The sequence below is a fragment of the Abramis brama genome (assembly GCF_963993115.1).
Source record: "Abramis brama genome assembly, chromosome: 16".
Lineage (NCBI taxonomy): Eukaryota > Metazoa > Chordata > Actinopteri > Cypriniformes > Leuciscidae > Abramis > Abramis brama.
In genome coordinates, this window is record NC_139978.1 from 32040318 (window position 1) to 32112406 (window position 72089).

At 36.8% G+C, this 72089-nt stretch overlaps 2 protein-coding genes across 4 annotated transcripts in view; one reads left to right on the forward strand and one right to left on the reverse strand.

Annotated features, from left to right (window-relative positions):
- Positions 1-706: 706 nt before the first annotated feature.
- grm6a (glutamate receptor, metabotropic 6a) lies at positions 707-57143 on the reverse strand. The gene is made up of 12 exons (XM_084138609.1): positions 56738-57143; positions 48721-49320; positions 27123-27339; positions 26714-26849; positions 20059-20213; positions 19343-19483; positions 18983-19183; positions 16455-16594; positions 15055-15678; positions 9897-10208; positions 6247-6492; positions 707-2006 (listed from the first exon to the last, which is right to left on the reverse strand). The coding sequence occupies exons 2-11, from the start codon at positions 49276-49278 to the stop codon at positions 6250-6252; spliced, it is 2727 nt and encodes a 908-aa protein (XP_083994735.1). The 5' UTR covers positions 49279-49320; positions 56738-57143; the 3' UTR covers positions 707-2006; positions 6247-6249.
- A 3134-nt stretch (positions 57144-60277) lies between these two features.
- abt1 (activator of basal transcription 1) overlaps positions 60278-72089 on the forward strand; it is an 11895-nt gene continuing 83 nt past the window's right edge. The window contains exons 1-4 of one of the 3 annotated variants that reach the window (XM_084138615.1): positions 60278-60383; positions 69108-69463; positions 70093-70268; positions 71448-72089. The exon at positions 71448-72089 is cut by the window's right edge and continues 83 nt beyond it. In XM_084138615.1, the coding sequence (XP_083994741.1) occupies positions 69133-69463; positions 70093-70268; positions 71448-71828 (888 nt within the window). In that variant the 5' untranslated portion in view covers positions 60278-60383; positions 69108-69132 and the 3' untranslated portion in view covers positions 71829-72089. Of the gene's footprint in view, positions 60384-68818; positions 68989-69107; positions 69464-70092; positions 70269-71447 lie in introns of those variants that run through there. The other 2 variants (XM_084138613.1, XM_084138614.1) reach the window with 2 other exon arrangements.

Sequence of the window (72089 nt, forward strand, 5' to 3'; positions counted from 1 at the left end):
TAATGAAAGATCTGTAGTATTTATATTTTGACTGACTGTGTGTATAAGATCTAAAAGCATTATTTGATTTTGAGCACAGATAAAATGGTTTTAAGGCAATTGTTTGATTTTTCCCAAAGAGTCAGATGTTCTGAATGTAGTTTGAAGATTTGGTTTTGAACATTCAGAGAACAAAAAAAAAAAAAAAAAAAATCTTTTTTATAAAAAAGTTGCTATATGAACATTGGCAACATGTTCTTAGAACATATTTTTTTAGCTGAGATATTGTTAAAGGAACAGTTCACCCAAATAATGAAGTCACTCTTTTCCACGCAATCACAATGAATGGGAACTTGAGCTTTCAAGCTCCAAAAAGGAAAAGCATCATAAAATATCATAAAGGAAGTTCATATGATTTGTGCACTAAAGTCTTAAGTCTTCTGAGCGGCATGGTTTGTGAACTGGATTGTTTTGTGTAAGGATTCTCCTGTAGTTTTCCATGAAAAAATAACAGCATATTGGTTTGGAATAACATGAGGGTGAGTAGATAATGACTGTTCATTTTGGATGAAGCTTTTGCAAAATATAATTTATGGAAAGTGTACAAATGTGGATGTTGCAGAAAAACACACCTAGAGATTCTTAAAACAATTATATGAGCAAAGAAAACAATATTAAAACATTTCTTATGTTCTCAGTCGTGCATGGAAAGAACACACCGAACATATTTTCCATGTATCAAACATCTTGCTGTAGGGCTTTATTGATGGATTTTTTGAGAACAGAAACAATGAACTAAGAAAGATTCTCAGCAGCGAACCACTGTTGTTATTTCATAAAGGAATTCTTGTGGCTTTCTGACACCAGCATTCATTTTAATTACAATTGATTGTTTTGCTCTTTCTGTTATGGATTGTACCATTCAACATCTATACTGCTTCAGATATGACATATTCATATAGACACTGCCAGTGTTGTAGTGTTGCATGTCCTCAAGCAATGCAGAGCATAATGAACCCAGCCCCAAAAACACTGATGTAAAAAACTGAAAGACGTTAACTGACATTTAATTAATGTGACGTGGGCAAAACACACAGCAGTCATGTTTACTCATGTAACACAATAAGACTGTTCAGATACAGTTTCCCATGCATGTTGCCAGTCAAACACAAAACAACCGCTTCAGAACACACAAAATAATATTTACATCCATTAAAACTCCAGAGTCCTCTATTTACAATGTTTAACAAGTTGAACTGTACATTATTCTTTAATATGGTGCATTCTGGATGCTCTATTGATATTCAGTTCTGAAATCTTCTTGTTCTTTTTTTTTTTATATCTCTTTATAAAAGCACCAACATGTCTTTGGCCGAGGAGATCAATCATTAAATAAATATACATACATTATATGAAAATAAATAAAATTAATAACATCTACTTAGAATCGTTTAAATAAATATGAGATATATAAGATGCACAAAGCTATCAAATGCACAACTGCCTCAAATAGTGTCTAATTCATTCTTTGAGCTTACAACCTAAAATTAAAATTGTGTATTATGACACAGTCGGAGATGATAAAACAGTGACTTTGCTGTACGGTTAAAGGTGAGGAGAGTTTTTCTTCGGTTTCTTCTGAGAGGTTTTTACTCGGTCACTGTGTGCACGTCCAAAGTGTCGCCACTGTAAACATCTCATGCTAAAACCTTAACACAATGACCACACAATAAGCACGTTCTGAGGTAAAAATGGGATTTTTCCAAATCGCCTTGTGCTATCCGCAAAAATCTTCTAGACGAGAAAGGCTTTTGGACACATTCTATCTATGAAGCATTTCAAGTGTTGGACAAAGATGCTCAATAAAGTATTTTCTGTTCGCAGTGTTAGCAGTTTGCTCTTCACAGTCAGTAACGTCGGCTTTATTAACTTCCTCACCTGGCGTCACAAAATACAACACAGCAAAACTCTCCCTTTGACCCTGTTCCTCAGTGATTTGAGATCCACACAGCTGTTCCAAGGGTCATCTGTAAGTACAAAGACAGATCTGTGAATATATGAGAAACTCAGCAACACTCAGCAAAAAAGTAGGTTGGCACTTTATGTGCGTTTGTGCTTTTTAAAGGGTTGCTACAGAGACTGCACATCAAAGCAGAGACAAACTGTCTGCAAAAAATATAAAATAGCCTCAAACCAAGCAGCAAGGATTTCCTGGTTAGCATGATATTGGCAAAAAAAGAAAAAAAGCATCTTTCTTTATTGATGGCCATATATTGATATATGTATTGTATTATTATTTAACGTTATCGCATATTTCTTCAATATTGTGCAGCCCTAATATATATACATACTGTGTATATAGGCTATACAGACCCTTTCCAAAAAAATTGTTCTTTTGGCAGTGTGGGCAGGTGCAAATCCTGCTGGAAAATGAAGTCAGCATCTCCATAAAGCTTGTCTGCTGAAGGAAGCATGAAGTGCTCTGGAAATGTCCTGGTAGACGGCTGCGTTGAGTGGACAGCACAGTGGACCAACACCAGCCGATGACATGGCTCCCCAAACCAACACAGACTGTGGAAACTTCACACTGGACTTCAAGCATCTTGGATTGTGTGCCTCTCCATTCTTCCTCCAGACTCTGGGACCTTGGTTTCCAAATGAGATACAAAATTTGCTCTCATCAGAAAAGAGGACTTTGGTCCACTGTGCTTTATTAAATCCAGAGTCAACGCAGCCGTCTACCAGGACATTTCCAGAGCACTTCATGCTTCCTTCATTTTCCAGCAGGATTTGCACCTGCCCACACTGCCAAAAGAACCAAAACCTGGTTCAATGACCATGGTATCACTGTGTAATTACTGTGTGATTTCATGTAATATTCAAATTTTTTTGAAATCCTGTTTTCGTGGGTTTTATGAGCTGGAAGCCCAAATTATGTACAAATAAACGACTAAATACTTGAAATCGTTTAAGTTGTGGGCCCTGAATCTATAATCTATGGAAGTTTAACGTTTTGAATGGAATTATGGAAATAAATAAACTTTTCCATGATATTCTAATTTTTTGGAAAGGGTCTGTATATACAGACCGACAGATAGACAGATAGACAGATAGATAGATAGATAGATAGATAGATAGATAGATAGATAGATAGATAGATAGATAGATAGATAGAGGTAAGATAGATAGAGGTAAAGCAACAACTATGGACATGAAAAGTGTGACTTGCTGACATGTTGTTTATCTCTCTTAACAACTTCCTCTCGTTGTAAGCAACACCCACGAATGACAGATCGGGAGAGAAAGCAAGACGTGCCATCACATCTTGTGTGTCTGCTCTGAATAGATCTATGCTGTTTTTTTAACATCACGCTCCTGAATGCTCCTTTGACAAAAAACCCCCAAAAAAACCACACACACACACACACACACACACACACACACTTGAACGCTTCTTGTGGTATATGTGGGTGTTTTCCTTTATTACTCAAGTCCTGGAGGGTTTCGGTCACATTTCCCATGAATGCAGTATGGCAGTTATAATATGCCTTTTTGATAGCAGTGAGGGAATACACTCAAAACTGTGCCTCAGGCAGAAGAAATATTTCTCAGAGATGAAGTCCGTTACGTGCGATTCATTTTTATACCATCATTTGCAATCGTAGTAGGATAACAATGGCAAATCTGAATATTACATTTTGCCCATGCATAACTCACCGACATTTCTGGTGTGAAAGGGCCTTTAAATTTGCCAAAAACAGAATTAAATCCGTTAATTAAGCTATTAAAAAACAAACAAGCAAGCCCAGGTGAGAAAAAAGTAACACAAAAGTAACATAATATTAACTTTCCATAAAAAGTGACTAAGTTTTTAAAAGAGTAACGCAATATAGTAATGCATTACTTTTAAAAGTAACTTTCCACAACACTGACCTTCAGTATGAATAATAGTAACAGTTTATGAAAAATTATTTATCAAATAACAGAAGATGCAAGAGCCTGTAAATGTATATACAATGAGGGCAGTTACTTTAGCAGATGCCTTTTTGTCCAGCGATCTACCCTGCACTGACACGACAAACTGTCTGTCTGTAGTAGCCGGAGGGGAAATCTCGTTTGACGGCGCAGGAGCGATAGGGCAAGTGTGAGACAATGCTAACTCTCCTCTTCAGGGATCACTGCAGCTAACAGCACACACATCACTGTTTATGACTGTCAATCAACTGTCCAGCTGATGATTTGCACTAGCATTTGTTTCTGAACCACACAGTTCAGAGCTAGTGCTTTGCAAACTGGTGTCTCCTTTTAACCAGCTTTAAAAATGCAAATACTAATACTAGCACTTTTATTCAGCAAGGACACATTAAAATGATCAAAAGTGACAGTAAAGACATTTATAATGTAACAAAAGATTTCTGTTTTCTGATTTCTTTTAAACTTTCTATTCATCAAAGAATCCTGGAAAAAAATTGTATTAAGATTTCCACAAAAATATTAGCAGTTTTCAACATTGATAATAAAGAAATGTTTTCTGAGCAGCAAATCATCATATTAGAATGATTTCTGAAGGGTCATGTGACACTGAAGATTGGAGTAATGATGCTGAAAATTCAGCTTTTCATCATAGGAATGAATTACATTTTAAAATATATTCAAACAGATATTTTAAATTTCAATAATATTTCAGAATATTTTGTCTTTAAGAAAATGAAAATAAAGGGATATTTTTTTTTAATATATTTCATATTATCTCCCTGTATTTTTGATCAAATAATTGCAGCCTTGGTGAGCAGAAGATACTTCTTTCAAAAAAAAAATTAACATCTCACCGACCCCAAAGAGTTAAACTATTGTACACATAATTAAACAAAGGCGAAAATGTAAAAGAGAAAGGAAAAGTGACACTGGGACTAATTGTCACATGGCAAAATGATATAAGGTCTATATCTCAGCAGGGGAGAGAGGAGAGAAAGAGCACTCATAATATATAATTCAGCATTTGTTTTATTAATAAATGCAATCATTAAGTCCATAAATGAATCATATTCAATAGTTCTATCCACATGCTTTTTATAATTCATTTTCTACTTCCAGTTCTTCACTTGTGCACCCAAATATTGTTGCAATGCCGAGAAATATCCATTTCAACAAGCATCATTTCAAGAATTTCGTGCAGGCTTAGTGATTTTTGGCTTCCAAAAGCTCAGTAATATGAAAGTAATGAGATGTGCTGCTTCAAACTGCATGTGTTGAGGAAGCAAATGTGTGCTTGCAGAGATAGAGAACAAGTGGAAAATAAACCCAAAAGCATTTCACCGCAATTTAAAAGAGGGAGAGAGAGAGGGAGATGCTATGGATATAAAAATGTGAGGGGGCACTAATTTCAACTCACGCAAAAAGATTCAGGGTACCTTAAATATTGGATTTAAAGCATCGAGTTCCCTAACAATCCCATCCTGGAAGCTTTGAGGACAGTTTATTACAATGAAATATATTACGGAGCAGTATTTCTCAGCAGATCTCCTGGTATAAGTCATTCAAAGGCCATAAAAAATACATTTCTCTTTTCAGCAAATATGAATTCACAGCAGAACCTAAACACAGTATAAAAACACAACGATAAAGGGTTGTTGGCAGGGCTTTATGATTACAGTGTTCTGAATGTTTTTAGTGCATTGCTATGCAGCTGATTGTTGGTTATGGTGTTGCTAGATGGTTGCTAGAATGTTCAGACTATAATATTCTAATGACTCGGTTCTCTCCGTCAGTAGACGCCAGGTTAGAATTAACCTGGAACTTTAGAAGTTTACAGCAGGGCTCAGACTACAAGAGTTTCAGGCCGACATCCGACATCGCCCACATCCAAGTGTGACGTCAGAAGCCATTTACTAATCTCAACATTTACTAATACATTATTAAAATCAAATGTTGCATTTGTTAGCATTAGTTAATGCACTGTGAACTAACATCATCAAAGATTTTCTGTAACAAATGTATTGCTCATTGTTAGTTCATGTAAGTTAATACATTAACTAATGTTGACAAATGAGACCTTATTGTAAAGGGTTACCATAAAAGCCCAGCTCTGAAGGCATCAGTCATGTGACCTTTTTGGTTCTAATTGGAGCCTTTATTTTTAAAAAGAGTGATTTTATGTCATTTAGACAGGGTGATTAATTTGTGTCATTCTTCCAGGCTTTAATGGCATCTCATGAGATTCAGAACAGACTCCATGCACTTTTCCAAGGGTATGAGAGAGGCTGTTACCTGCTACTGTGACCTGTCTGGCTCGATCTTGGTCTCTCCGTTCTGCTTGTCATTGATGGATTTCTGCGAGAGGCGCGAGGACATGGTGGCGGCTTGCACCACGGCCTTGAAGCTGCGCTTGCGCTTCTGCACGTTTTGCTCCGGGTGGAAGATGATGACGTAGACTTTCGGTATGTAGAGCATCCCCAGAGACACGGAGGCGCTCAGACTCATGGACACGGTCAGCGTCGTCGTCTGGATGAACATCTGGATCAAACACGGGAAATGAAACGCCAAGAGTTATAGATCACAGGATAGAGTTATACATCACTTTTGATAGACCCTATTATAAAAGAAAGACAAGATCTCAACTGAGATCACTTTAAATGAATAGTTTGCTGAAAAAATGAAAATTCTCTCATCATTTACTCATCCTCATATGACTTTCTTTCTTCAGATAAACACAAACGATTCATTCACACAGACATTAATTCATCCACTGGGATTACTGTCACGATCGGTGTGTTCAAGCGTCAACCGAGTGGCAGCCATTATATGGACTCACAGAGATGGATTATTTTCATAAAACAAATATTGTTTCTGAAGAAAAATATACATATTGGGGATGGCATGAGGGTGAGTAAATGATGAGAGAACTTTTGGGTGAACTCTCCCTTTAGACATAAGACTAAATGGAGAAGAAAGGAGAGTTTTGTCTTCTTTTTCTTCTTGATGTTTTTCTGACAAACAGATTCTAGTAATCTCAGAGCTACAGAAGAGATCTCAACAATGCTAAGACTAAGCTAATTTGCAAAACTCAAAAGTCATTTCAATATTGTCACGCTTGGTTGCACAAATCGCACAACGCAGGAGAATTACTAGAATAAGCCTTTAATCGCTATTCAAGGAACGCAGGAGAACACAGGAAAGCTATGAACAACAACCAAGTAAAACTAAGACGACACGGAACAATGAACAGAGGAAAGGGTATAAATACACAGAGATAACTAAATGAACAACAGGTGAACGTAATCCAATAAGATATCATAAAAAACGAACTAGCAAACAGGACCGAGACCGAGACCATTACAAATATGAACTCAAACATTTCTCATCAGCTTCATCCAAGACCAAATTATATACTTTTTAAGTTCAATAATGTTTTTGTTTTTTGTTTTGTACACATTTTAAAGACAAATAAATAATTATTAATTCAATAATAAAATTAGAAACAAATTACTTAATTATTATAATTATTAATTAAAACATTTATTATACACTACCATTCAAAAGTTTGGGGTCTGTTTTCTTAATGTTTTTGAAAGATGTCTCTTCTGCTCACCAAGGCTGCATTTATTTGATCAAAAATACAGTAAAAACATTAATACCGTAAAATATTATTACATCTGTTTTCTATTTTAATATATGTAATTTATTCCTTAAACAAAGTTGAATTTGGTGCTCAAGAAACATTTCTTATTATCAATGTTAAAAACAGTTGAGCTACTACTTTTTTCCCCAGCATTCTTTGATGAATAGAAAGTTCAAAAGAACAGAATTTATTTGAAATATAATACATTATACTGTCACCTTTGATCAATTTCAGCATCCTTGCTGAATAAAAGTATTAACATTTTTAAAAAATCTTGTAGACCCCAAACTTATGACTGTAGTGTATTAATGGTATACACATTAATTGCATCGCTCTATATACTCTATCATTTATTTTTCTAAAATGAACAGAAGAAACATCAAATGTGATGCTTAAATAAAACATCTAACGCCTCCTGAGCTATGACAACGCTACCTTTGAGTAATAAAATCCTCCATTGGACAGGCCATGGCAATGCATCAATATAAACATTCACAATGTTCATCACATGTGGCTGCCAAAGGCAAATAAAAGAGCACCTGCCCACCCAAGAGTGCTCACCAGGAAATGACACGTATGGTATTAGCGCGGCGCATTAAACGACATGTCAGTGGGAAGCTACCTGGGTCGTTTAATCTATGCAGCAATAACTAATGCTCTAATTCCTAATTCCCGCTGACGAGGCTTCTGGCTTTATTAAGATGGGTAGACATTGTCTTTCAGGCTCCCAAAGACTCCCGTTATCAACCTCCTCCCACAGTCAAACCCCCGGAACCTCATTGGTGGGCGGAAGAGTCTTTGTCTCTGTGTCATGGTGTGTCTTTGGCAGATAAAGGGGAGAAATGAAATGTTGTTTTTTCTCATCTCATCCCTTTCCATGACTGCCATATCAAAGGCCTCTTCAAAAGAGAAACTGTGAGCAATTCAACTTGGACTTGTTATCGTGAGCCTGGCAGGTTGTTGCTTATTTCAATGCCTTCATATTGAAATGACTTCATTTCACATCATTTTCTACTTAAGGACTTAAATGGTAACTAAGCTCTGCTCTTTTGTTGCTGGATTGGAGCAGAACTGTGCTGTAAATACTGGAAGTTGTTTCAAAGAGAGATGGTGTTGCATTTCTATATATTGTGTTTTGAAGATGGAAAAGGCGTCATCCGAATATTTCACGTGTAGCATTTGCTCTCCGTCCCATTGCATATTTATAAGAAAAGCCTTACGGTTTACGATAGAACAGTCACAAAAAAGCAACTAGCAACACCACCAGGTAATGATGAAAAACACTTCCATATAAAACAGCATTTGCAAAAGAATTTGATTTCATGATATGGCAAATTCATGCATAAAACGGTATATTCAACAAGAAAAAGAGAGAGGGAAAGTGGAGGATTACTCCTCTAACACCACTGGAATCCACTTCTGAGGAGGCTTTTTCATCAGGACATGGAGAATGAGGTCAAAGTCAACCTCAAACCATCCCAAAGGTCTCATTTTCACTTCTCCACGTTGCATATTGTGTTCGGTTACACGTCAATGTCATTTGAATATGTGCATATGCTAATGAGATTTGAGCATTGTGGTGAAGAAGCACCATTTAAACAACAAACAATTTCAGTTTGTTCCTCAAAAAAAGATTTCATATGATTTCAGAAAATGTGGAATATAGAGTACAACCACTTTTATAGTGCATTTTGTCACTTTATACACTTACCATTCAAAAGTTTGGGATCGGTACGATTTTTTAAAAGCTTCTAATGCTTTAATGCTTATGCAAAAATACAGTAAAATCAGTAATATTGTGAAACATTATTACAATTTAAAATGTTTTCTATTTGAATATACTATAAAATACAATTCCAGTGATGCAAAGCTGATTTTCAGCATCATTACTCCAGTCTTCAGTGTCACATGATCCTTCAGAAATCATTCTAATATGCTGATTTGCTGCTCAAGAGATATTTCTTATTATTAATGTTGAAATGTTGATTAATATTTTTGTGGAAACAGTGATATATTTGATGAACAAAAAGAACAGCATTTATTTGAAATATAATTCTTTTTAACATTAAAAATGTTTTTACTGTTACTTTTAATCAATTTAATGCATCCTTGCTGAATAAAAGTATAATTTCTATAAACTTTATATAAACTTTTGAACAGTAGTGTACTTGGGATGATACAATCATACAAAATCATACAGGATTGGTGCGACATGATGTTGAGTAAATGATTTGCATTTTTGGGTGAACCATTTGTTTAACAACATTAATAATCAATCACATTATAACGCACGTCTCACCTTCTCAGTGGACTGTGCTGTGCCAAAGAAAATAGGCACAAACGCCAGCCAGACGATGCAGGTGGTATACATGGTGAAGCCGATGGGTTTGGCTTCGTTGAAAGTCTCAGGCACGCCTCTGCTCTTGACCGCATAGACAGTGCATGTGACCATCAGCACGATGCTGTAGCTCAGGCAGCAGATGAGCGACAAATCAGACATGTCACACTTCAGGACGCCACGTGCCAACTCTGGATTGGGCGGCCGCTGCTCCTCGTAGTCCACGGTGGTGTGTGGCGGCATCACGCCAAACCAGACGAAAACACCCACAACCTGCAAGAGACGGCAGGAAGTAAAAGCTTATCATTAACGGCGAGACGGAGTCAGTCAGAAGGTCAGACTCATTTGTCAAGAGCTGCAGTTAGATTGATGTATGTAGAATATGGTGTAAAAAGGGATGCGTTTTAGCCAGTCTTCAGCAGACACGACTTCGCACAAGATTACTGGTTAAAATAGGCCACCTATCAGCCTGATTGCTCTTAATGATGGGTTTTAAAGTGCTTTTTTACAGACACAAAAGAAACTATAAGATCCTCTCCTCGCTTAATAATAACGTGCCTAGATTTCTGAAACGAAAAAAAGGGGCTATGTCTAGTTCAGCTGAAATGCAGCATTTAAAATTTAATGTTTTTAATTCTGAATTAAAAAGGGGAACAATTCAAGTTTTGTGTATTTTGACCATAATGCATTCAGAAAACAAGTCAGAAACAACTACACATTGCACTACTGTTCAAAAGTTTGGGGTCAGACATTAATCATTTAATTTAGCAAAGATGCATTAAAGTGATCAAAAGTGACAGTAAAGACATTTATATATATATTTAAAAAAAATCAGTTTCTAATAAATGCAGTTTTTTTTTACTTTCTATTCATCAAAGAATCCTGAAAAATTGTCATGGTTTTATTAAGAATATTAAGCAGCACAGCTGTTTTCAGCATTGATAATAATAAGAAATATTTCTTGAGCCTCAAATCAGCATATTAGAATGATTTCTGAAGGATCATGTGACACTGAAGACTGGACTAATGATGCTGAAAATTCTACTATAAATAACATTTTTAAAAATATTCAAAAAGAAAACAGTCACTTTAAATTGTATATTTCACTGCTCATTTTACTGTAGTTTTGATCAAACAAATGCAGTCTTGTGAGCATAAGAGACTTCTTTCAAAAACGTTTTAAACATCATAAACTTTTGAATGCTAGTGTACATTTAGACCTTTTTGTTTATTTATGTACTATGCACCCAATATGAGTAAATTACTTCAGTAAATTATGAAAAATAATTAACTTTATTTCCATGTCCTATTGGGCGCAATGTAGTAAAAAATAATTATATATTAGTAAACATGTTCATGGGTCAACAACTGTAACGGTCACCAGCTGGAGTGCCTTCGAGAGCCACCAGAGGCCACTCCACACTAGACTGTGATCACTCCTTCAAACACTACATTTCCCATAACGCACTGCCCGGACTCATCAGCACTCATCTCTTTCACCTGTTTCTCATCACCTTGTTTCACTCACACCATAAATACCTGGTTTTCACATTCACTCATGGCGAAGTCTTGTTGTACTGTTAGTCTGCATTTCTGAGCGGTTTTCCCCGTGTTTGTTTTCTGTTTTTGACCCTGGACTGTTTATCGTTTCTGACTCTGTTCTGCCTGCCCCTATCTGGATTGTTTATTGGACTCTGTTTATTGCTGCCTGCCTTGACCACTGCCTGTTTACTGGATTACGAGTTTGGATTACCCTTATTTAATAAAGCTGCGTTTGGATCAATCTTCGTGTCTCTGAGCATTCATAACAACATCCCTATTATTTCAGGTTAGGACTGCCCATAGAAAAGAAAAAATCACAAAACTTTTCTTGACTCAAGTGAGATTAAATAGACAGCAAATGGAGACTTAAATACTCGTGTCTTTAAAGTCTCTAAAACTCCACCAATTTGCCATCTGGCAAGTCTGCAATCAAAAGTGAGATCTCACTAATAACTTGAATATTTTCTCATCATATTCAGACAGACAGCTTCAATGAACTTGAAGACATGACTACGGTCTTGATTGTCTTAATGTCTTCTGTCCTGTGAGTTTCTTATTCCTTTAGACAGAACATTCTGTTTTAGCATTCTTCAGACATAGTAGGAAAGTTCCTTTTGAATGTTCTCTGAACATTCTGAAACATTCTAAAGTAGTAACATTTCTAAACTAAAAATTTCAGCAAAAAAAAAAAAAAAAAGTACCATGAACAATGTTTGAGAACATTATTAAAGACCAGGGCCCGTATTCATAAAGATTCTAAGAATCCTCTAAGAAAACTCTTAATTTAGCTTAAAAACTTTTACGTAGGAGTCTTAGCTTAAAAGCGATTTCGGGACCGATCTGAGAGCAACTCTGAGTAAGGAAAAGACAAAAACTTTCATCTTCGTGAGGAGGCGGGGTTGACCCCGTTGCTATGTATGACACAATCTTTTGAAGACTGTGATTGGTTGGTTGTCCAAGACGGAAGAAAAAGGTGATTTTAACTATAGGGTCTATTCTAAGCCTTCACTTTGAAATTACATGCATAATTTTTCCTATTTGACCGTTCTCTCAGAGTCACACACACACACACACATTATATATGTGTATATAAATCCTTTTTTTTTACCATGCTGTTAATTTCCTATAAGGTATTTGATTGCTTAGAATGATAAAAAAAATTCCACTCTTTCCAATTACACTGATTGTTGGCATGTCTATTTAAGTGGTGGTTTGAATGTTGGTTTTAATGTATCAAACATGGAATTTTCCCAGTTGCCAAATATCGTAATGTAGTGATTACTTTCATTTCTGGCGCTATGGCATTTCTGCGCTGTGCTGGAGATATTAGCGTGTCTCTAATAAGAACAGTCTCAAACATGATCCCTGCACGATTTAATCTATAGCGTCTTATTAACTCACTGTTATTCATTGTCTGCAACACATTTCTTCTCCCTCTTCGTCTTTCTGACATTTTCTCCTCTGCTAAAGAAACTCTTAAGCCTCTTAAAAGTCCTCGTCCGTGCTCCTAACAATTTTAACCTTAAGACCTCTTTTAAGGGTTAAGATGCTTTCTGAATTACTTTTTTCTTTACTAGGATTTTTTCTTTAATTTTAAGAGTAAACGCCCACATTTCTAAGAATTTTCTTAGAATTTTGTCACTAGGAGCTACTCTTTGCATTAAGATTCTTTATGAATACAGGCCCAGATCATTTTCATTTTCATACATTACTGGAAGAACGTTGGTTCATAACTTTGAGAGCCTTTCCACAACATCAGCTAAAGTGTTGAGAAGGTTCCCTTTCAGCTGGGAAGTTACTATTTTACATTTTGAACCGCAAATATAAAACAAGGACTTTTCTAAGGATGGCTAAAGGGGACGTATGATTACCATAAATCATAATGTAGCAAAGTCATTCACCATGTAAGTGCGGAGGGTCACCGGATGAGAGCAGCTGTTAGAGGCGTGATTTAGACAGCGTCCTCTGCACCTGTTCTCAACTAGAACATTCCGACTAGGAAGTGACTGATCCTGAGTGAGGGTGCTCATCAGGTAAGGCTCAAACTTTCCCAGAAACTTCTACGGCTGGGAGGGGAGGAGAACAGAACAGCAGCCGGGCAGCCGGCGTGTTGTCGCAGAGACAGATGTTGCTGTCAGAATCGCTCGGCGGAGTTCCGTTCTCAAACTCAGCGTCGGTGACACATCTGCCAACATGTGCTGGAGGAGGTGCTGAGAAACGTCCTGCTGTCAATCATTCTCCCGCTAACGTCCTGTTAATCTCGTCTCCCCCACGCAGTTGCCAGTGAGTCATGCGCATAATTCTGGGGCTAAGCTTGAACTACAAAAGCGTTTAAAATATTCTTTTGTAAAAGTTCCAATCAGCAGTTTTTAATCGGAGGAGAGGTGTTTATCAGCAGACACAATGTGTATCGACAGCGGAGGAGCTTTCTTGTCACCTGTAAATCACTCAAGCATTTTTCCGCCTTTACTGATGTTGAATCTGTTGCTTTCGCACATTAGCGTGGCTGGCACGTTTGCTAGCACAAGCAGAATGAAGCCAGAGCACTCAACATGATGAGGTCTGCAGGCAGCTTATCAGCTTCGGCAGAGTGTCCAAACACAGGAGAATCTGCTTGGCTGGGAGACTGCTATTGACTAAACCTCAAACAGGGACATACTGAGAGTGGGACAACAGTATAGGGGCTTTAGTTACCATAACCAGTGGCTCTGTGTCGCTCATGAACCCATGTTTGGCTAGGGTGAGACAGAAAGGTTCATGTGAGTTTCAGTAAGATAAGGACTTCCTAAGGTGCCTCTCGACAGAATTCTGGATAAAGTGAAGAAGAAGAATTTTCTTTACTAATTCAATGAATAATTCCTTAATTCAATAATTTGTCCTCACTGAAGCTACAGAATTTAATAAATGCATGAAGTTAAAAGTTAAAGGTGATGTGTGTTATTTTATTTACTTAATATGTAGGGTCTATTAAAAGGTTCACAGGACAGAAAATATGTACACCAACATTCAAAAGTTTGGGGTCGTTATTTTTTTGTGAAGAAATTAATACTTTCTGCAAGGATGCATTAAATTAATCAAAAGTTACAGAGAAGACATTTATAATGTTACAAAAAAATCAAAGAATCAATAAGAAAAAAAAAAGGAATAAATCCAGAGCAACCAATTAGAATGATTTCTGAAGGATCATGTGACACTGAAGACCGGAGTAATGTTGCTGAATATTCAGCTTTGTGTCACAAGAATAAATCACATTTTAAAATATATTCAAATAAAAATATATTAAATTATATTATTAAGTTAAGTAATATATTAAGTTATTTTAAATTGTAATAATATTTCAGGATAAAACTGTTGTTCTGTATTTTTGATTAAATAAGAACTTTTTTAAAAATCTTACTGACCCCAAACTTTTGAACCGTAGTGTAAATACGGTAGCGATTTAAAAACAGCCCAACACAGTAACCAATTCCATGAGATTTGGGACTTAAAGAACATGGGTTGCACCCTGCCAGAAGCAAAACAATAAAACAATTATCACTACAGCAAATTGCTTCAAGCTCTGATTTTCCACGTTTACCTGTACTGAGATCAGAATGAAGGTTATTATAACTTGTGAAGTGGGGCTGATGAACTTTGGAGGCGTGACGGACTTCTTGCCCTGCTCGAAGATCCGGTAGATCCGGTTGGTCTTTGTGAGCATGGCAGAGTATGTAATGCTCATGCCCAGACCCAGCAGAAGCCTGCGGAAAGCACACACCACCGTTCCCGGCTCAGCAATCATGAGGAAGGTGATGAAGTAGATGAGGAAGATCCCGGTCAGGAGCACGTAGCTGAGCTCGCGGCCCGCGGCCCTCACGATGGGAGTGTCGTTGAAGCGGATGAAGGTGATGATGACGGACAGGGTGGCCAGGATGCCAAGAATGGCCAGGAACAGAGGGATAACGGCCCAGGGGGAATGCCACTCCAGCTTGATGATGGGAGTTGGCCGGCAGCCCGTGCGGTTGAGGGTCGGCCGCATGTCGAAAGGGCACATCTCGCAGTTGAACTCGTCAGCTTGGAAGTGATACCCGTCGCAGAGCTCACAGTGCCAACAGCACGGGACACCCTTCACCATCTTCTTCCTCTCACCTGGCTGGCACGGAAAACTGCAAACAGAGTCCGGAATTTGACGGTTTCCACCAGTCCACTGCATGTCTTCTACCTGATGAAATACAGAGAACATTTACTGAGAATTAAACTGGAAAGAAAATGTTAATCTGTTGAACCAAATAGGTCAACTAACTGTTAAAGGGTTAGCTCACCCAAAAATTGTAATTCTGTCATCATTTACTCATCCTCGTGTCGTTCCAAACCTTATCTTCAGAACACAAATGAAAATATTTTTAATGAAATCTGAGAGCTTTCTGTCCCTCCATTGACAGCTACGCAACTACCACTTTGACGCTTCAAAAAGTTCATAAAGAGGTCGTAAAACTAATCCATATGAATTGAGCAGTTTAGTCCAACTTTGCTAAAGGGCCACGTTCACTTTATATGATGAACAGTATTATTTAAGCTTTATTCACATATAAACATTCAGCAACTTACAAATCACTTGTGGTAAACGGAAGCTCAAGCATGTTCGCTCGATGTGTAAGAACCAATGAGGTTTATTCTTGTGCGTCAAAGCATGTAAGGTTGAGCTTCTGTTTATGTTCACTGATCAATGTTTATATGTGAATAAAAGACTAAACTCAATCTGTTCATCATATAAAGCGATCAAGTCTCTTCAGAAAATTTTGATTAAACCGATTCCACCAATTCATGTGGATTAGTATTATGATCTTTTTCATTAAAAATATATATTGATTTGTGTTACAAAGATGGACGAAAGTCTTACAGGTTTGGAACATCGTGAGGATGAGTAAATTATGGGTGAACTAACTATTTGTCAATATGATTAATCTGTATGCTAATGAGCAATTGGAGTCAATTTACGTTGAGTCGCAGGTTATTGGTCCACTGGCCGATGACTCTGTATCCTGGACTAGAAGTGTTGGTCATCTGGTACTGAAAGATGTCGTAGCGTCCAGGAGCATCACCGTTTTCATTAAACAGAACGGCAGTGCCGGCGCTACCTGATAATCAAAAAAAGAAACATTCATATAATGTTATCAAACAACAAGAAACATCATAAACGTCATTATTTTCCAAAAACAAATTCAACTTATTTGATTTGATTGTTTTGCTTTCATTTTGTCTTTCGCATCCTTATTAAATTTAGCAAGATGGGGAATGACAATGTCAATTTTATTATGCAAGCTGATAATCCGTTTCCTAAAAGAGAAATATTGCCAATTTTAAACACATATTGTTACTTCTGTCAGCCTTGAAGAAGATGATCTCAAAGCTATAAACATTGACTAAAAGCCAAAAAACTATTCTGATTTCATTGGGTCTTTAAAGAAATACATTACAGAGGTGATAGTAAACTATAGCTGAAAGGATGAGCGTGATCACAGCTAAATATATAATAAAGAGACGTTCTAGCTATTGCTCCTCTTCCTGTCACTCCTTATCCACTGAGACTCTAAACATCTTCACTTCGCTCTACAACCATCTGTCATACACTGTAGATGCTCCATTCATGCATCCTTTATCCTCCTGCATATTACATGCAGCAATATCTGTTTTTAGTCCACGATTATATTTGAATGGTAAACTCTGAATGCCATATGGACAAACATTCAACTCTGATTATGAGTGCTTTGAGTCGGTCTTTGTCAACTTGAATATGTGTATTTAGTTCAGTCATTAGATCCCTTCCTCCAACTAAGCAAGAACACATCATTAAACCACTCATAACCTGCTTCAGTTAGCCCTGGATGGATGAGGATTTGTCTTTTGCTTGTTTGTCGTTTCCTGTTTAGGCGGAAGACAGCTTCATTTGAAATTCTGGCGTAGAAAAAAGGACTGATTTTCTCCTTCACAATAATGCATATTGCTTGTTCAGCCAATTCCCTCCAGGCGAGCTCAGAACCAAATGTTTGCAAGATGACAGTCACTCTTGAGAAAGTGATTTATTCTTTCATAGACAGCTTCACAACACCAGAGCAAAGTTAGATTAACTTGGCAGAACTTAAAGAGACTGTTCTTCTGTTTTCAAACTATACTGAACTATGAGACCACACTGGTACTGTGATGCACTAAGCACATTCTGTATTTCATCGCAACAAGAACAGTCATTCGCAACACATTTAACTTCAATATCGTGAAATATTGCAAAATTAAACTGAATATTCTGCATATAATAATGTAGGGCGGGGCTTGATTTCATCTTTCAGGATTTGATTGGATCGTGAAAAGTATATTACTGGTAAATATTATTTGCCTTATTAACTGCACTGCCTTGGTTCATTTTAGAAGTGGAAAAATCAATTAAGAAAAAATATTTCTTTGGAATAACATGCACCCATGAATTGTAGACAATATGCTTGTTTTTATTAAATAATTAAAAGGGTTAATATTTGTATGTTGTCTGTAAGTATATACACTACCATTCAAAGGTTTGGGGTCAGTAAGATTTTTATTTTTTAAAAGAAATGAATACTTTTATTCAGCATTAAATCAGACAATAAATTAATCAAACGTGACAGTAAATGCATAATGTTGCAAAATATTTCTATTTCAAATAAATGTTGTTCTTTTGGGCTCTCTAAAAATAATGAATAATGTACCACAGCTACCAAATATTAGGAAGCAACTTTTTTTTTTTAGCATTGATGATAAAAAATGTTTCATAAGAAGTAAATCGGCATATTAGAATGATTTCTGAAGACACTGAAGACTGCAGTAATGATGCTGAAAATTCAGCTTAGCCATCACTGGAATGAATTACATTTCAAAATATATAAAAAAAATACTTTTTAGAATTAAATTATTATAGAAATATTATAGAATTGTAATAATATTTCCCAATATTACTGTTTTTACTGTATTTTTGATCAAATATCTGAATGTTTGCAACCACAACTTCTCTGTGATTTTTTGCAAATTGCAGTTTAAACTTCTTATACAGCACAATACATTTTTGAGCTTGAAAGTGCTCTTACCCTACACTGTGATTATACAGAAAAGAGCTAACATTCTTCACAATTTCAACTTATACATTAACATTTATTCATTTAGCAGACATTTTTAAACAAAATGACTTACAAATGAGGCATATAACAAAGAAATGTTCTCCACAATAACTAAAGTTACTGTATACAGGTTTGAAACAGCATAGCAATGAGAACATGATAACAGAATTTTAATTTGTGGGTAAAGTTTTCAAATATCCCAGGGCAGACCCATGTCAACACGCATTACACTTGTGCTCAATCCAGATGAGCCTGCGAGGCTAAACTAAAGCTCTCTATGGGGTTTAGTTTGGACCTTTGAACATCTTTTGGCATTGTCTAATGGCATTTCTGATGCCAGTCAGGTCTCGTCTTCAGTGATTCTGATCAAGTGTGTCAACTCACCATTGAAGTTGACGGCGCGGATGTAGCTAAGCAGCAAACGTCCCTCCACTGGGTCCATTTTATCACAAACACCTGTGGCTCCCAGACACAGATCCTGGTGCATGTTGTGCAAAGCATGAGCCATGGCATACACCGCATCAATTACAAACTGAACCTTGCCCTCTTGCTCGTAATGAGAATCACGATTGATCCGTTCTTCTCCTGAAAGTCAGAGAGAGAGAGAAAAGTTGAAAGTGTTGAACGAAAAGAGTAGGTGAACGATAAGCAAGACAGAAGACCTTTTAATAAGTAAGACCAAGACATTTTAAGGTAACCTGTCATTGCTCCAAACATCAGTTAACGGCTATCAGGAGCTCTCACCTGTGCATTTCTTCTTTTCTGGGTCGATCTTGATACCTGGACGTGTCAGTTTGCACCTAAAGTCGTCCTCCCAGAATTCAGCGAACCAGATATTCCTGCGATTGTTCTCCAGGGATCGAGTGATGAAGTACTGGTCAAACCCTGATCGAAAAGCAGAAAAATTACCAATTTTATGTTTATAGTAGAATTAAAATTAAGTACAATTGTAAGATACACTATACCGTTCAAAAGTTTGGGGATGATTTTTTTATATTTTGAAAGAAGTCTCTCTTACTAACAGAATTTATTTGAAATAGAAAACTTTGGTAACATTATAAATGTCTGTACTGTCACCTTTGATCAAGTTAATGCATCCTTACTGAATAAAAGTATTCATTTCTTTAAAAAAAGCCCATACTTTTGAACGGTAGTGTACCTGGCAGAAATAGAAGTTGCAACCCACTTTACTATCATATTGTGACAATTCTGAGTGAAATAGCTATTGAACTAGAAAGAAATGTAGGACGGGATTCATTTTATACTTTATCAGTATCTAATTCGATTGTGAAAAACTGAGCAATGCATATTGCATTGAATACATCGCAGACATCAAGTGAGCATATCACAGGAAGAGCAATTTTCTTATAAAAATAAAAATAATAGAAGCACAAATTATTGTTTTAAGTAACATGCATTTATTTTATGGCGACTTAAAATATGCATATAATATTTCAAACCATCAATAGATGCTCTCTTGGGCAGAATGGTGACGGCACCCTCAGCCACTTCCTCCTGGTCCAGGATCGGAGAGCTCTTGGCACCCCAGCTGTCTGATCCCACAAATTTAAAATGACCAGTCAAATTGGACTTCCTCGCAGCCTCCAGGACCTGCCTGGACAAGCAACAGCACAATTACACTGTTTATACTGAAAATTATTTACAAATTATAGTGAAAATGTGGAGAACATCAATTTGAAACACCGTTAACAACCCATTGCACTTCTGTTATGCACATTTTGTGTTTTGCCTTCTCAATATGTGTTGTCAAATTAGACTTTTTAAACCTGTCTATGTCTAACATTACTCAGATTTACCTGAGTATTTTCAAAAAAAGTTTGAACATACACTAATGAATTCGTTGCCAATGGCTTGGCTTGCTTAGTTGGGGATATTCAATTTAACATTTAATTTAATATTCAACATTAATATTAAATTATCTGTCTGCATTGACACTATTATACAAGAACTGAACTGAGCTGGACTATGACTTCATGGTTTACTCCAGAGCGGCTATATATATATATAAATTAACTAAATTAATAACTTTTTTTAAAACAAAAATTAAACATCACTGAACTTTCTTAAGCTTTTCTTCTGGAAACAAACTTTTTTGCATTATTTTCGTGTTAACACTGTAAAGCTGCTTTGAAACATCTGTAAAATCTGTATTGTAAAAAGTGCTATATAAATAAATGTGACGATGTGACTTGAATATTCTGAATTATGTGTTTATATAACACAAAATTAAAATGTAACAAATTTAAAAAATATATGAAAATTAATTAATTGTATAATCAATCTATATTATTTTTTATTAATATTTTGTCATTTATTTAGATTTATTTATTTATGATCATGTATGTGTGTGTTTTTTTTTCCAATTTAAATCAAGTTTATTTGTATAGCACATTTAACAATACATATGGCTTCAAAGCAGCTTCACAGAAGATTTTTGTATAAATAATACATGATATGTGGTTAGTTAACGTCAACTATTCAGTTAAGCAGTTCATGTTTTTGCAGTTTATGTTGATCCAAAGTTGCCATCATTTGGAGCCTTTGCAAGTGTTGTTGCCATATGAAATCTTTACAACTGGAGCTGATGCAATTTTTTTTTTAAAGTGACACTTACATAACCGGAACATGACCAAATTCAGATGAATTAAATTCGGAATATTTTTTTGTCAATAAGATTGACAGCATCCCTTAAACATCTCAACTGTCAATGGCCAATTCTTAAATTATTACATTTGCACACAAATGTAATTTGTCCGTAAATGTGGAATAAACTTAGGGAGAAATAAGACTGTGGACATTCCCCTGTATTGTCTTAATGTACACCTACATGCATAAGCAAATATTATAACGTATAAATATGTAAAAGTCTCTCTAAATCAAAAGACCTTCATGAAATTCAAATATCTCAAATTGTTAGTTAGAGTGGAATCAAGTTATTATGAATTAAGCTATTCAGTTATGCATTTGAAGACGTGGTTGACAATTCACGCAGTGCGAGCGACAGCTCGTGTTCACAGGAGTGCTTTAATGAGGGGGAACTTCATCTGCATAGATGTTCTCTACCTCATAACCCTGTCAAAAAGCATCAGCAACAAGCCATATAGATTAGAGACTGAGAAACCCAAACACACACAGCGTGGCAAACCGTCACTTGTGAGTGCTGACGATAATAGCAAAGTAATGTCTGGGTGAGTTTGTTTGGTACTTCTGAATTTGCAAGTTCAAACATATGGAAAAAGCAAAATGACATTATGCCAGGAGGAGTGCAATGTCTTGAATACTGTATCCACTCTTATCATATATGAAAAGGTCATCTAAGCTCCGAGATAAAATGATACAGACAGCTTATTTTGGATTTGACACTGTAGCACCTTCTAAGATGACATTTCCCCCTGCAGCTTTAGCACTTCATGGGTGAAGGGTGACACTCCTGAGATGCCCAAAGAGCTAAAATCACAGCGGATACACGTCACACTTCAGATTTCCAATCATTATTTAAAATGAAGAAATATTCTGTCTTCCCTTGTTATTTGAGAACCAGTGTAAAAACAGAATATATGTACATTAACACAGTAGAGATGTTGAATGTAAAAAAAATAAAAAGTTCTTCAATGATTTTGTCTTGTTTTGAGTTTATTTTTGAATTTCTCAGTTAATCTTTTCTAATCTGTTAATTACTTCAGTTCTCCTTCGTTCTCTCTCTGTTTGTTTCTATGGTTACTGACTGTGTTCAGGTGTGTCTTATTAATCAGTCTCATAGTTCCTCTTGTTTGCCTGTGTATTTAAGCCTGAGTTTAATCCTGTCTAGTTGTCTGTCGACATCACTGTAAGCGTGGTTGTCCTGTTCCGTGTTACATAATTCTAAGTGTCCTGAGTATTTCGGTTAGTTTGATTTTGCTTGAAATAAAGACTGCTGCTCATAGATCCTGTTTCATCTCTGCTGCAACCAGGACCCGTGACAGATGTTCTGAAGCATTAATCAAAAACCTTTTTTGTATAGAAGTCTGAAAGAGATAGTCCACCCAAAAATGAGAATTCTCTCATCATTTACCTCCAGACCCTTTATGACTTTCTTTCTGCTGAGGAACATAAACGAAAATACTTTGAAGAATGTTGGTAACCAAACTGTTTTGGTTCCTATTGGCTTCCATTGTATTTATTTGACCACACAACAGAAGTCAATGGGAACCAAAACAGTTTGGTTACCAACATTCTTCAAAATATATTTTACGTTCCACAGAAAAAAAGAAAGTCATACAGGTTTAAGTTGATAACATGGTTCTTTGTAAATGAACAAGTTCTTGATGTTTCATTATTGGTATTGGTGTCTGGGTTCTTTAAAGAACCAATAAATAGATTATTTCTCAAAGGAACTAAAGAATAACAACAAGAATAAGAGGTTAAAAGAATAGGAATAGAATAAACATTCTTTGAGGAAATTAAAAAGGTTCTATAATGCCATCATTCTATAGAACCTTTACTTGTTTTAATTAGATTCTTTATTTTTAAGAACTTCGATATATTTGTATAGACCTTACACACCAGATAAACAAGCTCACAGCCATCTTTCGAATTTTTTTGTTTGAACTTCTGTTTTTGCGGTAGCTCTGTATATTCCTATGGCATCGCCGTCGAAGATTAATTACATGGTGAAGTGTATTTACTTATTGTAGAGTTAACGAAAGTTATCCTGATCATTGTAATGTTCTAAGCGGATGTCATAACAAATGTCAGTAGACCAGGAAGATTTTAAAACAAGTGGTTCATTCATAAATCTGTAAGATTTTAACTTAATGCTATGGAAATACAAACCGGAAGACAGAACACAATGAGTGCAGCGCTGAAAAGAGGCAGAGCTACATAATGTCGTTATGAATGCAATTTTGGTTTCACATTAGCATGCATTTACATGCATTTCAGAAATGTGTCAGAACGCAATTCATAACACAATGCAAATACACATTGCATTCGCAGTGTTAAAGCAGGCAATACAAAGCTGTCTTCTACAGTATTTTTTCAGGTGAACTGTTGCCATTACAGTCTCAAAAATGTAAAGATAATCACGCTGAGCAGGTATGTTTAGTTAAACTGTTGACATGTAGCAAGCTATATGAATAAAAACACATTTAATGGCACAGACATTTGAAGGGAACTCTATCACCCCCTACTGAGATGCGTTACTGTCCAGTAACATGTATCAGGACCATGCACTTGCAATGCGTTGGCTAATCATGCATGTTTCTGGCCTATTGTTCCTTTCTGGTTCGTTGGTCAGCAGCCAACTCCATTTACATGCATACAGGAGCATGTGTGATGCATTGCATATCAAAAGCAAAGTATCTCATATTGTCTTATCAGTACATCAAAGGGCGTTTTCTCTCATTGCAAGCACGTTGCATTTAGTTTATTTTACAAATCTCCCCTAAATGTCACAAATACTAAAAGTTAGTTCAATCATATAAAATAATCTAAATGTGCCCTTGTTACCAGTCAACCATTAACAAATCTGTGACAACATTAGTCTGCTGCACAGCGACAGATGGAACGAACAGTTTGTTCCAGACAGAATCATTAAAGGGGTGGTATAATTCCCTTTTCACAAGATGTAAAATAAGTCTTTGATGTCCCCAGAGTGTGTATTTGAAGTTTTAGCTCAAAATACCCCACAGATATTTTTATATAGCATGTTAAAATTGTCACTTTTTGAGGGTGAGCAAAAACGCAGTTTTTGTGTCTGTCCCTTTAAAATGCAAATGAGCTGCTGCTCCCGGCACAGAGGGCGGAGCTTCAAGAGCTCCTTAGCAGCTTCGATTACCTCACACAGACATGCACTGAATTTCAAAAACTTTTAGCCTTTTATGTTCAGACCAGAGTCAGACTCAAGAAGAAGTGCCAACATGTAGACAACATTTCTGAATGGTTAGTTGATGAATTTATGTAACTTGTGTGTAGTTATCTTCTAGTCATTGGTTAGCATATTCTGTCATGATAATCTATAAATTACATTACCGGGGGCGGGTTTATGTAAATTCTAGGGTTGGTGATGTCACTAACCCGGGAGGAATGTTGTGTAATCCCTACCAGCCGTTTGTTGTAGTCCTTAAAAAGCTATTTCTTTAAAAGAAAATATCTCCCTTTGCTTTGAACTTTCTTTGCAGATGTTGTTTATGCTCAAACAGCAACATTACACACTAACTAAAGTTAGAAAAGTGAAATCATAATCAACCACCCCTTTAAAAAAAACTATGGAAAAAGCCCCTGTTAGACTTACATTATGCACCTGTTAAAGACAAAATATCCAGATCTAAAGATAAATGTGTGGCAATGCTTGTAAACAATAATAAACACAGCAAATATTCATTCAGTCCACATAAAATCAAAATTAGCCCTTTTTACTTTCTTATCACTCCTTCCTGGTCATCAGTGCACGACACGGTATTGTAGTAAAATCAAAATGTGCCTCTCAAACAACTTTTTATTTTCCAGCTGACATCAACAAGTTCTCTTATTTGTTCACGCCTTCCCACCAACATCCTGTCAAACAGTGAAAACATACATTAAAGAACTGCAATGGGTTGTTAACGTTGCTTCACGTTGATGTTCCTACGTTGACGTTTCTAAAAACAGTATATAAAAAAAAAGGAAAGAAGAAATGCATGTGCAAATCTAGCATGCAAACTCTCTTAATGGTAAGTTTAAAAGTAGAAACTTAAAGCATTTGAAATCTTCCTTTTGAGATGGATGCATGTTTGTTTGTAAAAGGCTTTGGCAAATTTCATTATACTTTCAGAAAAACAAATAAAAAAGTGTAGTTCTCTCAGCTTATTTCATTGTTTACATACAAGTTTAAATTGTTGATTTAAATTATTTTAAGATAATTTGGTAGTTGCTGTGTTTAAATTGTTGATTTAAATTATTTTAAGATAATTTGGTAGTTGCTGTTTTTAAACATTTATTCAGTGTCCACTAAACTTCCATTGTAAGTGCATTAGATGTTTTCCTTTAAAAAAAAACATAAAAATACATTTTTATATAATTTTTTTTTATTACAGGTAGTTGAGCTGAAGCTTTTCTCATGGCAAGAGCTCTGTTGAGCTCTGAACTTGCCATTGGCTTGGCTTGCTTAGTTGGGGACATTAAATTTAACATTTAATTTAATATTCAACAATAATATTGATCTGCCTGCATTGACACTATTATACAAGAACTGAACTGAGCTGGACGATGACATCATGGTTTACTCCAGAGCGGCTATATATACATATATATACATATACACATACACATATACACATATATATATATATATATATGAACTAAATTAATAACTTTTTCACTGAACTTACTTAAGCTGGACTGTGATGCTATTTTCTTCTGGAAACAAACTTTTTTGCACTATTTTCCTGTTATCTCTGTAAAGCTTTGAAACAATCTGTACTGTAAAAGTTAAAGCACTATATAAATAAATGTGACTTGACTTGACTCGACTTGTAAAGATTTAAGTTCACCAGAAAATGAAAATTCTGTCATCATTTACTGACCCTCATGTCGTTCCAAACCCATAAAACTTTCGTTCATCTTCGGAAGACAAATGAAGATATTTTTAATGAAATCTGAGAGCTTTCTGTCCCTCCATTGACAGCTACGCAACTACTTTGACGCTACTCTACTACAGAAACCACTCAGATATTATTAAAAATGATCTTCATTTGTCTTCCGAAAATTAGTGAAAGTCTTATGGGTTTGGAACGACATGAGGGTGAGCAAATGATGACAGGATATTACATTTTGGCTGAACTAACCCTTTAATTTTCTACCAGTTACATTACATTACATTACACTGGTGGTGGTTGAGGAGAGATTCCCTGATACAATTGTAAAGCGCTTTGGGTGTACAGTAGTACATATGAAAGCGCTATATAAATGCCTCATTCATTCATTCACTCATTCATTACATAAAATAAAATGTAAAAATTAGGTGTATTTTTGATAAAACATACCACAGATGCAGCTAATAGAATTCAAGCTGTTAACCCAGAATATTCCTATAAGGTCTTGCTGATCAAACATACATTAAGCATATCAATCACTTACTTGATGTCGTCCTCATGGGCAAAGATGATGACTCCTCGAGCATTGGGGGTCTCCATTAGTCTCTTAATGATCTTGTCAAACTCTCCTGGTTTGGGCTCTCGTGGGATCTTCATGGACTGAGCGATGCACAGACCTCCTTTGTCAGAGAAAGAGAGAGATGGACACCGATGCTGAAATTTTTCTCGACTAAAATGTGACTCACTTTCTATTTATATTAATGACCGGCATAAATTTCTGGCAGCAGATGGGTACAAATGCATGCAGCTGTCTCAGTCTTTGGAACTTTTTGAAAGATAGCATATTAATGGAAAGTCCAATCTGGATCATATATGCTGCAGTGTGTTTTACATCGATAGACTCTCAAGCACACCAGAAGCTTCAAAGCTTGATGACTGTACAGATACTGTACCTGCCTCTCGAGAGATCTGAATGAAGGCATCTACTCCACTTTCACCATAATTCCCCTCTGATGCTAAAGTGGACACATAGTTCCAGCCCAGTGCCTTCACGATGTCCACCATAGCTTGGGCCTGGTAGGAGTCTGGTGGTACCACACGAGAGAAGAAGTCATAGCGGTTATTGTCGCTCAGCTCTGGTGCTGTGGAGGCGTAACTGATCTGGGGGATCTGGAAGACAAAATGAGAGGAGATTTAAAATCCTTTTTAAAAGCAAGTATCTTGCTAACTCCCCTAGGTGGGAGGAAAAAGTAAAAAAAAAAAAAAAAAAACACATTTTCTTAGTCTGTGTTTTTGTCCTGGTTTCCAGTAGAAATATCAAAACATCCTTAAAAACAAGATAAATAGATATGAGATGATTATAAGACTTAATTTCTAAGAGCATTTCTTTAATTCAGTTTTTTTTTTTTTTAAACCTTCTGGCAAATATTTCTTGTTTTAAAGCTGCAGTTCGTTAGCCTGACTACGTCAGACTTCGTACTTCCGCTCAATTTCAGTTCGCTTCTGTACTCAGTCTGAGATAGCGACCGTTTTCCCCGTTTTCCTCCGGCCTCAAAACAGCCGGCCAATCAACGAACAGAGGGCGGGCTGAGAGCCGTGACGTACACGCTGATTGTACCGTGGATGCGTAGATTTACTTCACATAATCTGCAAAAGTCGTTCACAGCCATGTTCACTCCGGTATTTCCCTCGATGATTTTGTTTTCGCATCATACATGTGTTTACAGTGGAAGTTAGATGCGGCTGAGCATGCGCATAACACACGCCATTACCAAACGTTATGTGATTGGCTTACGGGTAACCAATGATTTTAAACTTCTGACAAGCCCCCCCCCACCCCCACCCCCACCCCCGCGAGAAAGAAAACGCTTTTCAATTATGCCCTTCCAGACTCTGTCTGCGAAGTAGCAGAGTTTGGTATTACCAGGCTAGCAGTCCGTAGTTTTTCCTCTTTGTCGCCATCTCTGTTCAAAATCTATTATCAACTTAACGTGGGTTTTGCCTCGGCACGGCATAGCGCGGATGAATCCAATGTTTTGAGGAGAATGATAATGTCATTCGGAATCACAGATTCAGTAATCTGAACACAGTAATCTGAACAAGTAACTAATATCCACTTTTGTTCTAACCAACTAAGGGAAAAAAAGCATTGCAGTAAATCGCGCTGATTAAATCTAACGATCGCTTATCATATCACGCCAAACCGTGCAAATTATACTTTGTTCTCAAATTGTTAATGTTAACAACATCAGCATTGCGTGACTACATTTATTACCCTTCGGATATTATCCTTGTTTTCGCATGGGCCGGTTGCAGTCTCTTTTTTTCTGTAGCCACTCCGAAGTCTGAAGTCTTTTGCATTTTACAACGGGTGAATCTCCAGTTGTCACTGGTGATTGTTGTTTGAACCTTTCTGGATCCGCCATCAAATTTATAAGTTTAATTATATCAAGTGCTGTGAGAAAAGGCTAAAAATCTCCACCTCCAACACACGCACCTCACACGCAATATAGCCTACTAGCCGAAACTCCTTCTTTATGTGTACAGATGTGACGTAACGACGCAAAGCCATGCTCGAATTTCCTGTGGAAATCCACCAGTACCACTGGAATTAAAAACATTATTACAAGCTTATCGTTTTGAGTCGAGCTAAGGCAAGCAGATAGTTTGAACACTGGTTGGTTATGTACTTGCTCCAAAAAAATCTTTTGATAATTTTTAACCCAAAAAAGTTACGTACTGCAGCTTTAAGCATAAACCTCACCAAATATTGTATGCTTAAAACAAGAAAATGGTAAAAAAAAGAAAAAAAGAAAAAAAGAATAAGAAAAATAATCTTAATTAAAAAAATTACTGTTCAAAAGTTGGTGAGACTTCTTTCAAAAACATTAACACTTATGAAGGCTGCATTTATTTGATCAAAAATACAGTAAAAACAGTGATATTGTAAAATATTATTATGATTAAAAATAACTGTTTTTTATTTGAATATATTTGAAAATGTAATTTATTCCTGTGATGGTAAATCATTACTCCAGACATCAGTCAAATCAAATCAAATCAAATCAAGTATATTTGTATAACGCTTTTCACAATACAGATTGTATCAAAGCAGCTTCACAGTATTAAATTAAAATAAAATAATACAACAAGGTTTGTTTCTAGTGGAATTTATTGATTGATAAAATAAAATTAAATATCCCCAAAATATCCCCAACTGAGCAAGCCAAAGGCAACAGTGGCAAGGAACCGAAAAAACTCCATCAGGTGACCTAATGGAGAAAAAAAAACCTTGGGAGAACCCAGGCTCAGTCGGGGGCCAGTTCTCCTCTGGCATTTATGAACTAGAGGCCGGATTGTAGTTTGAACTGTAAGATTAAAAATATTATATGAATGCCTGGCCGAAAAGATGCGTCTTTAATCTAGTTTTAAACTGGGAGAGCGAGTCCGAGCAACGAACAGTATCAGGAAGACTTCCAGAGTTTCGGAGCCAAATGAAAATGCTCTCCCTCCTTTGGTTGATCTGGATATCCTAGGTATGACCAAAAGCCTCGAATTTATTGATCTTAAAGAGCGCGATGGATTAAAGGGCGATAGAAGATCCGTTAAATAGACTGGAGCTAAGCTGTTTAGGGCTTTATAAGTCAGTAGCAATACCTTGTAATTAATACGGAACTTTATAGGTAACCAATGTAGTGATGATAAAATCGGTGTTATATGATAATATTTTCTTGATCTAGTAAGAACTCTAGCGGCGGCATTTTGGACTAACTGTAGTTTGTTTATTGAGGATGCAGGACAACCAGCTAATAAAGCATTACAGTAATCTAGTCTCGAGGTCATGAATGCATGAACTAACTTTTCTGCATCAGAAACTGATAGCATATTACGTAGCTTAGCAATGTTTCTAAGGTGGAAAAAGGCTGTTTTTGTAACATATGAAATATGATTTTCAAAAGACAGGTTACAATCGAGTATAACACCCAGGTCTTTTACTGTAGAGGATAAAGTAACAGGACATCCTACGATGTCAAAGTTGCATTGTGAGAGGTTCTGTGGGCGTTTTTTGAACCGATAAGTGTCACATGATCCTTCAGAAATCATTCTAATATGCTGATTTGCTGCTCAAGAAACATTTCTTATTATCAATGTTGAAAACCGTTGTGTTACTTAATATATTTGTGGAAACCATGATAGATTATATTCAGAATTAAATAGAAAGATCAATATAACAGTATTTATTTAAAATATAAATCTTTTATAACATTATAAATGCCTTTAATGATCAATTTAATGCATCATTGCTGAAACCAAATGAAATAAAATGTGACAAAAAAGTTGTTACTTTGGCCCAAATGAGTGTTAGCATGGTACTTCATACTTTCATAGGCCACTCAAGCTTTGACAACAAAATGTTGTAGTGAATTATCAGCACTATTACATCATTTGTCTGGAGCAAACGCAGATGCCCGCTGTTGGTGTCATCATGATTGGTCGCTCGGTTCACCCAGTGACTGATAAACCTAGATCGACTCCCTCTTTTTATAGCAGTGAAAGTGGAGCAACGATTGTGTCTCGTCAGCTAATGCACAGAAGGTAAGCGAGGTCTCGGCATGTGGGTGAGCCGTATGGGGCAGACTTACAACAGGTAGATGGATGAATCAACAATCCATTTGACAGATTATCTGTGAGGATAAGAGGGGTTTTAGTCAAATTAAGTTAAGCACAGGAGGAGAGAGATACAGAGATCAGGAGGGGGGAAGGAGAAGAATTCATTTAACACTGATTATGTCCGGCGGCCCCCGCGAATGAAACTTTAACTTAGCGTTTCACAATCCTGCACATTACAAGTGTCTAAAAAATCTGACACACCCAATTCAGGTCATGGAGCACTCCACTAATGAACTGATGAAATGAATCAGATAACAGGCCTTTACAAAAAAAGTACTGTGGTGGTACCATGTTACGCGGACTGGGCGATTACGCAGATTTCACAATCTAATTCACAAGCCCCTTTTTTAGATTCCCATCTCGATTCGATTCATTTGAAAATATTTTAGGTGCATGTCAATGACTAATCTAGTGATTAATGCTGTAAACTGTACATGACACCCTCTCGCTTAGTACATTACTATGATATTACAGGTTAAAATTGAGAACAGAGCCCAAACAATTATTAAATTTAATCGCTATGTATTTTTAAATATAATAATTAACATTAAATTTAAAACAAGAGCTGTTTACAAACATTTAAATTGCACATTACCCAGTTTTTATTTCAACTTTCTGATATTACTGTTTCCACTCCAATTTGTTGTTGAAATGTAATAATTTAAATGGTGTCTGTCATAAAAACTTGTTTCATGACAGATTTGTTCAAATGTACATAAAAAAATTACAGACAGACAGACAGAATCGCTGCATGGTGTTTCTGACGTCACAAACTACCTTGTAACCAATCACGTCAACGTGTGATCGTCAACGAGTGCAGGGCTAATTTGCATATTCATAGAACCACGTATACTAAATGAGGCAAAGGTGTAGAGTTGCATTCAAGCTATTTTAAGGCATGAATAATTTTTTTTCAAGGAAAATACACTTAAATATGTCATTTTGGTGATCAGAGATGAGTTTTAAGGGATAAAATTATTGACTACAGGGGGAGTTTAACTAATGGACGGTAGCTGTAGCTGCTCGCATCTCAGCTTGCCTGACAGACATTTCTGGCTGGATGAAGGACCATCACCTTCAACTAAACCTTGCGAATACAGAGTTGCTTGTGGTCCCGGCCAACCCAACACTACACCACAACTTCTCCATTCAGCTAGGCTCGTCATCCATAACTCCATCAAGGTCAGCCAGGAACCTTGGAGTTGTAATTGATGATCAATTGAACTTCACAGACCACATTGCAAGAACTGCCCAGTCCTGCAGATGTGCCTTATACAACATCAGGAGGATCAGGCCCTTTCTATCAGAGCATGCTACACAACTCCTTGTCCAAGCACTTGTTCTATCCAGACTGGACTACTGTAATGCTCTCCTGGCAGGTCTTCCAGCTTGCACTATCAAACCTCTGCAACTGATGCAAAATTCTGCAGCTAGAGTGGTCTTTAACGAGCCGAAGAGAGCACACGTCACTCCTCTCCTCACAAAATTGCACTGGTTGCCAGTTGCTCCTCGCGTCAAAATTCAATAGACTTCACAGTGCTAAATTTTACTGCACCCCATTTTGGGGGTATGATTCCCCACTAGTCTGATTCCCCAGCTGGACAGGTCTCTGGCTCAGACAGAAGTATTTAATAGTCTGCACTAGTGACTCCATAACAGCAACGTTCACTACCTCTCATCAGAGCCGTCACAATCCAAATCCAACCTTTTAATCACAGTAATGGCTGCTGTCTGCCCCTGATCTGTGTCCACGCACCCAACAAAAGCCCTAATTTCAATGATGTGCATGTAGTATTTTTGTGTGTTTGTATTATGTGTCAATGCTTATGATTGTCAATCTGTTCGCCATTTGCAAGAAAATTCACAAAAGAAATCAAAATTAAAGCTCTTCGATATGTCCTGTACCTAATTTCGGTTTCAATAGGAAATATATCAGCATAGGACAGAAATACAGACTCATAAAGTAATATCATGTGGTCTTTAACATCCCAGTTCCCAGCGAGCAGTTCTGTGTTTAAAAGACGTCTAATAGCGGTCCAAACACAGCTTTGACGTCTAGGCTAAAACAATATTGGGCTATCAGTGAAAATGTAATAGACATCTAACCATAGCATAGCCCAAGAATAGATGCACAGGCTACGCATAGAACATGTCAAAGAAATGAAACAAAACACCTTGTAATCACTGTTGACTTTGCAAGTTATTTTGGCAAAAACGACATGTAACCAAATTAAAGGTTATTTTGTCTAGAAGTGGGTTACTCATAGCCGGACTACATCGGGTCTATAGTTAACCGAGACAATGAAATGACAGCTATTGCTTGCTGGGTTGTTTATCAAATTAAATGGAATTCGAATGGAGACTTCCGATTAAGTGTTCTACTTTTTAGATGTTTATATTGAGGAAAAAGATCTCATGTGATCCCATGTATCTCCTCTAAAATATATCGCAAATCTTGCTCAGGTTTGACAAGACAACAAGTCAGAGATATCACTAATTTCGTATCAAATTCTTCCAACACCAAATGATCTGAATTCCTATCCACATTTATTTTATAGCTCTTACTATAGGTCATCGATTGTCTGCTAACAAAGGACTTTTAGGAGAAACATCTGAGACATTAAATTTATTCATTTAGCAGATGGTTTGACAAGCAATTGAGGAACATCACAAGCTATTTGTCATGAATTCAACCAATATTCATTCATAGTCGAGAATGCCATAACTGAAGTATAAACTAGATAAAAAGAAAGGAAGAAAAAGGAAGTGGATACTTCAATGGAAGAATGCTAATACGTTTCCAGATCTATGAAAGAGCAGCAGTACAACTATCCTCAAGGAGTTGATCTGTTGTCTGTCTTTTTCTACAACAACAAATCAATCCATCATGATGTCGCCACTGGTCTTCCTCAAATGACCCGAACACAGTTCGCATGAAGTTTGAGACGACTCTTAAATACCCTTTGCTGAAAGCACATTCATGAATCATTGGCAGCCTAGAGCAATTTTCTTGATTAATTAGACACGGCAGTTAATTAGAAGCTTTGATCCAAGACTTCTGCTCTCCAAACGAACATATGATAAAGAAAACGCTCAGCATGTTCTTCAAAAACTTCACTTTTCAAGCTTTTCAAGTTTACCAACACTACATTTATTTAAAATGTAGAAGTTTCATGGTTAATAAAGACCTTGACTACATTCATTGCTATAAATAGGCTAATCTTTAAAAAAATTTACATAACTGTAAACATCCAAACATTGTTTATTATGATATTTGCCCCCTGGATATGCCTTATTAGAGGTTTTTGCAAACTAATGCTCATACTCAAGTTTAGAGATTTAAACAATAAATACAGACATGAATGATTCCTCAAATTTTCAAGTGATTAGATGAATTTTAGCTTAGCAGATGTTAAAACAAGCAGAAAAAAATCATTAGTCCTACACTAAAAGAAAGAGGGATCCGTACTTCAACTTTAAGTTTTCAATACGCAAGTAAGCTATTTACTGTGAATGTGTAAAACTTCTGATTTCATGAGCCACTTTAGGTAGATAACTAGAAGATTGCATGGTAATGTTATGTTTTATTGTATTTTTGTTCATGTTCCTGTGTTTCCTTTCAGTTTAGTTCTCATTTCCATGATTACTGAAGGTGCATTCAAGCCATGTCGTAATTACCGTAACGATTCTGAACTGTAAAAAGCCATCATGGGCTTGTAGAACTTGTGTGTTCGACTTGAAGCGGCGCTGTGCAGACCGATCGGTGCATGACATAAATGTACCGCGAGAGCAATTCGAAAGCATACAGAGCTTTATTTACGGTAATTACGACATGGCGTATTGAAGTATTTTTTTAAGTTGATCCAACTGGTCACTTTTTACAGTGTGTATCTAGTTTAAATTCTCCTGTTTTGTTCAATCCTCTGTCGGTTCACGTCATCATGATTAAGGGTATGTTTACACGACAACGGTGTACTAAAAAGTTTTTCTTTCGTTTTTTTTTTTTTTTTGCATAAACGACAACATTGTCAAAACAATCCTCTTTCACAAGGATCCGCAAAACGACTAAAAACCAAGCGTGCCGCACAAGCCCTGAAAAGTGAAGCCAAAACGTCTCGATCGCCCCTTGGTGACTGGTCCTAGTATAGGTCATAAGCCCCGCCTCCCCATGTTATTCAACGGGACGTGAGACCAACTAAACAATTAAATTACACTTCAAATATCTTTTTCCAAAGGTGGTTTCTTTCATTTGCTGTCGTTTTTATCACGCTGATGTTAGTTCAAGTGTCTGTTTCAAAAATAAGTTGTTTTTTAGTTAGTTACGTGATGCGGTGGTGTAACGTCATGACTGACAGCTGTGATTGACAGGTTCTCTGAGCGAAGTAGTCACTGAAGCACCAACGGACATTTTTTCGGGATCTTCGGAGGACTGAGGAGATTGTATTTACTTTTTTTTAACAAGCCTCTTGACGTACTGCAATCAATTTTTAAAAAAGTGTGCAGAATCCTCTCTCCCTGAGTGCATTCTGCGAGAGTGAGGGCGGAGCGTTGATTTCGCGGCTTTACTTCCTGCTCACTACTGCGCAGGTCTGGTCCCGAGATTGCTACTGCGCAGACTCAAGATCCAATATGTCAGCGCCATATCGGGACTCTGGCGGCTTCAGTTCTCATCAATGGAAGAGAGCGAAGGGGCGTCGTCCATCTTTTTTTACAGTCTATGCTAAAAACACTGTATTATTCATGCCAGGCCAGTAGTTGGCGATGTCACTTTGTAAAGAAACATTACATGCCTATAAACTGAACACATAATACACATGCGCATGACATCACTGTTTTCACAAATTTGTGTTTTTGTTGTTTACATGGAGATGATAACGCTATAGTTTACAGTAACTTGCACTTTGAAACTCGATTTCAAAAGCATGCTTTTCAGACTACCAAAACACTGTTGTCATGTAAATGTACGGCAAAAACATAAAAAGTTTTCCGTTTTTAGTTGATAACGGTGTCGTGTAAACGTACCCTTTGTGTGGTTAGTGTGATTATTATTCATGTATTTTCCTGTTTATTAAAGTATCTTTGTTAGATATCTGCGTTATGCATCTCTTTTCAACTGCCACACTTGACAGAAGAGTAACAAAATGCAGTAGGCTAAATGGTAAAACTTGCACTACAACCCAGTGTGTTTATGATAATAAATTGAAAAAAATATGAAAACAAATACCAGGTTGCCATTTCAAATGGCTGACACCAGAAAACTTGCACATTCAAGTTAAAAATGGCAGCACATGTTTTTACCAAAAAAAAAACAAACAATATCGTAGAGACTTGTGAGCAGACCAACAAGCAACCACACAAAAAACACACATTAACACACTGCACACAATAACAAACCCATAGACCAACACAGTGACCATTGTAGTCCAATTCATAAACAAATTCAAATTCAAATCTTTTGAAGCAGTTCATTTTAGTGAATCAAAAACAAATCATACAACCAGTGTAGTCTGATTCATAACCAAATTAATCTTTTGAATCACTCCTTTTAATGACTCAATCAAAAATACTTACTAACTCTGTCTGATAATGTTTGATGATTTAGTCTGATGAATCCTTTATTGAATTAACTGCATTCATCATCATATAAGATGATACATCGCATACTCGTTTCATAAAAACGCAACTGCTGTTGTCTTGCGACTCTTGTATTAAAAATAACCTGAGAGGAGGAGTAATTTCTTGAACTAATCAGTTGTTATAAATAAAACCAAAAAGTATTGTTACAAAGCACAATTAAATCTTGTATATTCAAAGTCATCATTATAATGCCTGTATTTCCACTGCCCTCAATATCCACGCCCCTCTTAAAAGTAGATTTGTGCCTTCTACGCACACGTCTCCCTGGTTTACCCCTGCACTTCGCAATCTAAAAACAGCTGGTCGTCGTCTTGAACGCCTGTACAGGAAAACTGGTTTAACTGTTCACCTTACTGCTTACAATGACCATATTCAGTTCTACAAATCTGCTATAAATACTGCGCGCTCGAGTTACTACTACCATCATTAACAATGCATCCTCTCGACCAAAAACACTGTTTTCTATAGTCAACAAACTCACCAACCCTCCTGCACCCCCTATGAGTAACTCAGCAGACCTCTGTGAGTCATTTCTGCACTTCTTTAAAAGTAAGACTGATAGAATTTATACTCTCTTCCCATCCACTACCTCTACTGTTCTTACACATGTCTTCCCCACCTCTTCTACATTTGGTACTCTCACTGCTTTTGCCCCTCCAACCCCTGCTTATATCTCTGAGCTAATTAACAAAGCAAACTCATCTTCCTGTCATCTTGATCCTGCTCCTACTACTCTACTCAAAAAATGTGCACCCGTTATTTCACCATCGATTTCACTTCTCATCACTCAACTTCTAAGCACTGGTGTTGTTCCTCTGGAACTTAAAACTGCTGCCGTCACTCCTGTCCTAAAGAAACCTGGCCTCGACCCCTCTGACATGGCCAACTACCGACCTATTTCTAACTTACCATTTCTTTCAAAACTGCTTGAGAAAGTGGTTGCTGTTCAACTTCAAACTCATTTGTCATCCAACAACCTTTATGAATGTTTTCAATCTGGTTTTCACACCCTCCACAGCACTGAGACTGCACTTCTTAGGGTTGTTAATGATCTCCTTGTCGCCACTGACTCCGGCTCCACCAGTATTCTAATTCTCCTAGACATTTCCTCTGCATTTGATACAATCTCTCATAGTATTCTCATTTCACGACTCTCTGCTCTTGGTATTTCTGGAACTGCCCTATCCTGGTTCACCTCCTACCTGTCTGATCGCCAGCATTACTCTGTCCCGCACGGTGTTCCTCAGGGTTCTGTTCTTGGGCATCTTCTCTTCATTATCTACATGCTTCCACTATGTGATATCATCCGTCATCATGGCTTCAAATTCCACTGTTGCGCAGACGATACCCAACTATACATCCATTCCCAACGCAATGCTCCTTTCCCAGCACTTTCCATATCAGCTTGTATTGATGAAATAAATGCTTGGATGACCAGTAATTTTCTCAAACTCAACACAGACAAAACAGATTTACTTCTTATTGGTTCACCTCAAACTACATCCTGGGTCTGTGTTGACAGTCTCAATATTGCTGGAGTTCCAGTTCAACCTTCCACCACTGTCAAAAACCTGGGTATAATCTTTGATTCCTCCCTTTCCTTTCTTCCTCACATCTCCTCGCTCACTAAATCTGCCTTCTTCCACCTTCGCAATATCGCAATAAAACCATCAGTGATGCTGAGACCCTAGTTCATGCTTTCATCAGTTTGCGGCTTGACTACTGCAATTCTCTTTTCTATGGCCTACCAAATTCATCATTAAATAAAATTCAATATATCCAGAACTCTGCCGCCAGAGTCCTCACTTACACTAAGAAATCTTCCCACATTACTCCCATCTTACGCAGTCTACATTGGTTACCCATCCGCTATCGCATTCAGTACAAGATACTCCTTATTACATTAAAAGCACTCCATGGTCTTGCCCCAAACTATATCTCTGACCTCATCCATACATACACACCTGTCCGCACACTTAGATCATCCGATACCGGTCTGTTGACAATCCCACGGCACAAACTATCATCATTTGGTGGAAGGGCTTTTTGCACCGCTGCGCCAACTCTCTGGAATTCAATTCCACAACAAATCCCAGTCTCTCATCACTACAAGACTTCAAAACCCACATTAAAACACATCTTTTTGTCACTTGTTTCCCTGACCCCTGAATGTTCTGATTCTATATGTACTATACCTCTACTATATTATCCTTCACAGTTTATATGTATTGTCTCTATGTCATGTTTCTATGTTATGTGTATTTGTAATTATTGTAAAGCGACCTTGAGTCCTCAGAAAGGCGCTATATAAAATAAACATATTATTATTATTATCTCAATATTTGAACAATGTTTACCATATCGTATAGTGATGTCTTTCTGTCCCCTGGATAGACCGTGTTTTGAAGGTCTTGCTCTAGGGTGACTCAATATTGATGGATATAAATCTCTCGCTTGACGGAGGGAGAGACATATTTGCCATAGGTTTACCAAATCCGACACACTATTCTTGAACATCTGAGCAAATGCTTTTCCGCTGGCATGAAATGAAGTGAGCTTTTAGCCTATTTCCTTAAAGGAATGTTCCAGGTTCAATACAAGTTCAGCTCTTTCAACAGCATCTGTGCAGTGCCGTCCTTTACCACAGAAATAATTCAACTCATCCCTCGGTTTGTAAAAACAAGCATTTATTTATTTATTTATTTATTAAAAATGAACATTCAATGGAAGTTTTAAAAGCACAAACGTGCAGCTTTTTGTTGAAGCACAGCACTTATATTAATTCTTCAATACAAAATGTGTTTTTTGAGCTGCAAAGTTGTAATAATCCTTTAAGCGGTGGGACTGTTCAGCGGATGAACTTCTGACATAATGCTTTGTTTGGATTTTCCTCTATGTAAACAGAGAAGGTTTACATGTTTACTGGCTTCACATGCTCATAACAGGCATTGAAATACTGGATATAACTTTACATGAACTTCTTTGGTAAATGCATTATATTTATTTATTTTTATTTGAACAGATCGATTCAAGTTAAAACTAACAGCATTTCACCGAATTGTGCATGCTGTGCAACTATAAGCAACTAATAGGCCTATAAGGGTGATTTCACACAAATACATCATTCAATAAGGAGAGACCGAAGGACTTCACACTGGCAAGTGAAAATTGTATTGCTGACAGCCTGATAATTCAGTGTCTCGATGCATAATAATAGCAAATGACATGAAAAAGTTCACATAAAAGCATTCCCTAAAGTTCAACAAAAAATAGCCACAATTTTCTCACTTGAATTAACTACCACAGACGACAGTGCAATTACTGACCATTTAACTCACAATAACGGCAATTAGAGGAAACTCTGACAGCTAAGGTGCCTGTAGACACGTAGATTCTTTAGATCAACTAATGCAATGATTACTTATTCACAAAGAAACATGTAGCAAACTTAGATCAAAATATAATCTCTCCATTGACCCATTCCCATTGCATGCAATTTCTAAATGACTAATGCTCACATATGCACCTCGCAAAGTGCTTTCAGTTCTCAAAACTTTTACTGTCAAACATTTGCCCTGGTGATTTGCTTTCACTTTCTCTTACAAACTCAATTTGAGTTTTATGAACGGAAGCCAGCAGCTTATTGTACCAAAAGGTCCTCTAATTTTGCAGCTACTGTAAGAGCCTGATGTGTTTCTAGACCTGCAGACTCGGTTTAACGGCTCAGGGCAAAGACAGAGTAATTAAGGCCAGAAACACACTTACGCAAGTATGTGAATACAAACACTTCTAAATACACAAGCTCAATTTTATGCATCAGAAGACAATTCATGGCATGATGCAAGAACGATTTGCTGCAATGGGTGCAAAAACATGCATTGACTGGTGGGTTGCAGGTCTGTTCTGATAGCAGAAGGGGAAAAAACGTATGCTAAATTGTGCATATTAGGTGTCACGTTTGGTTTTTAGTTAATGTTTATGTTTTCATGTCTTTTATTTTGTAGTTTTCATAGTCATGCTTCCTGTTTGTCATGTGATTCCAATATCCCGTCATGTGATCATGTCATGTGCTTCTGTTAGCACTAGGATAGCACATTAGGATAGCAAAATAAACAAGCTTTTAAACTTTTAAATGGAGGATAAAATGCTTACAGTAAATGTTGTTCTTCAAACTCTGCTGTATTTGCCGCAGATTCATTCGTCACTTCTATTTGTAATAATGTCAACATGGACAGGTTGTGATGCAAGGTAAAAGAAAAGCTTTACATTAAATATGGGATACTGAAGCAAAGCCAACTGAGAACCACTGCATTAAATTGTAATCTTCTGCATTCAGTTTAATAGTTTGAAGAAAATCATGCTGAGCAAGTTTGCAAAGTTTTGTATTTGGTATTAAGTTTGTAAAGATAAACTTTTGACATGTTTCTAGCAGCTACTGTACCCCAATAATAAAACGCTATAAAATAAAAAGGTTTAATGTCACATGCATTTAAAGGGAACTCTAGTGCACCCTTAAATCTTGAGATTTGATTGGCACATGCAGGTTGAGTAGATTCTAGATTAAGTAGATTCAGTTCAAATCTAGACTTAAAAACACATCTCTTTGACCTAGCATACACATAACACATTATAGACTTCTATAATTCAATGTTAGGATGCATAGATTAGGTCAGCCGGAATCGGGAACACTTCCCATAAATCCTGATGTACTTGTTACATCATAAGAAGGATGGTGTTTACGCTAATATTAGTCTCTCTGTTTATCCCGAGGTTTACCGCAGTCCGTCGGATCCAGGCCGTATCCAGATCTGATGAAGGATCTGCGCCTGGACACGATGACAACGCAGTCCTGAAGTGTCAAGCAGTCCATCCCCTGTTAAGGCCTCCTTCCCTTCCCTTTACCTCAGTACAGATAAAACGTTGTCGGGATAATTCCGGTTCACGTGGCTACGCGGAAGCGATAAAAAATTATTTATTATAAATGTTTAAGGCCAGACAAGTAGTTTGTTGAGGGTTGGTTTGTAAAGAAGGACTACACGCCTGTGCACATATACAGTATAATCAAACACGCATTCCTATAGACTAAACACGTGATGTGCATGAGCACGCCGTCAGTGTTTTCACGGGTTTGTGTTTTTGAGGTTTGCGCAGAGATTTTCACATTTCATACCTAATGATCTTTGCAACGGAAGTGAATCAATCAATCAAAACTAACTTTAGCTGGACAATAACTTTATTCTAGAGCTGTTGTAAAGCCAAAACAATCTCTGTTATTGTAATTTCCTATTATCACTGTAAAGCTGCTTTGAAACAATCTATATTGTTAAAAAGCGCTATATAAATGAAGGTGACTAGATACAAAAAGTTGTGTCTGCATAGGGGATGTTTTTGGCCAAAGCTTATTCATGGATTAAGGCCCACATTAATTTCCCACATTTTGATTGCTTGGTTCACCTAATTAGGCACGAGGTTTAAAGAAACGCATTTGTTGTCAAAAAACAACAACATACTCATATTGAGTTCAAAAAAGGTCCCCCGTCCCACATACCGTGAATTTCACTGTTCTATTGTTTTATAATCTCATCTGATGCTTTTGGCAAGAGGCAATCAAACTCCTCTGTTCTATAAACATCTAGGTCTCTGGCCCATAAAACTAAGAGTCAGCAAGGGATCTCTGCAGAGTTGTATGCCACATAAAGACGAGCCGTTAAAAATTGAGTACCTGGAGCTGTTTCATGAGCCAGAGCACTAAGTCTTATCATTAAAAAAACATGCGGTTTGCTACCGTGTCCCATCCAGCTAGAACGGCCACAGAAACGACATTCACAATTATGCAACTGCGGCACAGCTGAAGAGCTGATTTTTACTGCAGTTCACGCGGTCTGTCGGGGCTTATGTGGCTCTTCCATTGGAAGGTCTGTGACCGCTTTGTAATCCAAATGAGAATGTGTGTATGTGTGTGCGTCTGAGAAAAAGATGTCCGAGCGACTCGGAGAAAGACGTGAGAGTTGTGTATGCGTGTGCATGTATGACTCCCAGCATGCTTTCTGGAGCACTGCATTGCATTAAAGGTCTGTGCATGCTCATAGATGTGTCATCTCTGTCTGTTAAGCGGGAAGGACGTGCCGTCTTTAAAGTGAGCGTCTGACAGGGAGAGTCATAACCGTGGGGTGAAGTAAAAGCTCATTTAACTCGGCTGTGATCGCGTTTGCCCTGACCGTGGAAAGCACGAGATATGGCCCCTCTTGCGTCAAGACACAGAGCTAAAAAACGAGAAATGATAACACATGCTGCATCCCAATTCACATACTATCTGTCATAAACAGTATGTGAGATTAGAATTAGTGCATCCCAAATTATAGTTCGTAGAGCAGTGAGCCAAAGGTGCCAGGATGGATTTCGAAGTGTGCATTCGTGCATGCTTTGTTTGGATGACAAAAGCCACAACCCCTTGAGGATGGGAAGAAGAGTTTGTGACTGTGCTATTTTTAATTTTTTCAGCTGTAGAAAAATGGTGTCGAATACACAGCTGATACTGTCACTACAGTTTTTAACTGTACAGTAATTAATAATATATGTTAAGGTTTCAAATTAATTTAAGTTTAACTTAAAATCTGACTTTAAAGTGATGATGAAAAATTCTGTCATCATTTCTACTCAATTTTTGAGTCTACTCAATGAGAGTCAATGGGGTCCAACATTGTTTGTACCCCAACGCTCTTCAAAATATTTTCTTTTGCAGAAGAGAGCAAGTCATACAGTTTTGGAACGACCTAAGGTTTGATTTAAGAAAAAGATGACAAAATTTAAATTTTGGGGTAATCTAACCCAAATTAAATTTTGGGTAATGAATTTAGCTAGATACAGTTTGGAAATGGAATACATACTAAAAATACTGTGCAACATACATTGTGTTTTTAAAGTCAGTGGTATATTGCCATATTTATTTAAAATGTTTTATCCATGCACATCATTATTTTCTTTAAAATTCATGTGCTCTCGTAATCTTTAATCAAAATTCCCCGCCCTCTTGCAGCAACATCTCTTCTCTTCTCTGATGATGTGTTTATAGGTGTGAGGGGCGGGACAACCTGTCACTCACATGAGATCGACCAATAGCAAACCATAACCATCCAATCAATTCCTGGTTGACAAAATCAAGTCCCTCCCTACATTTTTTTCTTATTCAAGAAGCTGTTTCACTCAAATATACCACACTTTAAATGGTTAGTGAAACACATTGTTGTCAAATGACCTCAAATAAAAACAATAGTTTTGCATAATACAAGTTTGTGTAAAAAATATCTTGAAATTTGTCAAAAAAATAATTTGTTTGAGCACATTTTGATAAATAGACAAGTTCATGCAAAAATATGCATAATATATATTCTATAGTATGAATGTAGTACATTCTAAAAGTGTTATGTAATGTAAATGTAATTTACAATCATAAGCAAAGTACATACTTTCAGTGCGTAGCATAAGTATGCGAATTGAGACACATTCATTCCTGACATGAAGACTTGAATAAACAAAGACTTTCCACAAACGACAGGTGTTTGGCGTCAAAGACATCAAAGAAATGTCCAGAACTCAAGCATTGTGCTCGCAATCTGTCTCATGATATTTTCATGATGTTCTGACACATCAAACACATTTTAATGATCGACTGTGTAAAAATATCAGTGAAACAACAGGCTTTTCGTATGCAAAACATGGGCTAAATGGCTGTTTGAAACTGTCCCAAGCATATTTAAACAACAAAAACATGATAAATGGAAAGAGGTGGCTGTCGAGCCTTTGTCCACGCTTCAGCGAGCAATCTGTAGACTGGAATAATCACTCGCCGTGGTGCTGTGCCCCTCATCATACAGACGCAAAAAGGTCCGTTTAATGAAGATCCACTGTACCTCTGCTTTTGTTCCACATTCGTTTCAGACTTTATTCCACATGTGTTTAATTAGAGGGTTGGCTACAGACAGCTGTCCCCACAGACTCAGCCTATTGTCTAACACCTTTCTGTCATTCACAACAGCACAATGGGATAACTTACTGTGAAATTAAAATGCACTCAATGGTTTTTGTATATTTTAAATGAAATTTGAATTTCAGTCTGTTTGGAAAATATTCAATAGAGAAACATTTTAAATATAGACACCGTGACCTGCTTTTTCAATGTTTAATTAAGATTAATTAAGATTCTATTTCAGTCTTTCTACCTCAAAATGTCATGTTTAATTCAATGCATTACTTGTAGTTTTTTTGTAATCATTTGAGAAATTTCAGACAATGAAAATAGTTTTAAAGTAAATCTTACACCATTTTTAGTGTATGCTTACCATAATGTACTAAGCTGGAATCAGATTGTGAAACCATAATACTTTAATATACTGTAGTATATTCATGTACCCTAAGGTATTATAAAGAATATCATGGTATTATCATCAGGTTATGTCAATATCATAACTACACTATTATTATAGCAAAAAGCCTCCCAGTGCCCAGTTGAAGGCATTTCTGACTTTCATGTTCATGTTTCGTATACCATACACAGTTAAATACGAGAATATACAAATATGACTTTGACATCTTATCATAACCAGCTTATGGGATCCCCTAAAAAAATTAAATATGCATTTGACAAGGGCAGAAATCAACTTAGGGGCTTAGCAATGGTGCTGTTAATGAGATTACAGAATTTCCATGACAACTGTGAACTGGAAATGCTGTATTTAGGAACAATAAAGCTGTATTTTTTCTTTGATCAATTACAAATAAACACGTAAGGCCTTGGTATTCATGCGATCACTTTAATCTGACATCCAAACGCAAACTCAACTTCATCTCAGATGCTTCCCCTAAAATTCATTTGGAAAAATAAAATCTTTTTATGTATAATCTTTTTAGATATGGGCCATTCTGCAGAATTGGTGCAAACTGCTGTCCCAGAACCAAAAAAACACATTTAAAAAGCATTTAACTAATCAAATCTTAGATGTTTACTAAGATCCTTCTTTTATCTATTGAATCCCACAATAATATTTAAAATATCAGTAAGCTTAATATACAATAAAATCATAATTTATTAGGTACTTTCAATTGGGAGGTGGCTGTCCCGAACCCCAACCCCTAAATTTAAACTTGTGAGCAATTATATTGAAATAATTTTTGCAATTTTTGCAATATTTATTTTATATTTTCTTTGTAAATCATGAAACTTTATATTTAAACAAGTAATAAAAACTCGTTGAGTGTTTTAGCGCAATTTTCTGACCTCATGGGATCACAACACTAAGAGATAGTAAATCTTTTCCTGGATTTTTTTTGTGCGTTCCCGAGATTAGACCTTCCTTAACATAATGCCGAAAACCCGAAGTCTCTAGGTGGTCTGGTTGAGGAGTAGATAGAAGTGCAAGATTGGTGCGCACAGACAGAACAGAAATCATGAGTTAACAATCGCAATTTTGTCCGGTGGAAAATTGCGCTAAAAATGTGTCCCGCATTTTCACGTGACTACCGAAACAGAGTTTTAGTCCATTGGCTGAGTCTGATTCAAGTTCAGGCTTCTAAATAAAAGAGGTCCATACAGTCCAGCCTAAAAAAAATCAGCTTTTTGTAATGATTTGAGCATTTAGAAACCAAATGAATGAGACAGCTGTTGTCAGATTTCATTGGTGATTTCAAATATGAAATTTAAGCTTGGTGAACAGCTTTGGACAATTGTACTTGCATGACTGAAAAGGCTGCCTGAGAGGCGTTTTAAAGATCGCCACCAACTGAAACGACTTGGCTTAAAGGGACTTGGAGGACTAAAAATAGACACAAAGGAGTCCATTTTTAAGTATAACAAGTGTATAGAGTTGTAAACTGAATGTAGAGAGCAGCTCAGATCATGTGGAGAAAGGGCTCAGTTCATATCTACTGTATGATTAGCAGAAGCAAAGCAGAAATGTTCTTGCTGCCTACAAGAATCAGATGAGATTAAAGAGATCTCATTTGTGGTTTTATTTCCCAATGGTCTCTCTTGAAGGTTTTTTGTTTTACCAAAGCAGGTCGATTAAGATCAATCGGCGATCATTAAGAGCTTTGTTCACAAATTAAGTACGGGCTCTTTATAGCTCAGTAATGCACCACAGATGGGTTAAGGGAGCACAAACTGTAATATGACATTCAAAACAGCTTCTCTTGGAGTCTTAACCAGAGTACACTGAACCGTAGAAGCCATATAGAATCCCTCTGACTATGTTGTCTTGTTCCATTAGGGACGAGCTAAAAAAAAAAGCTTTATTAGTCTGTCACTCGGTCGACTCTCATAAAATCAATTTCCCATTTCACCTTACAAAAGAGAAAAAAAGCCTCTACATGCACTGAGAACAATATGTCCGATTTTCATTTCGCTTCAAACATAAGAACCATGTAGGAAGGGATTTGAGTCTTGTGGAACCCGAGGATATAGGGAGCAAGATAGCCCTCTCAAAAAAGCTTACACCAGGGGAGCAAATCACACCATTCGTCACAGAGATTCTCTCATTCTCGGGCAGGGTGTTCAATGCCAGGAAGCCATGTGTACTCAGACGAGTCTAATATTGCACTATGAGGGAGCCACCAAGAATGACCCTCTTGGGAGGAAGTTGGAGCCATTTCAGGACGAAAAAAGAATAGTTGTTCGCACTTGTTTCAACCTCCTCCAGCATTTGTTTGCTAAAGGAAAAATGTGCACGGGTTTTGTGCTTTGTTGTGGGAACAATTCTGATCATAAATGCTTGTGGTTGCCAATTATGCCCAATCACAACCTTGTCCCTGCCAAGCTATTCAGTTCTCGCTGTAGTTGTTTCTCCATGCTTTTGTTGTAGCAAACACACTAAAAAAAACTCTGATTACACAAATGTGCTCTCTAATCTTCGTCCAAATTGAGCTTGATCCAACAACAATGCACTCACCAGTTTTTCAGACAAGCAAATTGGACACTCTGAGTCACAAGTTCACTCATGCACATGCAAGATTTATTTCCAGGAAATGTTTAGCAACTATTATTGGGCTGAGATGATAAGAGGTCATATGATGCACGAACAATGTGGGGTTTAAATCGAACTGTAAAATTTTAAACATAATAAGCAGTTGCCACAATAATGACAGAGTAAAGTTAGTTCAACGATGCAAAGTAAAGTATCACAGGGTTTTAAAGCTCTGCGTGTTTGGATGAGGATCACTAAATATGATTGCTTCTCAAAGTGAATATGATATGCAATGATAGTTTCCCCCACCATGGCAAGCATCACGGGAGGTTGGCATTTCGAGATGTGGATGAAACATTTATCGCCACAACACATGGAGCTTTGTAATGTCAGCCCAGTGTTATTGCGGTCCAGACGCGAATTCTCCAAACCTTCCCATTAAAATTCAACAAGCGCAGAACGCAGAATTAATGATTGCTGCACCAAACAGCACAAACTACCACTGCAACATCTTTTGAGAATTGAAAGTTTGGTACTGCATAGAATCAGAATCTAGAGCTGTTGAGAATAAAAATTAGCCTAAATGCTTGCTGGATTGAAGACAAAGCCGAACTTATATTCAAAAGCCTGCGGGACACCAAAGAGATAGAGGCTGAATCCATGATCAGTTGGTCTATCTAATCCTCCTCGTCAATTAACGCCAGGTCTTGGCCTGTAGGCATCGAGATCCAGTCAACCATCCATTTTGATGCAGACTGACAGGTATAATGGGGCAAACCCTAAGGTATGGGAGTACAAAGTGATAAAAAAATAATAGGGTCAATGTGAAAATCAGACAATCAGACTATCAAACTAAAACTACCCCTAAAATCAAAGGGAAATTAAAGGTTGATGTAAACCTAAAATTATTTGTAAAAATCTGAATTTCTGATTTGATGTCGTTCCAGGAATTCCAGATTGTAGCTCGAAGACCAACAAAGATATTGATCAAGGAACATGTTGAAATCACTGCAAGCTGAAGAAAATACACATATATACCAAAGTTGTGTTTCATTCAGAACATTCCTGAATTTGAATTGGTTATGAATTGAGGTGGCAAACATTATGCAAAATTGCAAATCAAACTGAATGTTAACTTAAATTTAAAGAAATTTTCAAGAAATTCATATTACTAATTATGATCATACAATTATATTTTTTAATTTAATTTATTTAAAGGTTTAATAAGCCTCATGGATGGAGAGAATGATAGACAGATGGATGGATGGATGGATGGATGGATTCTCACCTCAAACAATCGCAGGACATTGGCCACCATGATGGACACCGAGCTGCCTGACGCCCCTATCACGCCCACCACACGCTCAGGCTTGCGTATGATTGGTTGTTCGCCATTGGAGCAGCGGATGTCAGACGTGTCTTTCTGAATGAGAGCCTGGACAAATGTCAGAGACTGCTCTAGAGCGTAAGTGTCCCTGGAACATGTATCAAGAATCCGGGCCCCTAGTGTGATGTTGGGCAGTAGTTCTGGGTCACTGTTGATCTGGTCCAGTGCGTACAGCATGGCCTCCATCCGGTGGATTCCTTTCTCTTTCTTTATTTCTCCACACGGGACCCCTGCGGGACCCCTGGAATGGACTGGGAAAAGGCCTCCCAAGGTGATGTCTCCGGGGATTTTGATGGAATGTGGGTGCGAGTGGTGGTGAACCGATGAACACGGGCTTAGCCACACCCACAGAATCCACAAGAGGAGTGGCCATATGGTAGATTGACAGCTGCTCCAGCTTAAACCCCGGAACATCCCGACCTGATGGTTCAGCAAGAATGGAGGAGGGTGTGACGTCATAATGAATCAAACACGTCAGTGTTCATCCACTATCTGAGGAACCTGTAGGAGATAAACAAAAATATGAAGAAGAATAGGGGAGGGGGGTGTACATTAAAACAATTAGAACTACAAAAAAAAAAACTACATTAGAACTAAAAAATTACAATACTAATATTTCTGGCTGTCTTCATTTCTTTATTGCAATTCCCATTTAAAAATGTTGGTTTATTTCGATTAATCATGCACCCTAACATATTAAACTCATACAAGTCCTGCATGCCCTTTTGACTTGACTTTTGACTTTGCAACCCAGACCACCAATTCATCCAAATTGTAACACACAAAAAAGTAAACATCATGAATCAAATTGGCAACCACCTCACATCAGTGTGCTAGAGCAAAACTTGAAACTTTTAACTCTACATTCTTACAATGCACTGTTCCCATTGAAATCAATGGATTCACAACACGCTCTTATGACAATGATTCTACAATAGTGTTTTATGGAAAAAAATAAGAGTAATTTGAATTTCTAGTACTCTCTAACTATTCATGCACAATGTATAACACATCATAAACAAGATCAGATACAATATGCTTTAAAGAACGCAGGTTTCATTCTGAAAGCATCCACTGGGAAAGGCACTGCATTGAAACCCTGTGAATGGAGAGTGATATAGGCTGGCGTGTGGTGAAGCTCCAGGGAATGGATCCCAACTGCTCTGATGTGTACTGATTGTTAGACCAGCTGTGGTAAGAGTGCCTCTCCAAAGGGTTCAAAGTTCAATGGAAGATTGAATTTGCTCAGAAAGCAGCAAGACAAAAGACAGAATTCAGCTAAGAATGAGAGAGACTGTAGCCAGTAGCTGAATCTTCAATACAAGAAAAGTTAACTTTGAGGTTGAGAGTGTGTAGAATATTGCTCTTCTCTACAGGATGATCATACCGTTACTCAGAGATGCGAGAAAGAGTAATCCATCGGGGAAAGATCAACATACCTGTATATGAATGAGAATCAAGATGGTGCTTCTTCAATGATTTTGAGTATAAACTAACAAGTTTATTTATAGATGCAACACAGGAGAATTCTGTCACATTTGTCATTTTCCTGAATCAACAAATGTCATCCTCAGCATGTCTCTAATGATTTTGCTTCACACTGTAGCATTCTGTGGAAATGACAGTGATGGAAATTACATTTTTTCCATCACTGGAAAAATTGGACTTTTCTGAGACTAAATTCATACCAAGCATTTTATGCATCCTAAATAGAAACGATAAAAACAATTTATAAATAACATTTTCTTATTAAATAATAATATTTTATTATAAAACAGTATCTATTAGAGCTTGACTTGAATGGAAATGACAATAAAATATTCTATTCACAAGTGTTACTTTCATTTTTCTTTGCACATTTACATATGGCATTGTTTGATTATTTTTTTGTTGTATAATTGGTCAAGTCAAATCACTTTTATTTTTATAGCGCTTCATACAATAAAAGGTGTCTGAAAGCAGCTTCAGAGTAATAAACAGGTAACAGGTAACAAAGTAACAGAATTAATTATGCAAACTTCATCAAATATGCATAGACAAATTCAAGTTCTGCTGTAAAGAAGCTGTAATCGTGTCGTTATTCAGCTCATTTCAGTTCAGTGTTGATTCAGTTCAGTTCAATAACTGTGAAAAGTTTATTCATTATGAAACAAGCTCAATTTTGCTATAAAACAGCTCTACAGAAGACAATAGTGCAATTATTCAGCTTCTACCGATAGTGTCAGTGCAGTCAAATCAATAATATTGCTGAATATTAAGTTGGTAATTTCATTTTTTTTTTTAAGGGGAAAGTAAAAATATAAAAGATATAAAAATTTATAATAAAATTATAATAATAATAAATATACCATTGGTGCTCGGACCCTAAAAAGGCATTTGAGAAGTAGCAAGAAAATTATGAAGGTAAAAAGCTTTAACAGATTTTTTAGCATCACCTTCCATACTAATTATTGAATCAGACTGCCAAAGTCAAACTCGTTTTTTGTTTGTTTGTTTTTTCAGCACGCAGTCAACAGTACACAATAATTCCATTCCGAACACAAGCCATGGTTTATGCACGAGAGAGGAAGGATAAATCATGGGGCTGCATCTGACAGCTTTCAGAATCTCTTAGTAGAGAGGCATTACACTTTGATGAAAATTTTACATTACACTACTCCAGAGCACATCGCTGTAGCGAATGCATATGCCTTTTGCTGCAGTTGCTTTGCGTTAGATCAAAACTGCAACATCTACTCAGTGACAGGTGTTCAGCAGGAAACTTCAGATATCGAACGCTGGTGTTTCAGTTCTTTATGAGCCTTGATTGCATTTACAGTAGGAACTGGATATTGCATTTGCTTGGACTAGCCTAATCAAATCCTAAACCCTTATGCTCTAAACGCCAGCTTCTCGTCCTGCCTGCCAAAGGCTTTTTCTCTTGCCTTCCCTATAAATTCATTCAGCTAACACAAATCAGATTGAATATCTAGAGCAAAGAAATAATTTGATACTGTTATCAAACATTTTTTCCCCCTTACATGAGCTGAAGATGTGTGTGTAAAGTGCCAGAGCACCACATTGATACTTCTGAAATTAAAAGACATATTTAATATTGCAAACTAATTGTTTTGAAAGTGGGTTCATTTCCTTTTGATTCCAGGCTGACACTAAAGTGGCAGAGGCACAACGTCAGGCGGTAATCGAAGGAGACAAGCTTTTCCCTGCGCTCTCTCTGGTAAATATCATTTTCACGGTGATAAAACATCATTTGAAGCTGTTAAACATAATGGGCTGTTTTAATAATCCATGGTGGCATCATCTAATCACAGTAATCACTGTTTGTGAAGGACCTCGCATGGTTGGCGCACACAGCACAGTGGCCGCATGCTGTAACGTGGCATCAAAATAAACTCAAGACCGCTTTGTGCATTCAGACAGGGCGAACGGTTTTCACAGGACACCTCCCAAAGCTGATCCCATCTAAAGAAAGAGACAAACCTGTAAACAAGCAATAAAAGCCACCAATGAAAAAGCAGCATGTTTATGAGGCATTTGAAAAGGGAGAGGAAAACGCTTTCTAAATCATTTGCACATCAGAGACAGCTAATATGACTAGCTGTAGCACTCAATAATAGAAGACTATTATAATAGATTTCTGTCTTTCACTGAGTTTCTTTGCTTTTCCTTCAATATATGCAATTAACTTAAGTATTATATCACTAAGAACTTGAATTAAAGTAGAAACCTAATTATTAGGAATGGCCTCTGCAAAGGAAAAAAAGATAAATCATTAATTTCTTAACACAATTTCTTTAATCCCTCAGCCAAAAAAAAAAAAAAAAAACATTTCTGGTATTTTCATGTTCAACTAAAATCCCAATTTCATTTCGTAGTCTGTGAACAGAGGCCCAGTTAATGCTTTTTAAAATTCATCAGCTGAAACTATTAATGCCCATTCGGGTGTCTGGGCTGGTGACAAATGGTGAGGTCATTCCCAGCGTGACATACTTACTCAAGATAATGTGATCACTCTTCAGAAATGAAGGGCTGGAATAATGGATAATACAACAAATCATTGGGGGCTTTTTTCCATCGTATTAGACCTAAATCGTGCAGCTGATATCCATTAGGAGCCGTTGGGAAGTTTGAGAGAACTCGTTCTGAAATGATAGACTAGACGAAGTCAAAGTGACCTGCCACAAAAGAGAGTGTCGCATACAGGAACTGTACCTGGATTAAGATGGACCATTCTGCAATAATGAGGTCAGCAGTTCGTATATAAGCTGAGGGTCTTTGCAATAGACTGTCCATGATAGTTGTAACCGACACTGGGGGTATTTTGAAAACCCATTCATCTTCTTGTTACCTGGATATGAGGGTTCATTCAGGATATAATGGACAAAAGGAACTTTGGCAAATCCTACATTGCGCAGAAAACAAGCTAGAGCCACAGCAAAATGTGGTCCAGTCTCAAATGCCGCCCAACATGAGCATACTTTGGTGATGTAATGATGCATAAAGGACAGGTAATAGTCCGCAACAGGCAAAAGGGTGAATCGAGGGTGCAAAAAGATCCCTTCAGAATCATAAAATGACAAATGAGACATGCTACGGTCTTGTTGGTTTCACTGACACATACAACATTTGACCATCACAAGAAATGCACATCAAGTGTCTGATTTGGGACAAGGCCTATGTCATGCAACCAATGTACACAGCTTTTTGGTTACGGAAAAATGTTCTGTTGAATTTCAGAATTTGTGAACAACTAAAACCTTGATAAACTCGTAATGTCATATCTGGGCATTTCTGATTGCTACTAGGAAAACAAAGCTACACTGTGTAATTTTTTAAGTTGATTCTTAGCAAAAAACACTTTGTTCTTTCAAAATTATATGTGCTCATTAATGTGTAATTACTTCTACCAACTAATTAAGTATTCTCGTAAGCGTAGAATCTGCCATTCAGAATACATACGAGCGAGTCGCTCAAATGGCGGCAGCCATGTTGCACCTCCATCTTGAAAATACATTAGCCAAAGAGGGACATACCTGGAAATTCAAGCCTCGCCTTTCGCGTTTTGACACTCAGTGGCACCGTGACGAATGCGAGGGGGAGATTACTCGCGACTGCCGGCAGATTTGAAATAATACGGCCACCGTAGGAGTTAAAACGCCCTCGGAATGGGAGGGGCTAGAAAGTAATATTCAGTTGGTAGTCATAAACAATTTCACCGCTAGATGGAAGAAAATCCTACACAGTGTAGCTTTAAATATTACAACCAAGGTTAGGTTGGTTAGCCCCTGCTGGTAGACGCTATTACTACAGCGTTGGACACAAAAACATCTTCCTTCACTGACGAATTCAAAAGTAGCTGTATCAAGGAGTTTTATTTATGTACTAAGTAGTTTTTCTGTTTGTCTCAGAGCTGCCTTGCTTTATTACAGAAGACTGCCAGTCATGTGTGTAATGATTGAAGTCAGCTGGCATTTGTTTTATAATATTGGGTTGACTAAATTGGGAAGAAAAAACTAAATAAATGTCAAGGTTTACATTTAATTCAGTAAGATTTTTTCTTCAAGACCTATTAAACTGTCTACTGCAGTCAAGTAGGAAAAGTAACACAAAACAGTAAACTAGAATCAAATCTATGCATACCGAATCGAAATATGAAAATCGAGAATTGATTTTTAATCGAATTGTGACCTCAAAAATCGATTTGAATCGAATCGCGAGGTACCAAAAGAGCCCCACCCCTATTTGTTTGCACTCCTTGCTTTGAATATTATGTTAAAAACTTGAAATAAAATATATACAAAACCGTAAAAATTATTTTCCCCATCTTCCTGACATCAAAAGCCACTACTGAAGATTTTCAGTCCATCAGTCCTGTGTTGCCATCAGCCAATCAGAGTTATCATTACATCATTTTCTTGCTTCTCAACAATAATTAGTCTCACTATTTATGGCTTTTATGGCTCAGGTGGTTAGCAAAAAAAAAAATCCTGCATATGGAACTAAGTGCCCATGAGTACAAAAAAAATCACTTCTGTCGTGAAGGATTTCACATGAACTCTTGCTGATTTTTCTAGGGCCATCTAACAGATCACACGCATTAACAAACATAGATCACACACTGTGAATTCTTGACATTATGCGAGAGGGCACAGGGAGCAGCTACAACACTTTTTGCAAACATCCCTGACGACACATGACATTGTGTTCACACAAATGGAAGACTTTTAAATGCTGACCTCTCATGCACATACGCATGACACAGCCGACAGGGGGTTCACTGTTGCAATGATAATTCAAAGAGACTCAACAGACCTCATAGCATGGATTAAGAAACTAGGAATTCATCCTACAGGACATGGAAAGCAGATAAAAGGAGCTTCAGACAACTGCACAAAAGAGCACAAAAGTCATCTATATTGCTATGGTTGTCAAAGCCTTACAAGAGCTACTTAACTCCTCTTTTGTGTAATCATGATGGACATGTCAAGGCCTATATGAATATCTACATTATGAAATAATGCATCCAATACTGTTAATGCAGACCTATGTCCTTTCCAATGCTTATACACATCATATGCTCACTACACTAAATTTGCATAATAGAGGCACATCAAGGAAACAAAATCCATACAGGATTAAAGATGCATTGATAAAATGATCAGAATGGCTTTTCCCAACAGAGAAAAAAAATTAAATCCCAGCCCATTTCTTTACATTATGTTTGCCCAAAATTTTGAGATTGCTCTGTTGACTAAATGCAAACATTGTGGAATATCTGCAATTTCAGCAGCATTTGAATGCCAGTATCGTTTACAGTTCACTATTGAATTTGAGGCTTTTTAAATACCTATAAAACATGATGGGAATGCCAGAAGTTTCAGAACAGTTGAATATAGGGTAACACTTTATAATAATGTCCATCAATCACATTAACAAACATTATTTCATTATATAATGCTCAACATCTTTAATGTTGAATTAAAAATGTAATAAAAATTTGATTCATATATTTTATGAACTAATCTGTTAAGTAAGGCTTATTTACCTTTACAAAAAAGTACCATGATACAATGATGTTATTAGATAATGGTAAATAACACATATGATACTGAATGCATGATTACTTACCATATGCATTTATATACAAGGCACAGTATGTACATTGTATTCCAAGGTACTTCAAGGAATACCATAATAATAGTTTCCTAAAAGATGTTATTATGGTTCTTTGTCCCAAAAACCTATTTCCATGGTACAATGCATAATATCCTAAGCATATTCAGTTACACTTTATTTTCAGGTGTCATTGTTACATTGTAATTATGTAGGCTATGTATGTACTGACTAATATTACTTAACAACATGTAGGCTACTTAGGCTACTATAGGTTAGGGTAGGATTAGGGTTTGGTTTACGGTTAGTTGCATGTAGCCTATTTATGCATTATTTACTGTTATTACTATGGTACATGTAGCCTAACATATGTAACAAGAACGTAAAATAAAGTGTTACCGCATATTCAAATAGCATGGAATTTACATTGTACTTCAAGGCACTTCAAGGAATGCTATAATATCATCATACCATTGTCCAAAAGCATAATACCATGGTAGCTTGACGTGGTACTGTATGATTGATATTTAATTAATTTACTAGGCTACTCCATTTACATAGTTTCTTGGAGTAGCTACCGTGTTGCATGGATAAAAAAAGAAAAGGAAAAAGGTAATAAAAACATGATAATACCATGGTACTTTTTGTCCGTCCATTGTATCATGTTTTAATGACTTTAAGAAAAAACTGACTGAAAACCGAATAAACTTTGTGGGCGCGCGCGACAAACGACATGTGTGAAAGATTTACAACACGACAAAAACTTAAGATTTACAACATAAACATCATTGTCCGATTATTTTACCTGTTCATCCTGATGTTGAACTTTCTCCAAGTCTGTCGAGACATCCACGACTTCTCCTCAAACCCTCGAATACATTACGACTCACTCAAACCACCTGCAGATTTGGGCATTTGTTTAGTTCTCCTATGACCTATTGAGATCACCTATGACCTGTTTAAAGAAAGCCGGAGCTCTTTTCCATTGTTTCATTCATTCAGTGTTGCGCTCCTCAGTTCTGTCCGCGTTCTCGCCTCGCTCTGCGTTTTCACCATGAAATGATATTCATATCGAACATGCAGTGTTTCTCAACACTGTGCCGCTTCTAATCTCTATCAAATCTCCTAAAAGCTCGATTCCCCTCCCTTCCTCTCGCTCTGTTGCTCTCGAAATGTGTGTGTGTCTCTCCCACTCTCTCTCTTTTCACTCCACGTATGCTGTCATGCTGGTCTCTCTACCCCTCATGTTCAGTTTGGGGAGTGTTGCTGTTTATTTTCATCTCTTTTATTGTAATTTTCTGCAATATATTTTGCTAGGGACCTCAAGCACTACTTGTTATTAGAATGGAGTTACATTTCTGCAAAATGCATGAGTAGGCTATAGTGGTGGGGAAAAAAGCTTCAATACTAATATTTGTTTACTGGGTTAGCTCAGACAGATTGAAATCAGACTATTGAAATCAGATGATTTAAATGGTAAAGTCTAGTTTAAAACATGTGCTAAGATATTAGAAATGTATTTTTACATTTCAGCATATAACTTTCTTAAATAATAATGTAACCAAGCAAAACATACTTAAAAAAAAAATACACATATAGCCTACATACAGCTTAATTATTTATTTATAAAAAACAAAACAACAGAAAAACGTTTTTTAGTCATGAATATTATTACGTTTTTTTGAGGGTTACTCCATTTGACCCAAACAAAATATCAAAATATTTCAGAAAAAGGAGAACAAATATTTTTCGCTCCTTTGTGTCCTCTCTCTGTTTATGGTTTTCTTGTCAATTTACAACAAAACGGCTTACAGCATTTTGGTTATGCCATACATTTTAATGCATTTTAATAGATTTATAGATGCAGACAAAATAAAAAATAAAAAAATAAAAATAAATCATGTCATTGATCCATACATGGCTGTGACTGCAAGCATAAAAACATTAAATGGTAAAGTCAGTCTCCACAGAACTTAACAGAGCATGTTATGTGCTGTACATTTGTAATATTTATTCATTGCAAGAAACAGATTTTTAAAAAATCCACATTAAGAGTTTGGTTCAAATCTTTGTGAAAAAACTCACATTTATAAATCAAGAATCATTATAAATCAGATAAGATCCTGCTGTATGTAACATTATTATTATTTATTTATTTATTCAATAAGCATCTGCTAGTATATCTGCTATTACACATTATGCAAGTGGATAATATTTGGCACATGTGCATTTACATATGTGCCAGTCAGTAGAGAATGGGTTTTCCCAACTTACTGAGATTTTTCTTTGCCACTTTCACCTTTGACTTGTTCACTGGGGGCATTGAGGCTCTATAAGGCTGCTTTGAGAAAAAAAAAATGTATTGTGAAAAGGATTATATAAATAAAACTGAATGTCAAATTATGCTTAAAAAAACAATTAGTATTCCTTTGGGATTTTCTTTTTGTGATTCAGTACCTTAACAACACCGTCTGTTCACTTCAGCCTAACCGGTGTGACATCCTGTCAAAAGCAGAAAATCTCTCACCTATAGTGGCTCCAGGTTGAGCAAATGCACAAAACTGAATAAAAAGCATCTGTTTTCTGTGTAAACGCTGAATTGATGACTTTAAAACAACTGCACTGCATCATCAGCCAGAAAGCCTGACTTTGTCATCCAAAAGCTAAAATGAGGTCTAAATGCTGATTAGCAGGAATTATTGAATTAAATCTGCATATAGAGATACAAATCAGAAGGCTTAACTCTAGACCATATTTTGCTTCATGGAATATTTGCAGGTCAAAACTGATATGGGATATAATTTGATGCATATTGTCTGTAAAAAGCTTGTCAGTAAAATATATAGGGCTATTTAAGATAATTTAGAGATTTTGGATGTACTTAGTTTGGGGACAAATTTGTTCCTAAATTCTATAAGGAACATTTAGAGACGCCCTTATTTGGAAAACATGATTAATAATTAAAGAATACTCTTTTAGACTTTAAAAATGCAAAAGGTTCTCTTTTCCAATATAATTGAGGTTTGGTTAAGTCAATGACATGCCTTTATTTAGTTTATGTAACCTAGGGAGGTTCCAGGGAGGTTGTCACTGATAAGTTCACTGTAAATCCATTTAGAAAAAAACATCTGCTAAATGGCATCTTGCCATTTTTTCCCCCTACCAAATTACATTTGAACATGGACATTAGTTTACATTGTCTGTCATGACATTTAGAGACAACAGATGGGGAATTAACTTAAAAACATATTTTTTTAATTCCATAGAGTATGGAGAAAAAAAGGGTATTACAGTTTTTCTGAATAAAGCACTAAACCCCATATTTTGAACCAAATTCTCAATAGCCTAAACAAATTTGTCGAATAAATCACAAATCTCATGCACCTTTTTACATTCTCACTCACTAAAACACATATCGCACTGTGATCACAACGACACAAAATTGTTCACACTTATTTCTAATGTGATCAAACACGTCATGCACAGTGCACAGGTGCACTAAATGTTGAGACCAACAAAAGATGGAAACAATCTGAAAAGACGTGTAAGAGGTGGTGGACGAGACGAAGAGGATGAGGACGAGAGAGAGCAAGATGTGGACAGTGTGGTCAAGGCTGGATCCGGCACACAAGGGTTTTTCCCTTTGCCTGGCAAGAGACGACATTGCCTGTGATGTGGACAAAGTCCTCAGGCTGGATCCAGAACAAAGACGTGATGCTGAGGCAGAATGAATCTCTCACTGACTTTGATTTTGCAGTTGCACAACTCTTTTGAGTGTACTGTAACACTTTCATTTTTTAACCTTTTGCAGTTGGACTACTGTATTTTTACAGTATGCAATGCTGAATGTAGACATGCCGTAGTATTCAGTACAATACTATACTTGCAGTGCATTCAGTATACTGTATAATTTATATATACTAATTAATATACTTTTTTTGTAACTACATGCTTTGGATGCTGTGTTCTCCATTTTTTTATGTAGTGTCTAATGAAATATCTGTAGTGTTTATAATATTTGACTCGCTGTGTGTATGATCTGAAAGCATTATTTGATTTTGAGCACAGATAAAAAATAGTTTTGAGGCAATTAGATTTTGCCCAAACAGTCAGATGTTCTCTGAATGTAGTTTGAAGATTTGGTTTTGTGTTTAAGGTTTCGAGAAAAGTGTTTTAGCAATTCAGAAAAACTGTAATACCAGTGTTTGGGGTGATGCTGTTACAAATACTGCTCGGAGATTGACTGTGAGATGCAAACACAAGCTTTATCAAGTGTAATCTATAAAACAGGCATAATGTAAACACCACAGAGCAAACCATCCAGATAATAACAAAAGTCCAAGGTACAGGCAAACAGGGAAATCCAGGGAGACAGAAGAACAAGACCATGGCACGGACACCAGAAGTAGCGCTCAGAAATGCAGTCTAACACCAACAAGATTTTGCAAAGTGTGAGTGGAAACACAGAGCTTACAACATTTCCCAGCCAATGACACACAGGTAGAAGTGATCAAACAATAATGAGTCCAGGAAATGGGTTATGGGAATTGTTCATGATGGGAAAGCAAAGGAGATTTTCCCTTTTAATATAAAATAGCAAACCAAATTTTAAAACAATTATTTAATATGACCAAAGACACCTTAATGATGGAAATTTCACTTACTTCACGGGAAAAATATAGCATAGCATAGATGCATTTTAAGGTTAAAGTAGAGATCAGCATTCTTCTGTGAGTCCATGCATAAGTAATTCAAGTGTTGTATTTTTAGTGCAATAAGGAAAATGTGCAGGGTCTGAAGACATTAAAGTTGCATAAACTCAAGGGGGATGTTCCAAGACCTGGAACCACCCGCTTAACACGGAAGCAGCGGATCATGGTTTTCCATGGATAAAAATCTGTTGGAGAAATATAGCACAAAAACGCGTTTCAAGCAAAAATTTCACCAAATAATAATAAATTGGATAATGAAACAACTGATATAAGATTTAAAAGAAAGTGTTTGATAAAGTGATGAACGATGTGGTTCTTCTGCTAGAAAAAGTGTGTGAACTTGAGGAGAACTGACGTCATACATCCACCAAGTTAATACAAAAGAAAAAGAAAGTCAGTTCTTCTGAGAAAAGCTCTAGTAGCATTTATTTGCAGATGCCACTTCAATTTTTACATTTTTAAGTGTGGCTTAAGTACTTTTTGGGGCTGCTGCATCTGATCTACTGAATGAGCACATTAAATGCGTTTTAAGACACATGTCCTGACTCTGAAATGTGGCTCTTCCAGAAAATAGCCAGTGAGTAACTGGGTTCGATGGTGGGCTCAAGACCTACCTTTATCTCTCCAAACATGCCAGCAAAGAGTGTCTGAATTATTCAGTGGCAATTAGAGCACCAAACCAGCAACAGACAGGATCCAGATCAGTTCACACTCTTTATTTTCATTGATAACCAGTGCTTGAAATGGAAAAAATAGCTGCTGGTGCTCCCCTTATTTGTATAGCCTATTCTATCAAATGTCATTCTACCAAAATCTTTGAGGCCAGCAAGCAAAATATTATACCCTAATCATAGCTTCACATGCTATGACGTTTCTGGCCTAGAATATAATTATAATAAACAGTAATGATGTTGAAAATGTTTGAGTCTCTGCCCACTAGCGTTTCCCAGAGATACCAAGGCTACATTTCTTTTTTACACACATTACTAAAATTAGCATAATAAGGGCCAGATTTACTAAACATGGCAAATTAGCTTGTGAACACAATCCCATAAAAGCACTGATGGGAGAGAAAAGACCCCGCCCTGAGTGAGCTGTACACAGTCCATGTTTATCTCCTCGCCAGAGCATTTAACAGCAGCATTCAAGTAAGAAACTTATTCTTATTAAAGCTACTTAAGTTATTCAAACCCCGAAATCAAGAGCAGTGAGTGATTTTCTGTTTTTCTTTTGTTGTTTGATTCATATTACAGCATATATACAGCAGTACAGTATTACACTACTTTCACTTTAATACACAGATCTAATATACACATTTCTTTACCTGCTGTTTACATTCACATACTGAACTGACTGTGTTTATGTGAACTTCGTGTGTTTTTGACATAACCTTGTCTCAATAAGACGTGAAAGAGAACTTAGTTTAATACTCAAGTGGTGCGCCGTCTGACAGCCAGCTTTCTGTGCACGTGATTCGGTTGTGTGCGCTCAGAAAACCATATATCAGAAGTTTAGACTGATATCATATGGCTTTAAAACGCATGCAGATAATAAACTTTCATGATGATGAAGTACTGTAATGTCACGTGAGAGTGTAGTAACCAAAACTACAGACTACAAACTACTCTAATGGCTCGTTTCCACTGAGCAGTACAGTACGGTACGGTACAGTACGGTACGGTTCGGGTCTGTTAACCATGATCTGGCTAGCGTTTCCACTGCCAACAGTACCCTTACTTGATAGGCGTGGTGTTTCGATCGACGTAATTTTCGCGCGAAGAAGAACATAGTAAACTACAATGGATGACATACAGCAGATCTTGTTCTTGCTCCTCGACATGTTTGTCACAAGAAGACAAGCGCCGACATTAGGCTTTTCTCAATATTAAGTACGCAAAGTTTGTACTTGCCATGTGCGACTCCTACATGCAAATGGTACAGCGCGTTCTTAAAAGCGTCACTCAGCTCGCTCTGCTACTCCGGTTATCTCTGTTACTCTGTATGTACAAATTTAAGCAACAATAAAACGAAATATGTTATAAAACACTACTCTGCCTCTTTTCGTTTTCATTTAAATAAATTAAACATTATAGGGACACAAATGTGGTTCATGCGCAACGCATATTGATTATTCACTGCACGTTATACGTTATTCTATTTATAACAAAACGATTTAAAACACAACCCTAACGTTACCTCTTTTCGTTTAAATAATAAAAAAAATTACACATTACAGGCAATATATGCATTTGTACAAATGTTGCAATAAACATCAGTGATAATCTTGTAAAAAGAAAATGACAAGAAACCATATTTCTTTTTGTAAAATTTCAGTTTTATCAATAATAGCCAATATAAAAGTTTAAGTAAAAGGTACAAGAAGCTATACAATAAGAAATAAAGCAAACAATTCAGTCAAATGTCCAAATGCTGCGCTAGTCTAACATTACAACAGTAAAGTTAAATACAAATAGCCTATAATATGAAACTAAACTTAGCCCTCAGTCAAAACGATTGACAGGGAACGCATTATATATTCACGAGACCAAAGATCGCCCGTTAGGTCTGCACAAGACGAATTATATCTCATGTTTAACCACTAACGTTACCGTCGGAGTCATCGGCGAACGTCAGAAGAACTAACTTAGCCGAGGAAAGGCTCATCCAGCCGGGAAACATGAGCGCCGAGCGCCCGCTGATCGCATGGATCTCACAACCGGGGAAAAACAAATCATCTTTATAAATAAACCACAGATTAGAGCTTTAAACAACTACATTCTCGCCTGAAAAACTCTTAAAATTACATTTCGTGACACAGTAACAGTATATTATATTAAACTGTATATAAAAAAATGGCGCTTCTTATGTTGTCATTCCCCTCGTAGCACGCGCAAGTGACGATTCTCTGTCAACCAATCAACGTCCTGCAGTGAGTCTAGCTCCACCTTTTAGTACCGTACCACTGTGCTAGGTACCCCAACGGAAGGGTACCCAAAAAGTGGTACGGTACGGTTCGGCTTTTTGGTACCATTCTCAACTTTTGGCAGTGGAAACGCAAATAAAAGGGTACCGACCCGTACCGTACCGTACCGTACCGCTCGGTGGAAACGCGCCATAAAACTAGAGATGATAATCAAAACCAAACAGATTTTTTAGTTTTTGGCAGAGTATCTGAGGCAGGAGTTGTAAAGGCTCTGCCCTCTTCTGGAAAGAGGGGTGGGGAGCAGCAGCTCATTTGCATTTAAAGATATATGCACGAAAACAGCATGTTTTCCCTTCTAATCAAAAATTAATTTACAACATGGTATAATAATTGATCTATGGGGTATTTTGAGCTGAAACTTCACAGACACATTCTGGGGAGTGGGGACACCTGAGACTTGTATTGCATCTTGGGAAAAGGGGCATAATAGGTCCTCTTTAAAAAGAGGCTTTCTCAAGTTGTTCCATTCATTTGTGCTCAAGTAAATGCGTCGCTCGCGAGTAGGCCCTATTATCCCTAAGTCCATATTTGACACATTTTTGTAGAGATTTACTGAATTTCGACATGAGTAAAAAATCCTGTCACGCATAATCATGATGAATATTGTTTTCATTATCGACCATTTGTGCCACTTGCACTCTAGTACTCAGCGTGTCCAGGCAAAGAATGAGTCAAGCTGTGTGAGAGACATGGGAAGCATAATCCCTTTTAAAAGTTCATAATGTTTTTTTAACTACACAAGTTTATTTCCCCCTTCTGTGGCGATCGACCCAACAGGGAAGGTTCTCAGAACTTCCCTCACGTTCTGGCAAGGTTCTCTCAAAGTGATGAACAAATGATCTTCCAGTAACGACAACAGAACATCCGTTCAAAGTTATTTAATAACGTTATCAAAACATTAGCACAAAAATGTTATTTATACATCATTCATGGAATGTTTTTCTGCAACCTTTTAGGCAGACGTTAGACCAGTCTTTTTTTTTTTAAATCTTACTACTTTTTTTCAGATGGTTCAGATAACGTTCAAAAGTATACGTTCCCATAATACTTGCAAAATGAGAAAATAGGGAAAACATTTCCTTAATGTTCTCTAACGTTCACATAACCCAAAAAAATGGATGCTTTGAACATTTGGAGAACATTTAGAAATGAGCAAAACATTCTTAAAACATATTTTTGTTTGCTGGAGACCCATCAGTCACTGTAAAGAACTAAATAAGTAAAACAAGACCAATGTTGAGAAAGATGAATGCCAGAAGAATGACCAGCTACTGACCACAGCATGTGATCATGCTGCATTTGTTGATTTTCTTTCCACTGCATTCAATAAAGCAACAACTAATATACATTATGTGTGCCTATTACAAATGCAAAGCATGTTTGGCCTGCGATCAGCAGTCTTTTACTGTAAAGCGTGCGAGTTCGACTCACACTGAGACAAAACCTCATGTCGTGGCACATTTCCCATTTATCTCAGAGTGAACAGAACCTCCTGCAGTTCAATTGCACATTTCCTTTCCCCCCACCTGATCAATATTTAAAACGTGTAAATAAATCATTAACGTATGAAGCCCCTCAGGTAGTGGAGAGTTCATTTAGAGATGTTGTTAGTGTCCACGTTTGTGTTTGTGTTGCTTTGCGGCTTCACCTTTGCGTGATCGAGTAAGAGCGTGTTTAGAAGGTCAATACACCTTGAGTTATGTGAAATCCACTAGGTGCTTTGATTAGTGTGTGTGTGTATGTGACTCTAACTAGTGTTGTCATAGGGGCCTAGACAGATGGCTCTGTGTTTTATTCTCTCTGGTTCTGGCTGCAGTTATGGATGCCGTTTGAAGTTTGCGGTAACAAAGTCGTAGCTTGCAAACCCATTCCATTACCCTCTCCTAGTCTTCCCATTAATTATGTGGTCTGCTTTGGTTTCTTTGGGGTTTCGGCCCATTAACAAGACATTGTATAAAAAGAGGATAATTTACTAAATGAAATGGATTTGACAAATTGGACTGGAGTTGTTGTTATATTTTTCATGATGCCTAGATATGCAACAGAAACTGACTCTTCTTGCTTATATATGATGTATCAAACAAATGCAGCGTGGGGATTGAGCTGAAAATAACATCAGCTGGAGTTTTCTTTGTTCTGCTGCATTGCTCTATGCACCCTTGTTGCCTGTCGCTATCTATCCACACCATCATGACCCGTGAGCCGTTTGGTGTGCGTATAAATTTGGTGGACAGTGTACTGTCAGAAACGTGTCTTTAGTTGTCAGTCACACTCTGCATTAAACAAACACACGCTAATATGTTCCTCGAATGATTTCACATCTGTCAAGCGGTTCTTGGTGTTTCAACTGGCCAGGACCCAAATGGACCATGAAGATGATTCATATCAAATCAAACTTGTTTTAAAAATGTCAATTTAGGTTTAGTCCATCAGTGTATCACATCACATTTCCTCTAGTCTAGACTGTCATGATGTCAGTGATAATTTCCATGCGCAATGGCTCGGTAAAATAATGTGCCTGTAATCTCTACCCAGATACTGCATGCCCAAATCAATTTGCCTTTGTGCACATTAAAAAAAAAAAATCCACAGAATATTACTTTGCATTTTTATCAACGTATGCATTGAAAAAACTGTAATATTCATCGGCTGTTTTTGTTTATGAGCAAAGAATTAAAGTCTAGCAGTTATAATTAGATCTAAAAAATGACAGACTGAAAGGAATGACATCAAAGTCTAAACAAATCTTTTTGTTAAAGATCTACTCCAGTAAAAAGATTTTTAATACTTTTATTCATCAAGGATGCATTAAATTGATCAAAAGTGACAGTTAAGAGACATTTATAATGCTACAAATAAACCCTGTTCTTTTGAACGTTCTGTTCAAAGAATTCTGGAAAACAATGTATCACAGTTTCCAGAAAAACATTAAGTAGCAAAAACTGTTTTCAACATTGATTATAACAACAATCAATTAGGGGTGTAACAATATATCGTGTCACAATATATCGCAATACAAAAATGCAACAATATGTATCGTGGATAGTTCATCCAAAATAAAAATTACCCTGTGAGAAAAAATTGAAGTTTTCAGAGTCAGTACTACATTAAACTACAATATATTATGTTGAATATAATGTATAATAATGGGGGAATATTAGTGGGTCCTGATAATGCTTGTTATAAGTCTTATGTTACCAGTAAAAAGTGGCCTACATTATTTTAAATATATCTAGCCAGTGACAGAGTGCAAGCATATTTGTCTAAAATAATTCTGTATTTTCAGGTTCAGAATCATAAATATATTTATTCTGGTGTCACCATTGTCCAAGCCTATTCATTTGCACCCACAATGTTATATCAAATTCAGCATTTAATCAACAGTACATTTTTTCTTAACCTTTTATTATATGTCTTGGAGTATCGCAATAATATCGGATCGTGAGTTCGGTATCGTGATATGTATCGAATCGTGAAATTAGGTATCGTTACACCCCTAGAATCAATATTAATAATTGAGCAGAAAATCTGAATATTAGAATGATTTCTGAAGGATCATGTGACACTGAAGACTGGAGTAACGATGCTGAAAATTCAGCTTTGCATTACATGAATAAATTACATTTCAAAATATATTCATATAGAAATGAATTTACCTTTATTTTAAATTGTAATAATATTTCACTGTTTTTACTGTATTTTTGATAATATAAATGCAGCCTTATTGAGTATAAGAGACATTAAAACTCACACACTGTTATTGGAATGAAACCTGCCATTCTGCCAAAAGGCTAATGTGGAATCTTCCTTGTGTGACAACAAGCCCCGGTCTCCTGTATTACATGAGCTCAAATAAACACTGCTCTCTCTGTGGGCACAGAAGCAAAGTTTAAGTAGGAAGTGTCAGGCTTAAGGAGGAGATTGCGTCTTCCACCGCCATTTCTGATGAATCCCTTGAGCCTGTGGCCCCGGTGTTCGGGGTTAAATGTGAATAGACAGATGTGCCAGAGTCAGAACTGCTGCAGAGCTCTCTTTAAACCCAAGCCATCCTCTTCAATAATGCAGGAACCCACATGTGACGGGCACATGGCCATGCATAGAGCCGAGCATCCCTGCAGGGAGGAACACACTCCTGGGGATAACGGTAGACGAGTATGTCTTTACTTCTTTTGAACGCTTCTAAACATCCCTCCCTTTTCATCGTGCCATTATTTTACAGGTCTTTATTTATACCAGCTATGCAGTAATGAATTTTTGATGATTGGTTTGAAGTTTCCTGTGGCTGAAAGATAAATTAGTAGAGAAGACCTGGGGAATTTGTGACATTTTTGTAGGTTTTTCTTCATAAACTGAGGCTTCTATAAAAATAACCACTATTTTTTATTTATTTTTGGTATAGGAAACGTATATATGTTCCAGCATTAACAATCCCATTAAATGCTTTATATTTCATAATGTTTCAATTGATCCCATTACAGTTACATTTGCTACCAGCAACAGTGTAAGCTTTTATGTTCGACATTCAATCAAAATCATCATAACTTTGGACAGCAGAATACAGTACAGTAAAATGGTTTTTTTTACCATATACTGTAAATAAAAATAAAATAAAAAATAAAAATAATTAAGTCAAACCTATATCTTTTCAGACACAAAAAGATCTTTACTGAGAATGCTGAATAATTGTCATCACGTGTATTTATCATTAAAGAAATGTAATGTGTTGCAATTGCATCCATACCACATCCATCTTCTCGTCTTGAGAGTAGATTTTTCTTAATTCTTCATTTTTCTGCAATACATTACTGATCAGGATGTGCAAAAGTGTGGGCTACGTTTTAACATTAAAATTTGCACATTATAACTTTAGTTCTTTCTTTGATGCCTTTTATATAACGCTGTAAAATGTATTTGCTCCGATATTTCCGTTTCCCAATATTTACTTCCTGTATTTTGTCGCCCTCTACTGTTTAATATGAAGACTACAATAAGTGAGTGCCTTAAATAATTTTCCATTCCCGTAGTAATGCCTGGGATATATTAAATGCAGATAGGTTAAGAACATTATTTAATGTTATCTTAAGAATATATTTTAGATTAAACATATAAAAAAATGGATTCTAATGGATATTATTGGACGCATTATATATTTAAAAAAAGAGTTCTGTCTCTTTAAGAGAGTCCATTCTGTCTTCTTGACGCTTGATTTAGACGTCAGAGCTACTTTCTGCGCCGCATGTGTTGAACGAGTCGATTTATCTCTGTAGTTTTCCTCAAAAACATCTTGATGGATAAAGACAATATTTTATAAAAAACACTTACAAAGTAAGAATTACTTTAAATAAAGGTGTTTTTGAAAAGGTACTGACTTGTAGAGTACGTGAACTGATATTACTACAGTCAGTGTTATATTAAGTATTTCAGCTGGAACTGGCTGTTTTAGTGTGATTTTACAACATATCCTGCATTATTTATTTCAGTCTGTAATAGTTGTGACATGCAGTAATGGCTCTCCTGGAGAAGAATGACCTAGAAATACAAGCTATGGCCAGTGAAGAAGAGTTAAATGACCCTAAACCAGAGGAGGATGAGAAAGCAAACGGTGTCCAACATGCTGACCAGGAGATGAACTGTGAAGATGATGATGATGATGATGATGGTGGAGCTCTCGAAGCGGCAACTAATGAGGAAGATGAGCTTGAGAAACCAAAGGACAAGAAACTCATTCCAGGTATCGTGTATATAGGACACATCCCTCCGAGGATGAGACCAAAACACATGCGGAATATGCTGAGTGTGTACGGAGAGATTGGCAGGATCTTCCTACAGCCTGAAGGTAAAACACTACATGACTGAAATAAAGCTGTTGACTTGTCTTTTTTACCTTTTACTTCTTTCTAAAACATCCCCAAACTTTTGAACAGCAAGGTATGTGTCTATATATATATGCATGCACACACATACACTGTCTGCTGTTTGGATTTAAATAGGCAGATGCTTAAGAATCAATGGTTTGGTCTTTATAGCAGTGATTATTATGTTTCTGGCATGTTATATGTTTGGCAACAGTTCTTCTAAACCCTAACTGATGGAGTGTGTAGCTTTTCATTTCTTAAACAATCATGTAGGAAGACATGACAATATCAAGAATTAGGCTCAAATTGTGAAAGAATGGTTGTGAGGGAGCATGACGAATAATTTTCACACATGAATTGGCACCTCTGAGTCCAGACCTTTAATTCATTGAAAGTGTTTGGGATGTGCTGGAGGAGACTTTACAGAGTGCTGGACTCTTGCATTGTCAAAACATGATTTTGACCAAAAATTGATGCACCTCTTGATGGTAATAAATGTTGTGATGTTCTTTCCATCAAGAGGTGCATACATTTTTCACACTTACTGTGTAGAAAGTGCATGTTTTCATGTTTGACCAACATTCCCACTGAAAATCTGACTCTCTTTTAGATCGTTGTGTAAAAAATAAGAAAAAGAAGGCAGGAAGCAGATCATCCAGTTTCACTGAGGGATGGGTGGAGTTCAGAGACAAGCGCATCGCTAAGAGAGTCTCAACCACTCTGCACAACACACCCATGGCCAACAGGAAGAGGAGCCATTTCAGCAGCGACCTGTGGTCCATCAAGGTACATAATACAGATACACTGCCACAGGTGTGAAGAGCACCTGAAAACAGTGAGGTGCTGTAATAATGTAATAATATGGGGGAAATTATGGTTTTTTTTCAACAATTAAGCATGAAAGAATTATCTAGTATACCCCAAAACAAAATCAAGACTTTGTAAAAGGGCAAGATAAGACCCCTTTAAGTATTTTACTCATACTGAATTTAGGCTCAGAGATGCACAAGTCCTCAACACCGAAGAGACATGCCAGTGAAAAACAAGAAACAGTTGATTTGTGAGGAGAGGAATCACGTTTATTTTCTAAAATCAAGATGAAACTGAACACCTCAAAACTGCAATCGACACTTAGATGTCTACAGACACTCAAGTCTCAGTTAAGCTCAAGTTCTCAAAAAGGGCATAAGTAAACCAATATCCTTCAAAAAGTTATTTTTAACATAACAGATGCACTTACACTGGTTTGGGCCTCATCACAGGCTGCATGTCCTCATCTCATATTTGAAACACCTGCGATTAACAACTACATGCTAATGCACCTGCATTCGTGCAACTTAGCGTAATTGACAAGTTTAGGTGAGTAAGACGCACAATCTATAGTACCTTTAATGCCCTGTAGATGGCGATATCACTTATTTTGTTCAACTTAAAAAGTTCAGTCTGGTGCGGAATGTAATGTGTAATTGCATTACTCATCAGTTAATCACGAATCTATCGGAGTGTGCATGTACATGTACTATACTGATTACATTTACTCAAATACTTTACACCACTGCATTACCGTTCAAAAGTTTGGGGTCAGTACTCAGTACATTTTTTTTTTTAAAGAAATTAATACTTTTATTCAGCAAGAATGCTTTACATTTATCCAAAGTTACAATAAAGACATTTGTAATGCTAAACAAATGCAGTACTTTTGAATTTTCTATTTTTCAAAGGATCCTGAATTTTTTTATTTATCATGGTCTCCAGGAAAATATTAAGCAGCACAAATGTTTGGAACATTGATAATAAAAAGAATATTAGAATCTGAAGGATCATGTGACACTGAAGACTGGAGTAATTTTGATCAAATAATTGCAGCATAAGAGACATCCCCCACTTTTGAATGGTAGTGTACCTCCCTTGTACAATATAAAATGTATAATATATGACTTTTTTTCTTTTCTCTCTTTCATCAAGTATCTGCACCGTTTCCATTGGTGCCATCTCAGCGAGCGACTGGCTTATGAGCAGACGGTCTATCACCAGCGTATGAGGACGGAAATCTCCCAGGCGAAGAAGGAGACCAACTTCTACCTGGCTAGTGTGGAAAAGAGCCAGAATCTGGAGAAACTAAAGAAGAAGAAGGAGAAGAAGGGAGAGGTTGTAGAGGAGAAGACATGGGACTACAAACAGCGTTCTACAGAAGAAGAGATCCACCTGAAACGGTTTAAGGACAAAGGCATATCCAAGAAGAACCTCCAGAAGGCACAAGAGAAGAGTAAAACCATCCAGGACAAAGCTCAATCAAACGTTTCCCTCCTGGCCAAGATCTTCAGTAGTGGAAGGGCCCAGGAATGATGTGCTGAGAACATTAAGGTTACTGTCAGGTTTTGGTGATGCTACAGAGTGGTATTAGCGATTACTTCAGATGCATTTCTTTTCCCGTAATTGTTTGCATACTTCTCAACATTCAATCTTTGAACAGATGTTCTACTTGTACTGTTTTTTTTCTGTCAAAGAACAGATGTAAACCTCTTGTAGATTGTTCTGATTGACAGTTTCATACTTTCAGAGTAAAACACTGTGTAACTCACACAAGAACGCTCCACCATTGTGCAA

What these genes read in the sequence shown, in the direction of transcription:
- grm6a (XM_084138609.1), bottom strand. Translation starts at nt 49,278, where the DNA reads ATGACGTCACACCCTCCTCCATTCTTGCTGAACCATCAGGTCGGGATG. An exon ending in AGAAAAGAAGAAATGCACAG is followed by an intron (nt 19,184 to 19,342) that starts GTGAGAGCTCCT and finishes TCTGACTTTCAG; the next exon opens with GAGAAGAACGGATCAATCGT. An exon ending in CAGCACAGTCCACTGAGAAG is followed by an intron (nt 6,493 to 9,896) that starts GTGAGACGTGCG and finishes TGTTTGATCCAG; the next exon opens with ATGTTCATCCAGACGACGAC.